General features: G+C 40.4%; 1 protein-coding gene and 1 pseudogene across 1 annotated transcript; one reads left to right on the top strand and one right to left on the bottom strand.

The window, feature by feature from the left end:
* Positions 1-40,369: 40,369 nt before the first annotated feature.
* Positions 40,370-62,031, bottom strand: LOC145413734 (BET1-like protein). The gene is made up of 3 exons (XM_080283393.1): positions 62,016-62,031; positions 54,467-54,546; positions 40,370-40,600 (listed from the first exon to the last, which is right to left on the bottom strand). The coding sequence occupies exons 1-3, from the start codon at positions 62,029-62,031 to the stop codon at positions 40,370-40,372; spliced, it is 327 nt and encodes a 108-aa protein (XP_080139519.1).
* On the top strand, positions 43,981-44,099 carry LOC145413890 (5S ribosomal RNA; annotated as a pseudogene).
* Positions 62,032-72,089: the final 10,058 nt, after the last annotated feature.

The raw sequence follows: 72,089 nt of genomic DNA, 5'->3' as shown, positions 1-72,089 counted from the left end.
ATATACCGGTATATTCTCGGTAGTAACTGCATGACCTTTTCACCACAGTGCATCTCTCTCTTAAACTGTGTTACTTCAACTGTAACAAGACTAACAAAAACGTCATCGTGCAGAAAGGGTTAATGGAGACTATTTCTAATTCTTCTACTAAAGAGAATCACTCCTTAGCTGAATATCATCGTCTATTTGTTACAAGAATAAACTAGACATTATCGTAGACCAGGGGTTTATCAGTGTCGGTAGACACTCAGTGTAGGGATGGCGCCGACGTGCCAGCTGGCCGTAGCAGATGCATATAATATTTCCTAATTCCCAAACATGGAATATTTCCCTATTCTTAATTATTAGGCTATTCTGATCCTAAAACCTCCCTAAGGTACGCGTACCTAAAAATAAAGCGAACACGCAGAAACATAATCGGTAAAAATCCCGATTTCTCCATACTCTTCCTTATTAATTATTGTTCTTATTATTATTATTATTATTATTATTATTATTATTATTAATAAAACTTCCCACATCCCTGTCAGTTTTCTTGTTTTTGTTATTTTTATTACCTCCGCCATGGAAGTTATGTTTTCGCCGGAACTGGTTTGTTTGTCTGTTTTGTCTGTCTGTCTGTTAGCAACTTTGCTTAAAAAGTTATAAACAGATTTTGATGAAATTTTATGGAACGGTGGGCCATGGGCCAAGGAAGAAATTATTAAATCTCGTTGTGGATCCGAATCCAGATCCGGAGCATCCTGCACAATATCTCCAAAAGTTCTCAATGAATTTCAATGAAATTTTGTGGATAGGTGGGCCATGGACCAAAAAAGAATTGATTAAATTTTGCGGCGGATCCGGATCAGGATCCATATCCTTTTTAATTGCAATTGCATTGGGCGAGGTATGCGCTCTATGAGGTCTTTCTAATTATTATTATTATTATTATTATTATTATTATTATTATTATTATTACTATCATTATTTATTTTTAAATCGTAATATTTCTAAGGCTATTTGGCTTAGAGCCTTTAAACTTGGTCAACTCAATTGGACAGCTGTCTGCTTCTTTTTGCCAGAAATGGTGGCAATCCTTCCACCAGATCTCCGGATGTTATCCGAAACACAGAGAAATAAGTCAGCCACGATATCTCAGGAACGCTTAAGCTAGAAAGCTGAAATTTTGCTGCAACATAAAGCGCACGCAAGTCGCAAGGGAGTATGGTTCCAATTGGCTGAATATTCTCTGAGCTCACCTGGGGTAAAAAATTAGGATATATCCAGATATTCTGTATGCCACCTAATTTTCCATGAACGATAAAGCTAGAGCCACCAAACTTGGACTTATTGACTGTAATAATTCAAGGCGACATGCACAAGATCAGTGACCTTGACCTCCCCTGCGGTCAAGTATTGGGATTTTTCCGGATATTCTGGATGTCGCTAAATTTTCCATGAAGAATTAAAACTAGAGCCACCAAACTTATGAGAATGCAATGACTTAAGGTGACATGCACAGGATCAGTGACCTTGACCTTGCCTGGGGTCTGAAATTGAGACTTTTCCTCATATTTCAAATGTCGCTTAATTTTCCACGAAGGATTAAAGCTAGAGCCACCAAACTTGGCGGACTTATAGACTGCGATGACCTAAGGTTACATGCACATGCTCAGTGGCCTTGATCTCAAGGTCCCTTTATACTCGTAGCTTGGCTTCGAGTCGGCAATTGCTGGAGGAAGTTTTTATTTATCAAAATTTTCCTTGGACAATTTTACTGTGTTCTGCTTATTATTGTTGTTGTTGTTCTTATTACTACTACAAAAACAACAACAACAACAACTACTACTACTACTATTATTATTATTATTATTATTATCATTATTATTTTCTTATATTTTTTTCCCTAGACCTCTCGGTCTCTAATATGGCAAAACTGATCAAGTTGGTTGTTTTTACAGAAACGATTGATTCTCCACTGAGTCGAAAACACTGTGGACATTACCCAGAAAAATTGAAGAAATAGGTTTCGAATAGGTCAGCTTTTACAGTTTTGCTTCGATTTAAACAAAACTTGGTAGCAGGTGAAGGGTGATCATAGAGTGGAGTGTATAAATTTTTAGAACAGTCAAAATTTAAGGTCAGAAGACAGTATCAAACTTTCGGCCCTTCAACTCAAAAAATTGTTATTCAATTTCGATTAAACTTGGTGGGACGAATTAGGGTCAGCAGTAAATTAAAGTACTTAGTTTTGAGAACAACTGGATAAAGGTCAAGGTCACAGGGCAAGGTAAACTTAAACACTTTTGATACAATTTGAACCAAACTCAGTGGAGAGGTTCATGGTCACGCAAGAATAAACCATTACGAGTTTCAGCACAGAGGTCACATGCCTAGGTCAAAAGTTCAGCCAGGACGCCATTATTTTAAGTGGTCTCGTAGTACCTCTTTCTTTGCTATTTATTTTTCACACTACAACTCAGCATCCTCCTTTCTGTTATAGATACACTCTAAGTCGGTATGAAAACGATAAATAAAACATACAAGAGAATGCTTAGGAGTAATATACTAAATAAATAGCTTGTGAAGAGTTGCTACGAAGCCTCAGATGTTACTTCGAATGCGAGCCTTAGTGCGTGGATGTTGCCCTTTGCCAGTGCTCCTTCTTGTTATTCTTACCAGAAAATATGCAGCTCAAGACGGACTTTTCGAACTGGAGCGGATTTGTCAGAGCCTTCATGAATCCATTTAGTACTATGACGCTCTTATGTTAAAACAATTACAAAAACCTTCAGAGCTTTCTTACAAAGAGGCCATTAAAAATCAACAAAAAACAGTACAAAAAATAATAAAATGTATTAAGATGTAGGGATAGCAGTGCGCCAAAAACCATCAGAACAAGTTCAAGGCAATAAGGGACGTAAACACATCCCCTCACTTTTTTTTTTTTTATAACTCCAGTACTCGCCATTATGGTGTAGCATAAGTATAACTGAAAAGTGTCGTGATAATGGTATCTCTTAACCAACCGTGTATTGAACATAGATATGCCATTAAAAAAAATGTAGGAATGGACATAGGAGTACAGTACATGTTGTCTTACTGTCTTGACCTTGTTCCGATGATTTTGGACGCAGTGCCTTCCATACATCTTCATACATTTTATTATATGTTTTTATACTTGTCATAAGAGAGTCAGAAGGAATTACTGGAGTTCTGGGATCATCTTAACGCAAAAAATAAACTACAAATGTAGTGATGACCTGCCCGTGTGTCATCTTAGCATGATTCGAAGACTGAGGTATACTAGTTGATGATAAAGCGTTGCGGTGGTGCTGGTTCTTGCTGTTATAATTTGAGGAGAGGAACCTTAGAATAACTCCTACCGACTGCACGAGGATCAATCATCTATTGTCAAATCCTAATTATCCGTTGGTATGATATGCAACCGTCGAAATCACAATCCACGTCCCTATTTCAGTTCTAGGTAGGAACAGATTGAGGGAAAGAATGAATCATTGCCCTCTAATTCTACCCAGCACTATGAGAGCGGAGTAAAGCAAATTTAGCTAGTCCGCTGCTCGTCTTTGACTTTCTCCCATTTTTTTCAAGCTACAGGTAGTTCTCTTACTCTAAACACATATAAGATGTAATATGACGGGTGGAATGTAGCGTGACCAAAGAGATATTATGTGTTGCGGTGTGGTGGATGTGGTCTGGTAAATGGAATAAACGCGGGTAGGAGAGGTATGGCAGCATGCTGAGTGTGATGTAATGTAATGGGTGTCGTATGCTATGGTTGGTGTTGAGAGGACTAGTTGATGTGATTTGGTGTGGCATAACACGTACTGTGCAGTGATATGATCGGTATTCTGTGCATGACAGTTTTGACAGTGTGACAGTTGTGGTGTGAAGCGTGACACACAAGGCAGCAACAGATGTGGTGTAGAGGTTCAATGGGTTTAATCTCACCAGTTCAACACGATGGCCTACTTTAGTATTTATTCGTGCTTTCAGAAAGCAATTTTATTCAGATTAATGGTGGCACTCTTGTAGCGAAGGGGTTAAAGAATACTGTACGTATCGAAACCTTCTAGTTTAGAAAGTCTACCTCAGGCAGAATAAGTCAGGAGGTAGCGAAAATAGAATAACGATGACATACTCCAGCTAAAGGAGAATGGTATGTCAGTTGTGGTGCAACATTTAAGTTGCAGGCATGCGTGGTAGGATGAGTCTCGTACTGTGGCATTGTATGGTGGGTGTATGGTGGCCTGATTGGCGTGGCTTTGTCGATGTTGAGAGGCAGTTGCGGGATGTTGTGAGGTAACTGGTGTGGAGACAGAGTCGAAGCATAGTATAACAATAACCGTATTATTAAATCTTGAAGTACGGAGCTGTGCACTGGGCCCCAGGTTTTGTCGGTAATTTCTGAAGAATTTAATGATGACAGAATGGGTCTAATCTTTCTGTATCGTTGTTGGCCACAATCTGTAATGTAGGATATCGACTGGTGACGTGTAACAATTACAGGTATTCCATTAAAAAAAAAAAAAAAAAAGGAAGGAGGAGGGCTTCCTTATACCTCTGCTCTCCCAATCTTAATACTACAGCTCTATGACACGTGAGACTTACCAGGTGGAATGTAGTGTAAGGGTGATACAGATGAAATGTGCACAGCGTGGGATGACTGATGTGGAGACAGACGGTGATGTTTGATATTATGTGACATGTGAAATGAAGTAAGTAGAGTGTAATGTAAGGGTCAAGCAGGTAAGATGTTTCGACGAGTGCGGCAAGACAGGTTTCGAGATACAGGTGAAGTGTGGTATAAACCCTTCACTACAATGACGTTCTGGTAATTTTGATAAGTTTTCCACCACACGATTTTACATAACTTAGAAAGAACCTCTAACAGTGATGCAGTTAATATATAACCCCCCCCCCCAGTTAGAAAAGTGTCCTCTAAGCTGATCTATATCGCTTGGATATAACATGAATAAAAGACCCAGAGGTGGTGAAGGAGATGAGAGACAGATGTGATAAAGTAGAAGTGTAATGTCAGGGTGAATCAGGTAGGATGTTAAGACAGGTGTGGTGTGTGTGGCGTGACAGGTGTTGTGTGTTGCGACACATGCGGTGTAAAAATGTAGGTGTAGTGTGGTATGACAGGTGTAGGGAAGTAGGTGAGAGACTGTGGTTGGTGTGGTGCCGCTCTGACCAATCCTGCGCCACTGTCTTTATATTTTTAGCCTACCCTCGCACTTCTTGTGGCATACCCTCATCATGAACATTTTCTCGAGGAACAAGCACTGCACCGCTGACAAAGAGCTGCAACATTCTGTAATAAGTAATTATCTAAGTTCCTGAGTAAAAAAATGAGGCGAGGAAGATCGGAAAGGAGGTGGGAAAATAGAGTGAGCTATAGATGTCTAGGTGGTCTATAGTGGCGAGGGGGAGCTGCAAAATAGTCTTCGAGTAGTCATGACTTCCCTGGATGAGCACTTATTTTAGTCAGGGTACAGCAGTCAACAACTGGGAATGCTTACACTCGTCAGTTTTCTTTTACCTTTTGGCTACTAGGATTCATCCCGGCTGAACTAGGCTTCATCCCAGTCCATGGACAATCATATTAGCGAAAAGATTTCTTGCGAAAACTTTCAACTCACATACTACTAGAATTTTCTCCCGCCCAACAAACTTGTTAGCTTCTAATAATAGAGGTAAATATTTAAGTTAGTACATTTATTAATTTAATCATTTTCAGCGAATAATACATAGGTCTAAAGACCTTACGGAAACATAAACTTACCGTATACATTTCTCTCGCATATCACCAATAACTAATCTAATATAACCTAAATTACAGGGGCACTGAGTGGAGCGCAACTCTCCAAGAACGGCAACGTACGTGTACTTTCCAAACCACTCTTCATAATGGGTTCGGTTTTCTCATCATTGATTAGGGTTTCGTAAAATGTGTTTTTCGGATCCAGAATTTGTAATACGATCCGGATCAGTCCCAAAAGTTAATCGACTGCTCCCTGGGACATGAGCTATCTACCCATCAAATTTTGTCCAAAACTCTCTTCCAGTTTTTGGGTAATCCTGCTAATAAACAAACAAACAAACAGGGGTGAAAACATACTCTCCTTGTCGGAGAAACCTAACGCGTCATGGTACTAAGGCGAAAATGGCGTCCGCGGAGCATTTCATCGTAAACAAACAGGCCTAATCTGAGATAAATAAAGCTGAGTTGTGAGAGAAGACCATATTTTAGAAAAACTAGAGGGACACTCAGTGGAACGCATCTCTCCTACAAGGGCAACGTAATTTCCAAACCACTGTCATTAATGGGTTAGGTTTTCACATCATTGATTAAGGTGTCACAACAAATGTTTTCCGGATCCAGAATCTGTAATACGATCCGGATCTGTCCCAAAATTTAATCGATTGTTCCCTGGGACATGAGCTACCTGTATCTACCCACCAAATTTGGTCCAAATGTCTATTTAATTTTTGAGTAATCCTGCTAACGGACAAACAAATAAGGGAGACAACATACTCTCCTTGTCGGAGAGAAAAGGGGGTTCTGTAAACGTAGTCACACCTAACGACGATCCTGCATCCATCCACTCATCACTCTCTGTATCTACATTCACCCAGCATCTACACCTACTCACTCACCTGCATCCACACGTAAAGTTTCCTCGGCCCATCTCTCCTTCCTCACCTTCCACCTCATAAAGTGCACCACGATGGTAATAAACGCTTGCCCTGGCGAAACGGATGAAGTTCATAGCCCGCCGTGTTTACTCCAGAACAAATATTTGGTCCCGGGGCAGTATACAGAGACCAGGAAGCTTGAATTGATGGTGGAGGGTCAGACAGGTTGATAGGTGGGTGTTTAGTGTATGGACGAGATTGTATGGGGTGTAAACACGAAGGCAGAACCGGCAAAGTAATTATCGTAACCCAAAGTTTCGATAAACATTTCTCTACATATTTCACTATGAATTCTATTTTTGAGAAACGGAAAACTGAGCCTCATGCCCTATCATTTGTGCTTGTGAGTGAAACACAGGGAAAAAGTACAAGCATACTGAACATGATACCCAGTTCAGTACTTCATAACGCTTCGGTTTACGTCTCAGAGAGAGAAGCATACGAAACGATAGTGATGAGAAAGATCCTATTTCGTTTATAGCTTTTAAGGTTTATATTGTACTTTCTATCCTGAGTAGAAATTTAGTACATGAGCTATATTGAACACAATAATTAGCCACTTTAATACTAGAAACTTAGTAAGAGACTGCATCGAAAATCTATCTATCTATCTATCTATTGCCAGACGCCTCAATCCCGTTTGGGGTGGCCACAAACAAATCGCCTCCAAGTCGCCCTGTCCCCCGCCATTTCACTGCCCTGCTCCCAACTCACACCCCCCTCTCTCATATACCTCTCCACCCCATCCCTCCATCTCATCCTCGGCCTCCCCCTCCCTCTTCCCCCCTCCACCTCACTCACATACACTCTCTTCGTCAGTCTCTCACCCTCCATCCTCTCCACATGGCCAAACCATCTCAGTGTGTTCCTCATAACGCTTCCTATCACATCCACATCCACACAACAACGCTCCTTTATATCCTTATTCGTCAGCCTGTCTCTCCACGTGACTCCACAGGCTCCTCTTAAATAACTCATTTCCACTGCTCTCACTCTTGACTTGTGTCCTTCCAACAATGTCCAAGCTTCACTTCCGTACGTTAGAGTTGGTATCACAATACTGTCATGTAGTAACTTTTTCACTTCCATGCTCACTTCCCTGTTTCTTATCACTGCTTTCAAGGAACCAGTAACCTTTCTTCCCTGCTGTACCCTTTCAAGCACTTCACCCTCCAAACCTCCATCCTTACTCATCACACTACCCAAATACTTAAACGTACTCACATTTTCCAATTCCTCACCATCTAACCTCGCTGTACATTCACTAACTTCACCTCTCTCAAAGACCATCACTTTACTCTTCCCTACATTCACCTTTAGGTTCCGTTTCTTACACACTCTCCCAAACTCATCCACCAAGCCTTGCAGCTCCCCTTCGTCTTCACTCAACAACACAGTATCATCTGCAAACAACAGTACAGGGAGTTTCCAAACACTATCCTCTCTCACCAGGGCCACTCCAACATCCACTGCCCTACCTTGTACCTCTTTTATTACCCCATCCATGTACAGATTGAACAACCTTGGAGACATGACACATCCCTGTTTCAAACCAACTTTCAAAGAGAAAAACTCACTTAGTTCACCATCCACACGCACTGCAGCCTTCGCACCATCGTACATACTCTTCACAGCATTCAACAGCTTCCCATCTACTCCATATATTCTTAACACTTTCCACAATCCTTGTCTATCCACCCTGTCATATGCTTTCTCCAAATCCATGAAAGCCGCATACAACTTCTTTCCCTTCTCTAGAAACTTTTCCACTAAAGATCTAAGAATGAATATCTGATCTACACAACCTCTTCCCTTCCTAAAGCCTCCCTGTTCTTCTCCAACTAATTTCTCTGTTCTTTCTCTAACTCTGCCTATAAGTATCCTGCCATACACTTTTCCTATTATACTAAGAAGACAAATGCCCCTATGATTACCACACACTTCTTTTTCCCCTTTTCCTTTGTACAAGGGAATAATTATACCTGACTTCCAATCCTCCGGGACTCTACCTTCCTCCCAGGCCAATCTGCACATCTTCCACATCCATTCTACTACTATCTCTCTCCCATGCTTCAGCATTTCACCACACACTCCATCAATTCCTGGGGCTTTCCCCGATTTAACTTTCTTCATTGCTTCCACAACTTCTATCCTACTGATTTCTTCCTGTCTTCTCACCTCCCTCCTTCTCCCAGCCATTCCCCAGCCACTTATACTCGCATTACTTCCATCCTCTACGTTCAACAATTCCTTAAAGTGTTCTCTCCATCTGCTCACTTTTTCTCCCTTCTCCACTAGTAATCTACCATTTTTATCTTTCACTCCCCTGCTAACTTCACTTCCACCCTGTCTTACTCTTTTCACTTCTCTCCAGAACATTTTCTTACAGTCCCTCCACTTTACACTCATATTCCTTCCAAATTCCTCATCCACTCTCTTCTTACTCTCTCTTACTAATCTTTTCACCTCTCTCTTCCTTTCCACATATAACTCTCTCTTCCGCCTCTCAACTTCTTCCACGCCCCTATTTCTCACCCATTCATTGTATGCTTTCTTCTTTTGTGCCACAGCCTGTTTCACCTCTTCAATCCACCACGCTGTTCCTTGCACCCCCCTCCGCCTTCTCTTCCTTCCACACACCACATCACATGCTGCACATATTTCTTCTGTAAATATCTTACACACACCTTCCACGTCTCCCATCTGCTCCAATTCATATTTGCCCAATCGTTCCTCCACTTCTCTCTTATACTCTGCCTTTTTCTCATCCTCTTGTAACCTTTCCACTCTCCTCGCAACTACTCCTTCCTCTCGTCTTTCCCTTCTTCTATTCCTCCATCTCACTTGCATCCTAATTCTGGCCACCACCAAGTAGTGGTCAGAAAGTCCACTCCCCCAACCTCTATACACTCTTGCATCCTTTACACATCTTCGCATCCTTTCATCCACACACACATAATCAATCATTGCCTTCCTTTCATTCAGTTCCCCACCCACCCTTCTTATCACTCGCCATGTATACCTGTGGATCATTTTATGCCTGAAGAGGGTATTGGCTATCACCAACCCCCTCCCAGCACAAATGTCCACTAACGCACTCCCATTCTCATCTATCTCGGCAGGCACACCCCACTCACCAACTATTCCATCCACCTTCACATTACCAACTTTACCATTCATATCACCGATCAAAAACACTCTCTCATTCCTTCCAAACTTTTCCATGCACATTTCCACATTTGTCCAGAACTCTTCTCTCACTCTTCTAGCACAATCTTGCGTTGGCGCATACACACACACAATCGCCCACATTTGTATTCCAACTTTCAACTTTACCCACACAATCCTTGACCCAACTGATCCATACTGTCTTATGCTCTTCTTCCATCTTTTACTCACAACTATACATACTCCTTCCTTTGCCCTCTCATTCTCATCTACACCTGCACATATACCCCATCCATACTCCCATTCTCTCACACTTTCTCCTCTCCATTTTGTTTCAGTTATTCCACATACATCCACTTTCGCACCCTCAAGCACCTGGACAATCTCTCTCTTTCACCTCATCATTCGCTCCTCTTACATTCCATGTACTCATTACCAAGTCCTTTGTCCGGTCCTGGGTCGTCATCGTTTGGTCAGTCCTTGTCCGAGGCTTCTTGTTTGTTTTTTTAGTTAGCTGTTTTCCGGGGAGGGGCACTAACCCTCCGCCAACCCTTTTAGTCGCCTTTTACGACAAGCAGGGATACTGGGGGAGTATTCTTGAAAAAAACCCTACCCCCAGGGGTTCATCGAAAATCCATTACCATATTGACCGCGAATTTGTCTACACAAATAGAGACTACAGACTTGGCGTGTAACACGTTAGTTCATCATCATCCTTCCAGAGAGAGAACGTGCCATCTGTATATGACGACCTACGTTTCTTTTTTTGGTATCTGAACATAAGTGATTATTCAGATATAAACATGATGGGTGATTGCTTTGAATGCTAGGAATACAATCTGAGCAGGTGAGTGTCAGCAAAATAGCGCGAGGACACACCCGTCATGTGTCTAAGCTCCATTATTCACGATGAGAGGGAGGAGAGGTGACCGCGTATTTGGCAGCAAGACTCAGGGAAGAGGTTCACAAACAAACTTATGATCAATCCCCTGTCGTAACTAGGATTTGTTTTTGAAGGAAGAACTAGAGGTTTCTACACTCTCATTTTACTTTTCTTCCAGTAACAACGTGTGATTCATGATAATTTTCCCTACTGCAGCTAACATTACTTACTGCAGAAAAAGGAAGAGATAATGGAAAGTTCTACTCTGCTTGTCCTTCGTGCAAAAAATGAATCATAGTCCCGACAAGGAACTACTCATAAGTTTAAGAGTCTCAGTCCTGGTAGGATGGTAAACAATGGTTGATAATTGATACTAAGTCCAGTGCCTCGACAGCGACGCGTGGCGGGCCAGCAACCAGGACCTGCAGCAGGAGATTGAGCAGCTGCAGCGACTGGTCCGTTCCCTCACCCAGAGTGCCAAGGACATCCACCATGAGTGCACCAAGCCAAGGGAAGCGGCACTAAAGGTGGATCCCAGTGTGGTGAGTCTCTTGTCTTTCCGCAAAAATAGACGTTTCATTCACTTCTCTGTTAGTAAAGGTCAGTTTAACCTACCAGTAATCTTGATTTATCTTAATCATCAAAACACCAAGTAAAGTTAACTTTTATCCCACCGAAGAACAATTATGTTACGGAAGTACAAATAAGATATAATGAACTGCTCATTCAAGGAGATATTCCACACTTTCTGGATTAGTTAGCCATTATTTAGACTTCTGTATATTACACATTTATAACTAACATAGTAATTATCTTTTTCTTGATAAGTATGATGAGAATCTTCGAGATCCAGTACAAAGAGCTGAGGTCCTCCCTGTGTTAGGCCTCAGTGTCATGATAGCAGTGATGGATGGGTGGTACTTTGTCACTCGTATCGCGAGACTTACAGAAGAGCTTGCCACTCCTCGCATATGAGAGAGAGAGAGAGAGAGAGAGAGAGAATGTGTGTGTGTGTGTGTGTGTGTGTGTGTGTGTGTGTGTGTGTGTGTGTGTGTGTGTGTGTGTGTAATGGGCGGTAGGGGGTAAGGGGTTGAGAGAGTAAGCATAGTGACAGATGAGGTAGGAGCGTCACTCTCACTCGTGCACTGCCCTGGCTAAATATACCGTGAGGCACGTGGACGCTGGTGAGGTGAGGGGGCACGACGACTCTTCGATATACTGTACCTACTGTATTTCCCCCACAAGCATACACAGCTGATCAGCCCGAAGATTTTTTTTTTTTTTTAACCTGCGTCGTGAGGGGCAAGTTATAGCAGAGAAACCCATGGTTATTACCTTCTTCTGCCTGTTGTTGTTGCTTCCTTCTTGGAATTTTTAAAATAAATTATCGCTCTGTCCCAACTGGCCAACCTTAAATGTCCATCCTCACAGTGCATCTTAACTTTGGCTCATCCCACTGCACACCACCAACCTCAACCATGATCCGACCCACTCCTGTCCATACACGTACTCTTTTCGAGCCCCAAACACTATAATCTCAGGAAAAATCTGTTCCCACTGCTGAAGTCGTGCCCCGTATGTACAACGCCCATCTTCTTTCGGCCTATCCTTCCCCCTTTCCCTCCGTCTCCACCACACAACACTGTTGTCCATCCAACTCACCTCAGCACTCCTTTCTATCCACACAACCCAAATTTGCCTCCATCACCTTCAACTTGCTCGTCATCAGCCCCCATTCAACACCCATCAGCACAGCACATACAGTACTATCCCAGGTATGCCCCACCACTCACACAATTCCAGTCCGTGTCTCCCTCTCCTCTTCACCCACCCCATCCATTCATGATTTGATGTGGTGAGTATCATAATGAATGGCTCGACTACCAGATGACCTACAATGCTCAAATTCACAGGGTATTCTTACCCTGTGGTTGACCCCCATTTACCATCACGCGAACCCATTCCGTTTATTTCTTTCCCCCAACCCCACCCAGTATAGAAAGACCTGAAAATTATATCTTAAAAGTAATTTCACCGATTGGACTGATACTCGCACACACATTTTGAGGCATGACTTGAATCGATCATCATTAACCTGTGTGACCTTGATGAACCAGAAGTGAACCGAAATGACCTAAAGTACTGTACATAAAATCGTCTCCAGTTGACTTAATTCGGTCTGAACAGTGAATATAACTAAAAAGAAGTAGCAGAATTAAAACAGGTGTTAGCTGCCCCGCATGGATGTGACTGGATCTGACTTGCTATGACTGGGCCTGACGTGATGTAAAAGCCGTGTAGGGATTTAAGCTGACTGGCCTGACGTGATGTAAAAGCCGTGTAGGGATTTAAGCTGACTGGCCTGACTAAACCTGAATGGATGTGAATGGCCAGAATGGACCTAATTAACCTGAATAGGCCTTACCGGACATGAATGGACTAAATGACCTGAATGGACCCATATGATCTGAATGGACCCATATGACCTGAATGGACCCATATGACCTGAATGGACACATGTGACCTGAATGGACCCATATGACCTGAATGGACACATGTGACCTGAATGGACCCATATGACCTGAATGGACACATGTGACCTGAATGGACCCATATGACCTGAATGGACCCATATGACCTGAATGGACACATGTGACCTGAATGGACACATGTGACCTGAATGGACACACGTGACCTGGATGGACCCATATGACCTGAATGGACACATGTGACCTGAACGGACACACGTGACCTGAATTGACCCATATGACCTGAATGGACACATGTGACCTGAATGGACCCATATGACCTGAATAAACCCAAATAACCTAACTGGACCTAGTGACCAGAATAAACTCAAATGACCTAACTGGACCTGATGACCCGAATGAACCCAAATGACCTGAATAGACCTAATGTTCTAAATGAACCCTAGTGATTTGACTAGACCTAATGACCTGAATCAACTCAAATGACTTGAATGGACCTAATGACCTGAGTGAATCGAAATGACTTGAATGGACATAATGACCTTAATGAACCCAAATTACCAGAGCGAACTTAAATGACCTGAATGGACCTAATGACCGGAATGAACCCAAATTACCTGACTGGACCTAATGACCTGAATGAACCCAAATGACTTAATGAACCCAAATGACCTGATTGGACCTAAATTACTTGAATGGACCTAAATAACTTGAATGTGCGTGACTGGACCAATTAGGGGCTATCTTAGCTTAATTAAATGGTCTGTTAGCTGTAAGAGAAAGACGTCAGCGTAATGCAAAGGGTAACTACTTCATCACGAAGACATACTACGCAGCTACCGTGGCTAACACCAAATAATTTTATGAAGTTGAAGAGAAAGGCCTCAAAGGGTAGTTAAGAAAAAGTACAGTACAAAAGTACTGAATAGATGTGGAAGCTTCGAGATCCTAATATAGGGATTTCATAAGTTGCTAAAATCTACAACTTGCGTGAAACGGGAGCTTCAGGGTCCTAAGTTTCCTGGAGTTCATAAAGTCTACGAGAGTGAGGCACCTCGTTTCCAAATATTGTTCAGAGACACAAGATAGCACCAAATGCTCCAGCATCTGGAAATCATGGGCTTCTAAACATTATCTTAATCCCTTGCTCCGGGAAATCCTTCTTAAGCCCTTAAATTTAGGAGTTATAGAACAGTGTCCAGACAGTAATGAGAAAGTTAACGCCAACTCAAGAATGTCATTCTTAAGCTGAATATAACAGTGTATTGCATCATCGTACTGAAGGGGTAAAGTATTACCTTTTCACTGCAGTATCTTGATAAAAAAGTAAACTTTATACAACACTAAAGAGAGAACACTAAGGATACCCTTATTCAGGTGTCAAGAGGCTACTAGTATTAATTAAGTTGCTGATTTCATTAAACTGGCTCCAATTTGTATCTGACCCCGGCAAAGCAGTCAGTCTTAGGCTTTGAAAGAAACAATTTAGTTAAGAATTTTGGCAACAGGTGTAATTCAAGTGAATACTTTGAAGAAATCAACTAAATGAGAACCTTTTTGTTCCCATAACTTAAATCGAATCAAAAGTGTTTCAGTTACAGGGTCAAGCATTTGTCCTTGACCAGTGATCTTAACCTTTGACTGGCTTCTCAAAACTGGATTCCTTCATTCCCGCCATACCCAGGAACCTTTCCCCAAATTTGGTCTAAAACGGGTAAAAAACTGTTTAGCTGACCTTTCCATGTGACCTTAACCTTTTGTTCTAAAAAAATAAAAAATAAAAATAGTAGGTCAATGCTGTGCTGACTCACAACACTTCCATCAAGGTTGGTACAACTCATATCAACATTTTCAGTTATTTTGTTCAAACACTGACAAACAGGTCGAAATTTGACCATGCTCTGTGATCCTGACCTTTGATTGATTGTTTAGAAAATCATTCCTTGTCTTTGTCTTACCCTTAATCCTTTCACCAAGTTTGCTTTAAATCAGATCAAAACTGTTAAAGCAGACCTTCTCATACGTGATTCTGACTTTTGACATTACCTTGCGATCTCGACCTTTGACTGGTTATTCTTAAAATTGAATCCCTGCATCCATTCCTTTCCATGAACGTTTCCAGCAAGTTGGGATCCAAATGAGATAAAAACTGCTTAAGCTCAGCTTGCTTTATGACCTTGACTACTTGTTCTCAGTAAAAAATTGGTCAGTCCCATCGCTGACCTACATCCCTTCCACCAAGTTTGGTCCAGATCAGCTCAAAACTGTTTTTGCTCTTTTGTTCACACACAGACATACACGGATCTAATTTTGGCTCTCTTCTCTGAACTTGACCTTTGATTGTTTTCAAGACTGATTCCCTTCATGTTGACCATTGTTTTCAAGACTGATTCCTTTCCTTTTTGCCTTATCCTCAGTCCTTATAACAAGTTTCATCTAAATCAGATCAGAACTGTTTAGGCTAGCCCTGCCATATGATATCCTTGTCATGTGACCATGACATTTGTCCTATAGTTTTCAAAAACAATGCATCAGACTTTGCTGACCCACAACACATCAATTAAGTTTGGTTAAAACTGAACCAAAACTGTTTTCATTATATACTACAAACACACACACACACACACACATGCATACCATTACACCCACCGCGCTTCCAGCATGTGTAGGCGTAATATGCAATATAAACTGCAAAGAAAGGGATATTGTGATGCATCCTACACCAATGAAAATATGGCCTAATAAAGACAAGATCACTTATTAAAAATTTTGCAGCAACTCTCACATACCATTTTATTCTACCCAGAAACTCCGCGTAGGCAACACCCGTGCTAAGGCCAGTCTGTGGGAGCGACAGGTGGAGGAGGGCGAGGTGGAGGAGCAAGGTGGGGATGTGGCGTCCAGGGGAGACTCGCGGAGAACCAGTCTCTCCATGCCAAAACCTGCCACGATATTATCAACAAACAAAACTACATTGAAGATTTCTGAATTATGAAACAACAGTTAAGATATCAAAATTATGAAAGACCATGGTTCATATAGAAATTGTATGAAGTAATCATGTGAAAACAAAAAAATGAAATGATGAATAAACAATGCAACAAGTAAAAAGCAACAATGACCAAACTACAGTAATCTGATATTTATGCATTAAAAACAAAGCATGAAAATATATAAATACAGTAAAATCTCAATTATCTGCCATTGCTATATCAGGCCCAACACAATATTCAGCCCTGCTGGCTTGTCTTTGTTAAAGCTGTTGTTATTGTTGTTTAAAGATATCTCCCTCCTATAGAGGGAGCCAGGCCATACATTAGCCCAGGCAGTGGGAATGGCTTTTGCCAGGGGCATCTCCTGGAGCAATATAGAGTGAGTTTTACGCCAGGTACCTCTTTTTTGGATAAGGACTATGGCGTTGCCCCTGGGTAGAGGACTTTGGTTTGGAGCGTGTAGCATTTTATGACCAGATGCCCTTCCTGATGTCTACCAACGAATCCTTGGGTGGATTCGATCCTCCAACCCTTCGGTCAGAACGGAGCGCTCTAACCCACTGAGCCACGGCTGCTGGTTTCAAAACAGGACGTAACTGACAGTTCTATACAAAGTATGGCATCGTGGTGTATCAACTGACTTGTAAACAGGAGCCAGTCGGTGCTGTATTACTGTATTACATTACTGTATCATTAAATTTGCTTAATTTTCATCATTTACTCTTGTGAAAGTTTTTAGTATAGAGGGTTGAAATGGACAGTAACGCAATATCTGGCTTGATGCCAAATATTGAACTGATGGGGAGTACTGTGCAATATCCGGCATTTTGCATTATTCGGCATAGGACTTGCCTGAATTATGCCAGATAACTGAGAGTTTACTGTATGCTAATCCACCATGTAAACAGCTAACACTAAACTATGGATTCTAGAGGGGTATAAATATTGATATGCAATGATAACCTCTTTACCGTTAGCCCACTTGCAACTACTACTGCATTTTATTATACAAAACGCTCATTAGTAAGTCCTGGAGGAAACTACAAAAATATTTCAGTACTGTACAATACTTCCATCAGTGAAAAGGTATACACTGACCAAGTGCAAACCATTAGTTTTCTAAATAGTGACGCTTTGGCATGCACATAGATTTGATCCCCAGGAGGTGACTTTTTTTTTTTTTTTTTTTTTTACTACAATGTAATACCACCAAGGGGAGTAACTTGGTCATATATTCTTGATGTGGTTGTGACCCAAGGCTCATCCAAAACATAAACCCAATGGACTGCAGACTTAAGTTCTCCTGCAGTCCATCATCTGCCTTTTGGAGGAAAGGGAAGTTGATGAGGGACACTTGTATAATTAGGTAGTACCTGGTAATATTGGTACCACCACAGGAAGGTGTCCTTCTCCAGCACCTTACCTACTCTCAAATGTGCTGGACTGCAGTATTCTAGTCTAACCAGATCATTCAGCCACCTAGTAATATTGGTGCCATCACATGAGGGTGTCCCTCTCCAGCACCTTACCTACTCTCATATGTACTGGACTACAATAACCTAGCCATACCAGGCCATTAAGCTGCCTGGTAATACTGGTACCACACTTGAAGGTGTCCCACTCCAGCATCTTAACTACTCACAAATGTACTGGACTACAGTACTCTAGCCTCAGGACTCAAGGCAATGACTGGGGTGGTATGCGATTGGCAGATTTACCTTGACACATCCATCTACAAACTGAGTACCAGTATACAGGACTGTGAAGAATGAATATGGATGATCATTCATGTATATATCAACTTAGACATTCATTACCGTAAGGCTTATCACTAATCATTTATGTTGTGTCGTAATGACATCCGTGATGATTAACGCTTTGCCAAGAAAGGATTGCACTGCAAAAAATTTAACATATTCAGTCTGATGTTTTTTTTTTTCTTGCTATGTCTAGATTATTTTATTCAACTTTAGAAGAACCTTTATGAATGGGATACTAATGGCTATATCTAACCCCTCCAATTTAAAAAGTCTCCTCTTTTTCTTTCTGTCTATAGCCAGATGTCTTAATACTAGAAGGGAAGGCCACCAATATATCACCTCCATATCTCCCTGTCCTCTGTCACATGCTGCCTGTCTCCAAAATGCTTCACCCTCAGTCATATACTCCTCCCTTCATCCTTCCATCTAATCCTCAGTCTCTCTCTCCTCTCCCTTCTCTCCCAACCACAACAAATTCATCTGAATGTAGCAAGGAAAAAAAAAATATTTATCACTATGAAGTGGTTAATGAGACGTGTGGGAGATGCTTGCCTTTTAATATGGCTGAGGTGACCATGTATTTGCAGGTCTGGATAGCTGCATGTACACCACCATAGGCAGTGCACAAATGGTAAATCCAGGGATAAACAAAATATCCTTCAAACCTCATCAAAACTCAGTAGTTTGATTATACAATTTTCTGTTCACACCAATGTTATGTTATACACGGGGAAACTGCATTGCTTACAAGTGCACGTAATAAAGCAACAAGTTGTTACAATATAATCACTGCTTTCAATTTCCATTTTCTTTTATCTCCTTGCATATAATATGGCAACCAGCATCCACCCACTTGATGTAGTGCTGCCTACTTATTCCTTAACCTTTATCATTCTTTTTCTGTGCCTGCCTTATTCTCTTCCTATTTCTCCAGTCTTTCCTGTCACTTCTTATTGCTCTTCTTTCCTTTTCAGGTGGCTTTACATTGAGTGAAAAGCCTAATGATTTCCTGTAAGCCAGGAAACCATTTACAACACTGGGGGATAACCATATAACCAACCCATACATACTCCCTATGTACTAACAAGTGAGTTGGAGGAGATTTAATGCTTCTCCCGGTGAAACAACTAACTCAAGGTCAAATGGGATTATGGCATCTGCCAACAGATAGATAGATAGATAGATAGGCAGACAGATAGAGATATACATGTAAGATGCTTAGTCATTACATAAAGAATTTTGCACCTAATGTTTCAGACATAGCAGAGATAACACAGATGATACAGTAAACCTCTGATATAACAAACTGGGGGGAGAGGCTTATGTATCTGATGCTATAATTTGTTATATATATATATATATATATATATATATATATATATATATATATATATATATATATATACACAGTATACACCAAATCTTGTTCAGTGGATACCTAACACAGTTAGTGTTCAGACTGCAGCACAATATTTCAGTTTTTTGTGGGTTTATACTGTGTTCTTTGGCACTATATAAGATAATATTAATAAATGTCAATAAATAACTGGAAAGCATTCAGACACCGCATAGCTCTGGTAATGCCACTGCCATTAAAAGGGATCCGGATCCAAATCTGTGGATATAGGATCCAGATCTGGATCCAGATCTGTCCCCAAATGTAACAAATTCTTTCTTGGTCCATGGCCTACCATTCCACAAAATGTCACTGAAATTCATGAAGAACTTTTGTAGATATTGTCCGGGATACTACGGATTTGGATCCACATCTGCTCCAAAATTCAATAATTTCTTCCTTGGGCCATGGCCCACCCTTCCACAAAATTTCATCAAAATCCATTCATAACGTTTTGAGTAATCCTGCTAACAGATCCATGGATATAGAAGCCAGATCTGGATCCACCCCAAAAACTAATAAATTCTTTTTTGGTCCATGGCCCATCTTTCCATAAAATTTCATTGCAATTTATTGAGAACTTTTGGAGATATTGTGCGGGATGCTCCAGATCTGAATCCAGATCCGCCCCCAAATTTAATCATTTCTTCCTTGGTCCATGGCCCACCCTTCCACAAAATTTCACCAAAATTATTTCATAGCTTTTTGAGTAATCCTGCTAACAGAAACAAACAAACAAACAAATGCCGGCAAAAACATAACCTCCTTGGTGGAAGTAATAACTACAAAACTAATATAATATTGTACAAAAAAAAAAAAAAAAAAAAACTTTGTCACCCACCAACTCACAGGGTCATTCTGTCAGCTGCCACATCACATTGCTAAATAAACTGTTTGGTATGAAGAAGCTTGTTCAATAGGGTCAAGTGGTTGATATATCCAAAGTTTGGATTTATGAGGTTCAATAAAGCGAGGATGTATAGTAACGCAGAACTGTAATAAGTGTAATCTGGTGTAAGATGACAAGTATAACTATAAGCACTGTGATGCCAAAAAGGTAAAACATTTCTTTTAAAATTAATTATAACAACAGCAAAAATGATTTTCAATTTATTGTTTAATTTAGTTTGTTTTGCTTACAAGGACTCACCAAGATCTATGACCTGGTCCCAAGTCTTTTTATCTACCTCTAGCAGCCCTACCCTCAATGTTCACAACTTTGACTTTGCACCTGAATGTCATCCTCCATCATCTCCATATTCCAAAACCATCTCAGTCTACCCCTACTCATTTTATCACTAATACATTCACATCCCATCCTCCCTCTCAACTCTTCATTTGCAATCCTAACTCCCCCAAGCCTGTCATTCAAGTCTGCACTACACATCCATCTAATCGTTGTCATCTCTTTATGTTTCAACCTACTAATATCCTCTTCTTTTACTGCCCAAGTCTCACTACCTGACAGCATTATATTCCTAGAATGTGCTGCATATAAGAACCCCTTAGCACAGAAGTAGAGCCATATCAGTGTCAGAAGAGGCTATGGCTCTCTGATCTTCTTCCAACCACTCCTTGCCCTAGCCACAGAGCTACCTCCAGCCCCACCTCCAGCACATATCATGTCCCCCAAATAACAAAACTACTCCACACACTCAAGAGACTCTCCATCAAGGTCAGTCCTTTCCCACCTCTCTGTCTGTACATGCTTCCCCTTACACACCATGCCCATGATATCAACAATATTTTGCAATTTACCTGTAATACTACTATACCTCATGTCAACATGGGGTGACAGATTGCACACGGCCACACTCCATCTGCTCTGACAGTATTACCGTCAGTGCTAAATGTCATCATTTTTGTTTCATTTGCATTTACTCTCAAATCTTTGTACCCCACTTCCTCTCTCCACTTCCTAATCTTTCCTCCACCACTCTCTCATGCTCCACACTCAACACAGAGTCATCATCAGCATACAACACTTCCATGGCAGTCCATTTCTGAAGTCACATAAAAGAGCTTCAAGCACAATAAGGGGCTTAAAACTGACCCTCTATGCACACCAGCATTCATGGAAACTCAACACTCAAGCCTCTGTTCATGTTCACATGGGTGCGAGCACCCTCATTTACTCCCTTAACCCCTCTAACCAGCCACTCCTTGATCACAAGCTTTCTTAATGTCCACTTTGGCACCTCCCTAGGGACTGTTAAAAAGCCTTTTCCAAATCAATAAACACAAAATGCAGCTTTCTTCCTTACATACACCATCTAATCCTGTGTTACCCCATGAGAAGCATAGGAGCCTGGGGCTAGGCAAGTTGGTCCTGACATTTAAGATGAGAGTGACCAGCCTCACATATCCCTAAGTGGCATTACATGAGCAATAAACTCCAACTGTCCCTTGGATATAAACCTACAGACTTAATCTGGTTGGAGCACCTTAATTACCCACTAAACCACCAAGTGCCATAATTTGGTTATATGTTTCCATCCAGCATAGTAAATGGCTTCCTGGTGTGCAGGAAACTATTTGGCTTGTCACTCAATCACTCTGTCTTCCTCCCTATATATAAATTTTTCCAGAAACTCTAAGACATTGAATATTGCATCAGTGGTCCCTCTGCCTTGCATAAACCCAAACTGCAGCTCATCAGCATTTACCCTTTCCCTTATAAAACTCTCAGCATTACCTGTTATCTGGTCCAAAAGTTTTAAGCCTTTATAATTCCCTCTTTCTAGGGCACCACCTTCCCCTTATACACATTTACAGTCATGCTCTTCATCCAGTCATCTGGAACAACATAATCATATATAGCTGAACTTATCAAAAAGTAACTAAGCCCACTCCTATATCTCCCGAGACCTTTGACATCTCAGCTTTCAACCCAGACACACCTGTCTCCTTCCTTGACTGCACCTTGCCTATCATCCTGTTCATGGTATCAACATTAATCGAAGGCCTAACACTGGATCAACTGACTCTAAATCTTCTCTGTTCTAGTCAGACTCCTCATTCAGCTACTGGTTATAATGCTCTCTGCGTGCATCCTTAATATCTTCATTTTCCACCACTACCCTCCTTAATCGTATTTCACACACTGCTCACCTATATTCCTGTTAGCTTTCTTCATCTGTTTAGCCACCTTAAATACAGTACCCTAGTCCTCTTTTCGGCACTGTTTACGCTAGCCAGTAAAAGTCTCTGAGACTCAGACTTTGCCCTGTATACCTCCTTTCTGGCCCTACATTTAGCAGCCAAGTATTCCTCTCTGTTACCACCCCTTTTCCATTCCTGGAAAAGTCTTTAACAGCAGCTTCTGCACTCTCATTCCACCACCACATTACCTTATGTCTTAGTGGGCCTCTTGTCCATACACACACAGAATTAGTAATTCCAAGAGACTCATCTTGAGAGCTCTGTATTGCTCATTAACACTCCTACCTACATCTTGTTCAGCCACCACTCTACTGATCTCGCTATGGAAAACATCCCTTGGTGCTCGATTTTTCACCTTCTGTATTTTCATATTTCCCTCCTGGGTGTATAGGACCCTTTCTTCACTACCCAATTATTTAACACAAATCAGTACTGTGATTTTTGATGCTGCACACACTCTTCACTCCCTTTAAGTTTCCCATTAATTATTAGCCTACTTTACCAGAAAATAGTCAGTCTGGCTACTGTTACCCCCACTTATATGTAATCAGTCTACTCTCCCTTTTCCTAAAAAACTGTGTTGCACACAATCATGTTCATTACTACTCTGTACTCTAGTATCCTGTCACATTCAGCATTCCTTGTAACATATGCACATTTCTCATTCACCCATTCACATTCTTATGCTGCTGCACCCACGTGGCCATTGAAATCCCCTCCCACAACTACAATATCATCATCTCCTATACCGCTAACCATGCAGACACAAATTGTAATTTGAGTTCATTTTTATGACTCAGAAATTCCCTTTAATTTTTTAATTAGTACTGTTGCATTTAAGTATGTTATTCTGGTTAATGCATGATGCTTTAATCTTTGGAAAGTCCCTACCAATCAAATATTAACCCCTTCTTTTTAATGTTATACCTGTAGTTTGCATTGTACTCTTGTTACATGCAGATGATTTTGTTCAACTTAGGAGAAAGCTTTTGAAAGGGCAGGTTAGATATTAGCTTTAATAACTCCTTCACTTAAAGAAAACTCCCCTAAACTGAATAAAACTGTCTGAACATAGTAAGAATATGGTTAAAAGCACATCGCTGGATTGAGGGGGTTAAAAACTATCATGTTAACCCTAATAGTTGTACTGCCACATTAGGCTAGGCATTTTCTTGTGACTCTGCCCAGATACTATTAAAAATCACTAGACAGTAATTTCCTGATACATCGAACTAACTTGAGGGGGGGAGGGAAGGGAAGCTCACAATACAGCCAATATTTTGATATATCTGATGTTCATTTGAGGGGAATTTAACAATTTGGGGGAGGCGGTGGCTGAATTGGTAGAGAGGCGGCTTGCAGTCCTGATGGACTGCTTAAGGATTTGAATTTCATAAAAAAGCAGACTTTCCTGATCTACCAGATGACCCGCCGACATGTCGTAAAAATACCCCCGCTAATACCAATACACCAGTCCTGTATGAGACAGCCCTAGCATGTACTCAATATGGACGGTGGGTGTTAGCGCCGAAGTGGTGACATGTGGAGGTGTAGGAGGACTACTGGGCCTTGGGATAGGCTACTGCCCCCAAGATATAGGCCCTGAAGCCTTTGCCCAGAGTTGGACACATAAAAAAAAAAAAAAACTCAAGATCTGATTTATAATAAATATTGTTCATTGGATATCTAACAGAACCATAAATTTCCATGCCTGTATTCCAATTGCCTGTTGGTTTATATGTTGTACCTTGCTTTGTATAGATAAAAAATATTTTCTATCAATAATAAACAAAAGAAAAGAAAAAAATTACTTTCTTTTGCTACTGATAACATCATCGACTGGACTGAAGGCTGTCACCTCGATACACTGACTTTTTGTTTGATTTATCGAGAGATTATTCCATACATTCACAGGGGTCAACATAGCCAAAATCTGGTTTATTGAGGATCAATTTAGCGAGGGTTTATTGTACTATGAGCCAACCAATTTCTCCATTAAGATGCACCCTCTCAGCCACCATCCAAGATTCATGGAAGATCAGTCTGAAATTTGTAAATAAATATGAATATACTGTGTTATAAGGATAATAATAAGAAACTATATTATACAGTTAATAATAAGAAAATTATCTTTGCCAGTAAGAACTGACTGTTAGACGGTGTGAATCTATGGACAAGTTGGCTGAAGTGGAGTATACCAGTCAATGTGATTAGCATGTCCAGTAACTCTTCAGTAATATAATACTGCATAGAAGTAATACAAATATTAGACAATGAATAAACAAGTACATAGTAGTAGGCGGATGAAGAAAAGCAGAAAATAATGTACAATATTTTTTATTACAAAGTCCTTCACTCATATGATGTACTGTAGTCTATGAACTATGAATATGCAAATTCAGTGACTAAAACTGATAAAATGAAAGTGCAAATTAAAAAATGAGTCATAGCAGTAAATTTATAGTATATATTCTACATTAAATACTGTTTCTAATTTCTTGCAATATTTTAGAATAAACAAACTTTCATGAATACACAGCAATAAATAGTAAACTATAGCACTGAGTAGCATAAAACAGTCACATCCTTTACAAAGAATATAACTACTGTAGTGTTATGTTGTGTAAGATACATATAAATTAGCAAAGTAAACCAATAACTCTCACAACTGATCTCACTGACCAGCCATGGCCATTCCACAGCCCAGGTATGCTTTTACTTTGTTTCTATATACAGCATTCAACTCCTTTACCTATATTACCATAGTGGTAGGTGGTGATTAATATCCTCTTACTTGAAACAGTGCTGCCTAACTCTTCTTACAGTGGCTCTACACTGGGTGACAAGCATATGGTTTCCTGGATTTACAACACTGGTTGGTAACCATATACCCGTAACCAATATCGGGGTGATGTGCAGCTCACTGTAGCGTCTGTTAACTAAGTGGAGATGCAATGCGGCATCCATCCGGAAACAAATCTACACACTGTTGACTCCAAGGGGAACACTGATTTGCTGCATGTGATGGCCCTGCAGTGGCAACTGACTGCCCTTGGTTGATGGGTCTGCTTGGCCAGACACACTGGTGCTTCAGTTACTTTTCTACTACTACTACCTACCTATATCACCATCTAATTTATCTCTGATACCAACTACACCCAATAATAAACACATACATAATATCTGTACAAAACCTTACTACACTCCATTGTTAACAAATGCATAATATCTATACAAAACCTACATGTCTCTTTACAGTAGTTTGGCTGGTCAAGCAGATATCTTACAAAATATCACAGCTACGGAAAATTACCTGTACCCTCTAACACATACATTTCTTTCTTGCTAATTTCATATAAAAAACAACTGGCACAGTTGTTCTGCCAACTACTACAAAGGTTATAAAATGATTATGCAGTTACAAAAAAATTTTCCTTCAGTACTTGCACACACACTATTTTTATTATATATATAGTGCTGCCTACTTCTTCCTTATCCTTTATCATTCTTTTTCTGTGCCTGCCCTCCTCTCTTCCCATATCTCCCATCTTTCCTGTCACTTCTTATTGCTCTTCTTTCCTTGACAGGTGGCTTTACATTGAGTGACAAGCCAAATGGTTTCCTATAAGCCAAGAAACCATTTACAACGTTGGGTGATAACCATATAACAACACCATACGTGCTCCCTACGTGTCAACAAGTGGGTTGGTGGAGGGTTAGTGCCCCTCTCCATAAAACCAATAACTCAAAGTCAAAAGGCCACCCCTTACGGGATTATGGTGTCTGGCAATAGGTAGGTAGATATATATATATATATATATATATTATATCCATCCATTCATCCATTATCCAATCCTATGTTGCCCTATGAGGAGCATAGGAGCCCAGAGCTAGGCAAGTTGGTCCTGACATTTAAGAAGAGAGTGACCAATCACACTCATCCCTGAGTGGTATTACGTGAGCAACAATCCCCAACCACCCATTGGATATAAACCTACACAGGCTCAATCCGACTGGAATGCAATAATTACCCACTAAATCACCAGGTACCATAACTTGGTTATATGGTTACCACACAGCATAGTAAATGGTTTCCTGGTGTACAGGAAACCATTTGGCTATTGCTCAGTGTAGAGTCACCCATAGGCAGAAGGAAGAGGAAAGAATGAAGAAAAGAAGGACCGAAGTGGGAACGTGAAGTCACATGTAGGCAGAAGGAAGAGGAATGAATGAGGGAAAAAAAGATAGGAGAGGAAGGAAGAGAGGAAAGGGCAGACACCCAAAGCAGCACTACATTGAGTGAGTGGATGGTGAGCACCCCCAACTATGCACACACACACACACACACACACACACACATATATAAATATACAGTATATATATGTATATATACTGTGTGTATATATATATATATATATATATATATATATATATATATATATATATATATCATCATCCTCATCATCATCTGGACCTCCTTTCCCACCCAAGGGCAGGGTGAGGAGTAGCAATGTCCAGACTCACTCAATGTAGAGGTGCCATATGATCTCTACACTGAGTGACAAGCCAAATGGTTTCCTGTACCCAGGAAACCATTTACTATGCTGGGTGGTAACCATATAACTGGGGTTTCTGGCAGGGTTAAGTGTCCCCCAGATTCCCCTATCCAAAATCACTTAATCACAGTTGTTTCAGAGAGCAAGTCTATATATATATATATATATATATATATCATCATCAACCGTTTGAGTATCCACTGCAGGACCGGCCTATCCCGACCGAAGTCGGGACGATACAGCCAATGTATCTCTACCAAGTGGCTAAGGCTGTCTGGTAGAGAATGTATGTAGGGTGAGAAGTGCTTGTAAGTGTAATTGTAGTGTTGGAGTGGCTTTGGATGTGTGTGTAGTCTGTGAACCAAGTGTAATCGGCCCGCACAAGCCGACTGGGTGCAAGCATACTTTATAGTAGGCGACACTGGTTCAACCACGGCACCCCTCGTGTCCGCCAATGCAGTACGTGGCCGGGTGAACACTCCCAAAGTTTATTACCCTGGCGGGGCGCGAACCCTGGTTCACCCGTGTACGAAACGCACACTCTACCACTATACCACAGAGGCTCCATATATATATACAGTATATATACAGTAATCCCCGTACTATCCGGACGCCCACTTTCCGGACATCCCTACTTACCGGACATTGTGGGCCTGGACCTTCGGAACCCAAAAATGGCCAAAAAAAGAAAAAATCCCCCCAAAACCCTAATTTTTTCCCACCCATAATTTGAAATTGCTGCGCGGCGCCGAACAGCTGTTACACCACAGACCCTCACCCCTCCCTTCCTCCCCCCTCCCCTGTCAGGGGTGCCACTGGGTATTTTTCATTACCAAATGTGGGCCAATTTGGTCATGAAAAATTTGTTTGGTAATGAATCAGAGTAATGCATCACCAAACGGATTTTTCACATGTATGAGGATACACAGGATGGATATGGTGGATTGTTTGCTCTCTCTGATTAATCTGCTAACGTACATTGCGTGAAAATAATCCACATGCTGTTAATTATATGAAGAGTGATTACATGTACAGTAATCCCTGTAATGTCTGGACGCCCAATTTCCAGATATCCCCAATAACCGAACATTTTCATCCCGGGATCCAATATTCCCAAAATGGGCCAAAAACCACAAAAAATTTCGAAAAAAATCTGACTTTTTTCCCACCCGTAATTTGAAATTGCCTCGTGGCGCCGAACAGCTGTTACACCATGGTCCCTTCACCCCTTCCTTCCTCCCTCCTCCCCCCTCGCCTGTCAGTGTTGCCATTTGGTATTTTTCATTACCAAATGTGGGCCAATTTGGTAATGAAAAATTCGTTTGGTAATGAATCAGAATAATACAATACCAAATGGATTTTTCACATGTATGAGGATACACAGGATGGAGATGGTGGATTGTTTGCTCTCTCTGACATTTGGTTGCCTATATAGCGTGATAATAATCAACATGCTGTTAATTATAAGAAGAGTGATTACATGTATTTCCACTTGTGTATATAATTAGTGAAGAATAGATGCTAGCTTTACGAATTTGGTAATGAAAGTTAAAAATGGTAATGAAAATTGAGGAGTTTGGTAATGTGGCCGTTGTGATCTGGCAACTCTGTTACCCAGCCATCATCAACAGTCACAGCCTAACTCCGATCGAGAGCAGATGCTTATAGCAATGCAAGCCACAGGTGCTCGTTTTTTGTGAATAAACAGTGAATAAACTGCAATACCTCGCCACTAGAACACATGGGAATTTACAGTGTTGTGCAGTGTTAAGAAATTAGAATTTAGAGTGCAAAGGATTAACTGTGGACTGCAAACTGGCGGTTCAAACCAGTCCAGGAGCCAGGGACTTTTGTAAGTACCCAGAATGTTTAATATTGTATAAACTCACCTCTAAAACCTCATTTTATGGTTCTTTTGCATTAATTTTAGTCTTTTATGTCCCTTATTGGTGTGATTTGGGTCTTAAATAGGTGCAATGCATGTCCAGAGGGAGCTGTATAGGTGTTTTCCTGAGTTAGGGTCCATAAGTACAAGTCCAGGAGGCTGGGGCCCAGTATCCGGACAGGATCACTATCCGGACATGCCTTTGGCTCTATTACATCGGATATTGGAGGGATTACTGTATTTCCACTTGTATATATAATTAGTGAAGAATAAATGCTAGCTTTACGAATTTGGTAATGAAAAGTTAAAGTTGGTAATGAAAATTGAGGAGTTTGGTAATGTGGCCATTGCGATCTGGCAATTCTGTTTCCCCCTCACCAACATTCAAACAGTTATTGCCTATCTTCGATCGCGGATGTAGCATATCGTAATGGGAGCCACACGTGCTCATTTTCTTGTGAATAAACAGTGAATAAACTGCAATACCTGGCCACTAGACCACACGGGAATTTACAATGTTGTGCAGTGTTAAGAAATTAGAATTTAGAGTGCTAAGGATTAGCTGTGGAGTGCAAATGGTGGTTTTAAACTGGCGTGGTGCAATTAACAATGTGCAGTGTTAAACAGTTATAACTCACAGTGCAAAGAATTACTGTAAGTGCTGCACAACACTGGATTACTGTACGTGCTTCAAGAGCATTTTCACCACTGCCAAAACCTTACAAAAGGCAGCCACAAACGTGCTGTAATTACCCTGAATGAGGTACAGTCACTTCTAATTCCTCATTCTTTGGTTCCTTTTCGTTTATTTCAAGCTTTATGTCCATTATTGGTGTGAATAGGGTCTTAAATAGGTTTAAATATGTGCTATGCATGTCCAGTAGGGAGTTATTTAGGTGGCTTTCAAAATTAGGCTGGGATAGGGTCCATAAGTACCAGTCCAGGAGCCAGGGACTTGTTGTAAGTACCCAGAATGTTTCATATTGTACTGTATTTTCCATACTTACCTCTAAAACCTCATTTCATTCTTTTATGTCCCTTATTGGTGTGAACAGGGTCTTAGGTGCTATACATGTGCAGTAGGGAGGTGTTTTTCTGAGTTAGGCTAGGTTAGGGTCCATAACTACCAGTCCAGGAGCCAGAGACTTGTAAGTACCCAGATGGTTAAATATTGTATAAACTCACCTCTAAAACCTCATTCTCTGGTTCTTTTGCATTTATTTCAGTCTTTTATGTCCCTTATTCGTGTATTTGGGTCTTAAATAGGTGCTATGCATGTCCAGAGGGAGTTGTATAGGTGTTTTTCTGAGTTAGGGTCCATAAGTACAAGTCCAGGAGGCTGGGGCCCACTATCCGGACAGGACCACTTTCCGGGCATGCCTTTGGCTCTATTACATCGGATAGTGGGGGGATTACTGTATATATGTATATATATATATATATATATATATATATATATATATATAATATATATATATATATATATATATATGTATATATATATATATATATACACTCAACACTCGGCTATCACGGGTTCCGCTATAGCGTATCTCACTATCACGCCTATATAAAAAACTACCCAAATACCTTTATCATGCCCTAATGCCTGCTATCATGCACTGCAAATGTTCGAAAATTTAAAAAAGGCCAGGCTCCAGTGCTCCGCCCAACCAACAAAAGCTTCACTCCGTGATTGGTCGTGTGACGTCAGAGCCAGCCGAGTGCTGATTGGCCACCCGACTGAATCTCCTGCCCGCCAAACCATTCAAGCGCGCGCTCTCAGACCGTGAACAGTGACAGCGAGAACAATAACCTTTTTTATGATATGACCATGGCCAACATACCCCCTCCTCGTCCCCCTACCATTACCCAACATAATGCTGCGGCACCTGGCAGGGAAATAAAGAAGAGGAAGAACCTAAGTTATGCAGATAAACTGGAAATGTGAAACTTAAAGAGAATGGTGAGACCAAGCGAAGTGTGGGGAAGAACATAACATCAATGAATCAACTGTGAGGGGTATTTATAAGAATCATGATCACATCATAAAACATGCCATTTTTAGACTATTATATATTAATATGTGGTACAAAAAAGGTATCTTAGGGGTAAATATTGAGATCTAGGCACCAATTAGAATTATTACCATAAGTTCTTCAATTCGGCTATCACGGTTTCGGGTATAGCGCGGCCATAGCGGGACCAATTGGGAGTGGTAGCCGAGGGTTGAGTGTGTATATATATATATATATATGTGTATATATATATATATATATATATATATATATACTGTACACTAAACCTTCATAAGTCAGACCCATTTTAGTCAGGATTACACTAAAGCCGGCATGGCGCATGATTTTTGTTGATGAAAATACAGGTAATATAAATTTTTCAAAAAAAATTGTCGTAAAAATCCCTGAAAAAAATCCCAAGTCGTAAAACGTCTCTAATGGAAACAAAATCTCGGCATGATGCACTAGGTTCATCATGTTTCAGCCTGTGAGGGCCCACTGAATCAACATGCAGCCTCCTAAGCAGTGTGTCCTCAGAGTTGCCTGCACAAATTTTCTGCAGTGACTCTGATAGTGATTAATTTTGCATACAATAGTGCTTCACAGTAGTGATTAAGTCCTGTATATAAAGTGTATATAAAGTGTAAGGCAGTGCATTTGTGATTATGGTTAGAAAATGCTGCACGGAAGTGAAAATGTTGCACAGAAACAATCATGTGCTCCCCTAACATCTCTATATCCTACCAAATGGCGCTCCTTATGCTTGGATTACACCCTCTGCAAACATGTTATGTGATTTTTTTTCCAGGTCAGTCAGGAAGCCTAACATTTTCCATAAGTCGGAATTTCAGTAAGTTGGAATGGCCTCAGCCCCTATTATTCCAATTTAAAGAGGTTTTACTGTAGAGTATATATATATATATATATATATATATATATATATATATATATATATATATATATAATACAGTATAACCAATGTTGGTACATTAAGGGCACATTAAAAAAAAATATATACAAATAAAAATAATACACTGCAGCAGACTACCAATGTATCATTCTACTTTCACTTATAGGTTCCATGTTTCAAGTAACAAAAGAGGTATGCAGTGTAATGATGGCAGTCCTTATTCACAAAACAAAGCAGCATTTGAAATGGTTAATATTTCAATGACAAGATGTCAAATAGAAACAGAAGATGACTATATGGTCAATAAATGGTGTCAAATAACAATTAACTGAATTATGTGGTCAAATGACACCTTCAGTAAACAGTGTTAAATAAAACTGAGGAGATTAATCATTCAGCCATCATCCTATCCTATATTGCCCTTCCAGGACCACACAGGCCTACAGCTATGATATTTCTACTCCTGTAGTTGAATACCAGCTTCAACTAAGTAATATAAATCTACTAGTACTTTCCATGTACAAAAACATCCAACAATTAAGGCAAATCCTTCCTTTCACTTACTAACAGATATCAATTTCACAATATAGCTAATTACACAAACAGTATGGTGTAAGTGTTACTGAACTCTAGCAAAACTAAACATAAGAAGTAATCTGACTAAAATTAAAAAGATAGCTGTGGATAAAAGTCTGACTCATATTTCAAGTCTTCTATTGTACTTTTCACTCTGGCAATACAGAGTATTCCTAAGGTGAAAGAGGCTTGGTGTGTTTCTCTGCCCACAGATAATATTTTTGGTTATGATGTCAGGGAGGAAAGTAACAGACATGCCCTAAACATGATGTGGACACAGTGGAATAACAGATGAACATTTGTCCCTAACTGTACGAGTACAATTTCTCTCCCCTGCTCTTGTCCAACGGAAGACACAAGGCTGTACAGTACATAGCATTCATATTCTGTTAGTTTAGGAGACTCTCTAGCATCTCTTCCTTGTCAGTTTAATTCTGAATATGACATATGAAAGCAGTATTCTTGCCTGCAATATTTGTACAATCTACTGTAAAGTATAGTGATATTAACCTACTGAACATCTCTCATCTTATTCCTGCTATCTCCCATTGATTTTTAAAATATCTATCTATCTATTGCCAGATGCCTTAATCCCATAAGGGATGGCCACAAACAAACTGCATCCATATCACCCTGTCCCCTGCCATTTCACTGCCCTGCTCCCAGCTCACATCCACACTCTCTCATACACCTCCCTACTTCATCCCCCCATCTCATCCTTGGCCTCCCCCTCCCTCTCCCTCCCTCCATCTCACTCACATACAGTTTCCTTGTTAATCTCTCACTCTCCATCCTCTCCACATGGTCAAACCACCTCAATGTGTTTCTCCTAATGCCTTCTATCACATTCACATCCACAGCACAACGCTCTTTCACTTCCTCATTTGTCAGTCTGTTTCTCCATGTAACTCCACATATTCCTCTCAAATAACTCATAACTCATTTTTAAAACTTTAGGAGTAAATATAGCCTTAATAAACCCTCTCCAACATGAAGTCTCTCCTATATAAGTTATATAGTCTGGCAGCAGTCAGAATAAATTAAAATGAAGTCAACTGGATACAACACGTAAAATGCTCTAAATAATACAGTACATAACAGATTATTGTGTAAGGAGCAAGATTAAATACTATGAAAGAGATGCCACAAAGTTTCCCAACCCCGATGAGAATATGAGACTTGGAGTATAAGTAACTTTAGAACCATAATACAGTAAGTATTTCAAGAAGTGGTTCTTGTAACTTACTGAAACTATAAGGTGTTTGAACTTGATGGCAACCCATTAAAAAAGAATATATTGTATAACAAAAGCATTTCTGATGAAGCTAACTATAAGTGGGGTCATCCAATATGCAGGATCTCAATATGCAAAACACCTAATATGCAAACTCAACTCAGGAAAAAATATTTTAATAGGTGAAATGTGATTCTATCTGAAAGCAAGGGAAAAATGGTGTTCCCACTCAAAATGGTAGTAACCGAAGCCACCATCAGATGGCTGGTTGGTTTCCGCCCTTTCCCTCCCTCATGGCATCTTTCAAGTCAAGTCTCAAGACTCTAAGTCTGTGTTTGCCCACTCGACGCTCGCATATTGTGGTGTTTTTAGCACAGTACATGACTCACACTTGCTCACATGTTACATCATGGCCCCACCACTTCATTCCAAGAATAAGAGGATCGTTTTGGTGCTGAAAATGAAGGTTATAGAGTTGAATACGCAGGGCAAATGGAACTGAGTTCCATTTACCCTGCGTATTCAACTCTATAACCTTCATTTTCAGCTCCAAAGTGATCCTCTTATTCTTGAATGAAGAGGTGGGGCGATGATGTAACATGTGAACAAGAGTGGGTCAGAACTTGGCTTTTATGAATCAAGAACAAGGAGCAGATTTTATGAACCATCAAGACTTATGGAGGCCAGCAAGCGGACAGGCGCTGTACAGTTGCTAATCCCACAATTATACAAATGGAGCGTTACCTAGCACACTACATTCACAGTTCTATTATCGCGCTTTGAGCAAAGTCTTTCTTAAAAATGACTGTCAATAATGGGAAAGTACTGTAAGTGACAAAGGTAGGGTGAGGTGTTGACCATATACATTTATTTCCATTGGTTCAATTGTTTCTAATATGCAAAGTTTCCAATTTGTGCCTTATTTTGTTGACCATATTCTCGCATATTGGAAGGCCCCACTGTACTGTAATGCACAACAGATGCAGATACTGGGCAAAAGTAACTGACTACATATAAACTCTAGTTCTCTGTGGCTGTTTTGATGTGCAATATTAAACTATCTCTGTACGCAACTGCAGATAATGAAACCTAAATAAAGTACAGGCACTTTCTCTACACTTGAGTATGTGTAACCTTGTCAGTTTACATTTAACCACTTCAATCACATTACATACTGGTACACTGTATTGGACTAAACGTGGTAATGAAAGCTGAATACAGTTACCTAGAGATAAAATTACAGTTGGACAGATAAGCCGAAACACTTGTTTGATTCCATAACAACTACAGGTTGAGAAAATATATATCTAGTACACACAGTGGTTAATAAAGGGGTAACAGTTCAAATGGGGTCCATACAGTGTAGAGAAAATGCAACTCTTGTATACACAATGATTAATAAAAACATAATTGCTCAAATGAACTCTAAACAGTGTTTTAATGGACAACAGACATTGCACTGTCGATACTAAGGCACTTATACAAACACACTTCAACCCATTTACTGGTATTGTCACACTTGGTTATTTTATTTAATCCAATGTCAGATGACTTTGTTTAACTAAGAGATACTCTACCAGTCAAAGATGTTTACTAAATCAACCTTTTCATGAGTGCTGCTGCAGTTAGTTATATACGGTACTTCTAGATAATGTCAGACAAATAAATTCAGTTAAAGGAATCTGTTTTAAGTCAAAGGGTTAAAATTTTGCAGAGAAATATATTCTTTGGTGAAGTTTCACTGTGTTTGTCACAAAAAGCAAAATATATAAAGGTTCACAATATAATATATGTTCATGCATGTTAAATCTGTTACTTACAAGAATCTCAAATGAACCATAACATAAAGTAGTGAACTCTGTTACATTATGGTTAAAAATTGAAACACCGAAAATAGAGTTTTATATTAATACATTTTGGAAAATTAGCTCTCTCATGGTTGAACAACTCTGGTATTTGATTCCAGCTAAGAACACATGATTTTATTCAGCTGAGTGAGTCACAGGAGTCTAAGAGTATTATTATTGTCATCATAAACCCTTTCTTGGTCATTACAACTCTTTTAGCATTCTATTCCAGCCAGTACCTGATGATTTTATGAAATTCAAAATGAGTCACTGAAGCCTGGTAGAGTTCGAGTGTTGCTCAATTAAGTCAATGATGATGCACTATATTCCACCCACTACAATATCAATAAAAGATTACTATTTTCTTTAACATATAAAACTGTCATAATTTTTTTGAAATTATACAAGTTCTATAAATTACAGCATCAACACCATGTAAACAAATGCTAAACAGACTTTCAATATGCAGCAATGTATCATTCTTGTTACATTAACACAGAGTACAGTAATTTTGGAAACATATCAGTTGTCATAAGGCTGACCTCTGTCACCACACTGAGCATTAATCATTTCATAGCATCTTACAGCACTTACATATTCTGTTTTTATCAACACTGGACAATAATATTCTGAAATATGAAATCTCTGCCAGTCAAAGGGTTATAAACTGCTTCATTAACTTTGCTGCAGCCATGGCTCAGTGGGTTTGAGTGCTCTGACCGAAGGGTCAGAGGTTCAAGTCCACCCAAGGGTCACTGGGAGACATCAGGAACGGCATCCAGTCATAAAGTGCTACACACTCCAGAACCTAAGTCCTCTACCCTGGGGCAATGCCTTAGCCCTTATCAACAAAAGGAGACATACGATGGTATTTAAAAATAAATAAATAAATAAAATAGAGCTGCCAAATTTTAGTAATGTGGTTTATTCTGGCAACTAACAAATGATTATACTCAGTAACAGAAAATCCCTTCCAGTAAAAATTTTTAATAGTTTATGGAACAATGTAACGCAGTCAGATACTGAACGTAGTATTAGAAAGCCAGTAAATCGAAGAATGGAAAAATATATTCTATGATGCTATGTGTATATAATGGATATGATCCTTCTGCCAGGTATAATCTCAATTAATAATAACTAGTTGCATGAGTAAAATAAAAAAATATCCTCCAACCAAAGGGGAGATTGCTTCTACCCCTTCTGGTAAGAGGGGGTCTTTCTTAACCCCTTAAACGCGGATCGTCGCATTTGCGATGGTCGGCCCAAAGGACAGAACGGCGGATCGTCGCGTTTGCGATTTGAGTAAATTTTGAATAACCGCGGGCAAGCAGGCTCCAGCTGGTATTGTCTATCAGTACCACCACCCTCTAGCTACAACTAGCATACTTTACCTTTGTACTACTGACCTCAGTTGTTGCCAAATATCGCGTTTTCCCCCAGTCCCCCCCCCCCCCACGGCCCGGCCAGCCTGGCTGTGATACGTGGCAGCGCTCTGAGCGCTCAGAACTGTAAATCTGCGATCTCCTCTCACAAGCAGTTTATGCTACTAGGAAACGCTTGTTTCCCCAGTTGTAACACTAGCTTTTTTTCTCACGGTTTGCCCCTGTTTAGCGTCAGTTTACTGCAGGCTTTCAAAGTGAGATTATGGCGAGTTCTAGCTCTTCCCAGTCAGTGCAAGCGACCGACAGGAACGAGAATAAAGTGGCGGACATAAGGCAGAATAAAAAGCGCGCCGTGGTGATCTTTTGGGAAGTAATATGATTGAAAATAATGTAGTATACATGTTTTTAGCTGTGAAAATGGAAATGTTTGTTGAGTGACGGGAAGACCGCCGCCACAGTGCATGTCGGCCGTACGCTCTGTTAATTTTAGCCTTATTTTCAGTGCTTATTGTACAAATACGGATTCCTAACTACCTTTACGTTGTAGTATAAAGTTTACTGTGACAGAATAAGGCAGTGGTAGAGGGGAAACCGGGTTGCTGGAGGTGTGAAAGTGAAGATTTGGTTACCCAACTTTGCAAGTCTCCACAAGACCTTGGGTAGTCCACGAAGGCTCCACATGTGTCTCAGGAGAAAGCTGAATGTAAGTACTATAAGCCATAAAAATTTTAATGCTCTAGGGTTAATCTCTGATTTTTGGCAAATATTTTCCCACAGGTACTCAGACCCTGCTACAACCCCGCCACAGCGGGGGGGTCGGCTGTACACAGCCGCGTTTAAGGGGTTAAGTTGAATGAAACTATTTGTAGGTTGCCAAAATAAAGATATTCTCTAACTGAAGGAATTAAAAGAATAAAAAATTTTAGTGGAGACAGACCTCATACACTGTCGGACAGCACATGCAGTGTTGGCAAGCAGAAATCTTCAAAAGAGTTAAGCTCAACTTTAAAAGCGCGCTAAAGTGTAGGTGAACTGTTCAAACTTCCGCACTAAATTGGACTTCAAAACACGCTAGATATAGAAGAAAATCTAATATCTCTTGGCACCAAATTATTGTGAAAAGTGCTACATTATTATGTAAAGCACTAGATCTAGTGCCAGCAGTGCCAAATTGGTCAATCAAATCAGCATATGTACCAGAAGACCAGAGAACTCTTGTAAAGGGACTATTTACAAAAACCACCGAAAGACCAGAAATACTTTAAGACTAGCTGCCGAATGAGAGTACTTTTACTGTAAAAGGTTTCCTCGCTTACAGGAAACCATTTGATTTGTCACTCAATGTAAAACAACCTGAAAAGGACAGAGGAAAAATAGAATGTGACAGGAAAGATGGGAAAAATAGGAGGAGAGGAGGGCAGACAGAAAAAGAATGAAAAAATGGAATGAGTAGGCAACACTGCATTCAATCTGGTTTCTGATGCTTCTGAGGAATTCAAAGATGAGGCCCTACTTAAGGAGTTAATCCCAGGTGGGGGAGACCACTAACTCTCCATCCCCTAGCCTCATAACCCCTTACTTCAAGCACATCTTAGGTCTCTATATGGTACATGTTTCTTCTTTACTGTGATCTTTTCATCATTTTCTTAACCTAACCATGCCTATGTGTGTTTCTGATACCATAACAGTACATGGCTATGTATTTACTGAGTCTAAACTGTTGTAAAAGGGAATATTTGGGTTTACAAGTGGGATGCTGAGTACCATTTACAATAAACCCCATAGGTTTTCACGAATTTTGTTATCACGTACTAGGTGCAGTACAAAATTCCGCGATAACCAGGGGATTACTGTAACAGAATATGCTATTGTACTTATTTATTTTCAAACATGTGCTTGAAAGGGGGGGGTGAACCATCTTAATTATCAACTTTATCAGATCAGGCTTCCCCCAGATTAGTCCATTATAGTGAAGGTCTTACTGTATTATTATTTGCCAGTACAAAAAATAAATGACTATGGCTTCTCATTATGAAAAAACTATCAAATGAGGCTAGATATTTCATCAGCTTCAATCACATGCTAGGACATTACTCTGCAGCTCGAAAGGTAGGAAGATTGATGAAAATGTACCATCTGGGAGTATGAGGTACTGTATTTCTACATAAAGAAAAAATGAAAAATTGAACGAAAGTACGAAGTTAACCAACGCAACAATCCAATTTTACAGTATTACTTAATGACTGAAACAATGAGATACGGCACTGAAGTCACTTGGAATAATGCTCAGTAAGATATTTTATACACATTACCACAACAAAATATAGAGCTACAATGTATAAATATGAATAAAGAATAATGCTGTATCCATTGTGGATACTGTACTGTACTTTCAATTTAAACACATTTATGCCATGAGACACTTAGATATTGTACAATATTATGTACAGGCACAGAACTTTTATGAAAAATACAGCACAAAAAGAAAGTGCAGAGATAAATCACTCCTTCACCTAACTGCACAATACTCAATGATAACAGACATAATACACATAAATCACATTCAAGTGCTGTACAAAATTATCTGAAGGAATCATGCAATCATACACTTCCTTTTAACACTTCATTTTGATAACAAATTTTCTTTTATTACCACCATCAGACAGTATTTAGCTTCAGAGAGACTTGTCAACCTGAACGAGTTACCATATAAACATCCATCCATCCATCCATCATCCAAACCTACATTGCCCCATGGGGAGCATAGGAGACAGCTTTCATTAATTCCTTCACTACTAAAGATCTGTCCTATGTTAAACAAGAAGAGACTATCTTCACTGACATGCAACATAACTGCCGCAGACAATTCTTAAAAGTTTCTCTTTGAAACTCATAAAATATGTGATACAGTTTTATTAAAATGCTTCCTTATCACCAAAATGAAAATTTCTAAATAATCAGCTGCTGCATTAGCTAACATGTAAAATCAACTCAAAATTTCAAGCTGAGCAACTATGTATTTCATAAGAAAGAATCTAAAGTGCCTCCTTATGGCCAAAAATAAAAATCCCCTAATAGTCAGTTGGTGTGTATCAGTTGCTGCACCAGCTGACATGTTAAATCAACTCAATATTTCAAGCTAGGCAACTTTGAATTTCATAACAAAATCACTCAGAGCTCTCCAAGAGCAGATATTTGAACTTTCCCTGGAGGGAAAAAAAAAAAAAAATCCCCCAAGTGTACCACTTTACCAATCAGCTTTATTGCGGGTAATAAAATCATATGGAGTTAACGAATTAAACAGAAAACATGTCATCAGACTGAGGGGTTACACACTCTCATTACATTATATACTGCTTGGAACACACACACACATACACCAGTACAGTACTTTACAAGATATGATTACTCTCCTGAGAATATCCGTGCAGAAAGAAACCATACCATGAAGATGAAGATGATGATGAAGAGAGCCATGTAGCACATTACTTTGCGATTTTGCCGACCAGAAGTAAGGAGACCTTTTACGCGCCCTAAGCTGGTTGACAGCAAACCTTCACCACTTGAGAAGTCATTACCAATGCCATCAAGGAGCCTGTTGTGTTCATATGCCTCATTCTCGATGTCAAGTGCTAACTGTAAAAAAAATTTACAGTAGTTGTGGTACTCTTATCTATTGTGGTACCTGTAAAACTTTCAAATAAATTAATTAATAGGGGCAGAAGTTACACAAAATTGATTACTTCATTTAAACTTTGATAAGCCAGCACTCAATATTTCACCATTTTAAACTAAGTCGGAATAACTATGCTCTAAGAACTTTCAATAAAAAAAATAAAAAAAAAAGAGGGGGGTAGGGAAGGATTTATGTTATTATTATACACTGTCATTATATGTTTCCTGCAGGGCCCCAGCTGCCCCCATCATCTACCATGCCATCATCACCTACTACAATATCAACAAAGTATCAGTCCTTACCTGCAGTGCTGGTATGTGTTACTACATCAAAATTAGTAGTTACCTGTATATGCAGAACCATCCTTCATTTTTCATGGAGGTTAGTGAATATAAACAACTGCTGTACAAGAAATAGATTTCCACATATGACTCATCCTCAAACCTACACCCCTAATGGTTAGCAGTGCCCCACAAAGTCCTACATTTAACTATATGACTACCTAACAACCTACCAACCTTTTGTTGTGTTCTACAGCACTATCAGACATCAGGAACTACAGTACCTCTTCTAAGTGGATGAGGTCTGTCCAAAAAAAGTATCTATAGCCAGTTGCCCTAATCCCAGGTGTGGCCCAAAATTAATCACTTCTATATCATTCCGTCCTCTGCAATCAGACTGCCTTCTCTCTAATTTACACCTGCCTCACTCATATACCTTTCCACTCAGTTCCTCCATCACATCTTCCATCTCCCTTTCTCCTCCTTCTTTTTCCCACTTCACTCACATACAGTACACTTTCCCATTCTCCATTTTCTCAACATAGCCAAACCATCTCAAGGTACTGTTTCAAATGCTTTCCAGCACATCCACATGCTCACTGCCCAATTCCTCATCGGTGCTTTCAGCAATCATGCTAAATTTCTGTCCTTCTGTAGCAACCCTTGCAGTTCATTCTCTATACTTCTGCCCTTGCTCACCACCCTCAATATTCCTGAATATCTGAAGGCATTCACATTCTCCATTTCCTGACCATTCAGCTTCATTACGCACAAAAAATAAATAAATAAATATAAAACAGCTAAATAAAATACATACATAAATAAATAAATATTAATGGGCCTATGGTTATGCTTGTGAGGCAGATTCAAGATCCCCAGAGCCAGAACAGTAGCTGAAACAGTGTGTGTGGTATTTCACTGTGGATGCTGCAGATTAATTTTCCCTCTACACCAATGGTACCCAGCCTGTAGTCTGCAGGTACCATGGCGCCCTCAAAGCCTTATTATCGAGCCTGCAGTGTGCCTTGATAACTTATGATAAATTTGTCATTCTATTTCGGTTATAAATATACATATATATAAATAGTGCTCTAAATAAATGTGCCATGTTGTTTGTTAGTTTGTTTGTTTGTCCTTCAATCATGCCCAAACCAAGGGCCAGAGATCCCCAGACCCATATATACCCTGAATCAGGGAGACCCAAGGATGGTTTTAGGGGGGTCAAAATTGAGATCTGGGTCACTGAGGTCACTGGTTGAGTGTTTGCCTTTTTGGCCCGGGCACCACCAAGCACCCCGGCAGCCCAATTTTTGGCATGGAGACTCACATGATCTCTAGTTTGGACACAGGCTATGTAAGGTTGACCTCTGAGGTCATTTGAGGTCAGTAATACACATTCGAACAACTGGACCATGCAGCCCAATTTTTGGCATGGAGACTCACATGACCTCCAATCTGGACATAGGCTATGTGAGGCTGACTTCCAAGGTCATTTGAGGTCACTGGTTGGAGGTCATTTGAGGTCACTGGTAATACACGCTGAAACGACTGGACTCAGCAGCCCAATTCTTGCCATAGAGACTCACATGACCTCCAGTCTGGACATAGGCTATGAGGTCATTTGAGGTCACTGGTCAGAGGTAATTTGAGGTCACCAGTAATAGCAAACAAGTGCGCACAAATACTGTGCGTTAGTCTGAGAAACCTGAAACAGAAAGTTCCTGGACCTCCTGTAATTCCTCTTCAAATGCATTACAGGTCAATGGTCTTTCTGGAGTAGAAAGAAAGACTGAACTAGAACTAATAGGATTAGAGTGTTTACCTTTATGGCCGGCAACGCTAGGTACCCCTTCTAGTATATATCGTACTGTATATATATATATATATATATATATATATATATATATATACTGTATATATATATATACAGTAATCCCTCTAATATCCGGACGCCCAATAACCGAACATCCCCACTAACCGAACTTTATCGTCCTGGGATCAAACATTCCCAAAATGGTCCGAAAATCCAAAAAAATTGGGAAAAAAATCGATTTTTTGCCGTCCGTAATTTGAACTTGCCGCGCGCGCCGCGTGAGAGCATTGTTTTGGTTCGTCATTCCTCCGACGTCCGATAGAGCGCCGCTGCATCCTCCCCACTTCCCGCCTGTCTCTCACCGCGACAAGACCTACGCTCTTCGCCACGGCTTGGGAAAAGTTAATGTGCAACACTTAAATTTAATGGAACATTATTTGGACTAAAGTGAACACTGTGAAAAGAACGGACTTCTGTGTGTTAGTGACTAAGTTCAGTGCAAGACTTCAGGAAGAGTGTAGTGCAAGTGCTTCAGGAAATCGTTCTTACTGTCAGAGTCCGAGAGGAGGCGGTTATTCATCGAGGTGGCCAGGGACTTGCTGTAAGTAGCCAAAATGTTTCATGTTGTACTATTTTCCATACTATATTTACCAGGATGTTTCATATTGTATTTTTTCCCATACTATACTTACCAGAAAGTGTCATACTGTACTTCTTTCCATACTAAACTTACCTCATGAATGTGCAGTAGGAATGTGTTTTTCAGAGTTCGGTTAGGTTCGGTTAGGTTAGGTTCGGTTAGAGTCCATAAGTACCAGAATGTTTATTAATGTATGAACATACTTCTAAACCCACATTTTATGTGTGTATTGCATTTATTTCAGTCATTTATGTGCCTTATTGGTGTGATTTGGGTGTTAAATAGGTGCTATGCATGTCCGGAGGGAGTTGTATAGGTGTTTCTCTGTGTTAGGGTCCGTAAGTACAAGTCCATAAGCTGGGGCCCAATATCCGGACAAAACCAATATCCGAACCTACTGATGGCTCTATTGATCCGGATATTGGACTGATTACTGTATATATATATATATATACTGTATATATATATATAAGTGTATATAAATATATATATATATATAAAAATATATATATATATATATATATATATATATATATATACAGTGAGTCTTCAATATATGAAAGGAATAGGGACAAAAAAAACTTTTGTAATCCGAAATTTTGTAAATCGGAACAATTTTCCCCATTGAAATATACCGCTTCCCATCCGATCAGCGAAGTTAAGCAACGTTGGGTCTGGTTAGTACTTGGATGGGTGACCGCCTGGGAACACCAGATGCTGCTGGCATCCCTACGTGTCAAGTGGGGTTGGTGAAGGATTAGTGCCTCTCCCTGTAAAACAATTAACTCTAAGCCCTTGGCCACCCCGTTTGGGATACATGGCATCTGGCAATGAATGAATGAATGAATGAATGAAATATAGAAATGGGGGGATGCGTTCCAAGACCCCCTCGGACCCCCCACCTAAATTTTACCCCTCCTATTTTGAAGTAAGTAATACCTGTAGTTATACAGAACGAGGTAGCCATTTTCCTGCACATCTCCTTTTTCTTGGTCACAGTCCCTATGGTGGAAGCTGCAAGGCCTAAAGCACGCCCAATCTCCAAGACTCCCTGCCCCTCCTTGTGGCGTCTTATAATTTCCAATTTCCTCTCCAGATGTAGAGTATGGTGTTGCTTCGTCTTTGCTGCGGGCTCCCCCGATGCTGGAAATGATGCAGGGCGCTTGGGAGGCATGTCTAAACAGTACAAAAAGGTGTACAGCTGTGAAAATATCCTCAAGTACAACAAAGCTGCGAGGAGGGACGTGGACTCGGTTCCAGGACAATTTGCCATCAAAACATGGACGATTTCCCGTCAAGACAATTTGTAACCAAGACGATTCCCCGTCATTCTATAAATATACTTAATATTAATTGATTAATACTACAATAACTAATTTCTTGGGGAACTATCAAGGTCTAAGTTCATTCAACAGAGTAGGCTTTGGATATTATTTATAATTTGCACTTGTAGTCGATAATTAACTTGCTTCCGCCTTGCTGTAGTCGACTCTGAATTATAATCTGGCGTCTCCCATAGCTGTCTTCAGTAATTTTTATTGTAATATTTGGATGCAGTCGGTTGAGACTGATTGATTAGCTGAGAATGTAGACGTAATATGAAGATCATTTGTATAATTTTAGAGTACGTCCATCGTTCACTTGAGATTTTTAGGCATTTATATAAATGCCAATGTCTCATATGTAGCCTTATGTTAAATGATGAAGTGAAACATCGTACAACACCTGATTCACGTTTCAATATACTGTATTTATATATTCTTCCGTTAATACCAACTATTTGATGCCATATTTCACATTTATTATAAACAGAATAAACCACCACCACCTTTATAACTCATATAAATCGAAAACTAATATACTTGCTAAATAAACTGATATGTAAATAAATGATGGGGAATCGACCTGACGGCGAATTGTCCCGAAACCGTGGACTCAACCGAGAAGCGTGCAAAAAACTGTTTACCAGAGAGGGGTTAGTTTGTTTCCTCGCCACAAGCGAGCGCCCATTTTGAATTTTTTGTATTTCCTTTTGTATCGCTTTTCGTATCATTGAGAAAGATATTTTCGTATCATGGAATTTGTCCTATATTCATTGCTTTCGTAACATCAAAAATTTGTACATTGGATTTTCGTTTGTCAAGGACTCACTGTACTGTATATACTGTATATATATATATATATATATATATATATATATATATATATATATATATATATATATATATATATATATATATATATATATACTCGTATATATATATACAGTGTATATACTGTACAGTAGGCTCGCACAGTGCGCGAGAGATTGGGCGGTCCACTACCTCGCGCACTGGGAATACATAATCTTATGGGAATAATTACATATGGGCGGTACCCCCTCATACCTGGACATTTTTTGGTCCTTAGAGACATAATAAAGGTCATATTTTTCAGACATTGTACTAAAGCTATAGCTACAATAACAAAAATATGGGTAGTCACCTTAACAACAGCAGACAACAGGCCTGATGACCTTAAATAATAGGGGTTCCGAGGCGCGGCAACACTTACAGTGCCGCACTCCCCACCGCACCTCCCACCGCACCTCCCACCGCACCAACACTTCCTTCCACAGACTCCTCTTGAGCACCTTCCCCAGGAGCATCAAAGTCACTCACTTCGGCCATAAACCCTTCAAAGTCCAATGCTGACACTTCTGACATTGCATCCTCTTCATCCTCAACAGGAACAGGAGCAGACGACACGGGACGCGCTGTGTGAGGGATGGTCGCACACTAATAGAAAATGGCATTTTTGAGCCACTCCTTGCCTCTGCCTCGCGTTCTGGGCGGTAAACTCGCGCATTCAAGGGTTTTTGGTTATGATTCTTGGTCACTTGTGCACAATGCAAATCGCGCACTGTGATGACGCGCACTGTGCGAACGTACTGTATATATATATGTGTGTGTGTGTGTGTGTGTGTGTGTGTGAATTTTTTTTTTTCTGGTGCCATCCGCTATATTAACACTGGTAAATGCGGCCTGAAGCCAACAAAAGGTTGGGGACCACTGTTCTACAGTATCATGTTCTTCTGTTTTCTTGCTTTCTTGACCCTGCCTCATCTCATCATTATTTGGGAATAAGTGGATGAGATGATAAAGATGATAATAAACCAAGAGAGAGATCTGGTACACCTGGTTTTGTGGACAGAAAGCATGGGAGACCATAGGAAAGCACATGAAAGAAAGCACATGACTGGTCCAAACAGGAATCTCAATTTGAAGAGATCTTGAATCTGGCTCTCTGTTGTATTGTTTTCGTTTTTTCTTGGAAGGAACGGTTTTCGGGCTTCTGGCCTTTGGTTCCTTCTTCCTTGCACGCACGAACACCGGCATGCGCATGCACACACACACACACACACACACACACACACACACACAAAATGAAGAGATGGCAACTAGTTTGCTTTCATGACTGCATTGTTCACCGTTATGTCACTGGCAAGTGATCAACGAGTCACCATTATTTAATGTAGAGTTATTTCTTGTTAACTTTAAAATGCAAGTAAAATGTAAAAGTAATTTTAATTCATACCAAAATCAAAGTAAAATTTTAAAAAATGTATTTTTAAGGAGTATATGTTCACAAAACTTAAGTACTGTACAACACTCAAGTAAATTTGCTTTGTTACACTGTAACTCTTGAATACAAGTGTCAGTATAGCACAAATGTATGAAAAAGCAGGTAATGTATAAATGACTTACAGGTGTAAGGATGTGGCAACATCACCACAACTACTTCATGCTTGTGTTGCAAGCATCCTTATACCTCCTGCACCACAGGATGGGATGTGGGAGATTCTCATTATGATGACTGAAATGTGTTCTTAATTTCCTCACTCCAGGCAATGTGAATAAATGGGCCATGATGATGATGATATGCATCAATGGAGTCAGAAAGTAAATGAACAGTAAAACGCACAATACTGTATTCATTTCATTTAAACAAGCTCCAACATGCTTTCATGCATCAGCCTTGGTCACCTAATGGAGGCTCTCCATGTTGCTCGATCTCTGCCAGCCTCCCTATTCAGTCCCTTAACCCTGAGATCATACTTTATGACCTCGTATCAGGTTTTTTTTTGGTCTGCCTCTCATGACGCTACCACCAATGTTAACACTTATAACTTTCTGCAGCCAATTGTCATCCCTTATCCTCTCCACATGCCCAAACCATCTCAAACTACCTCTCCTTATCCTCTCCACATGCCCAAACCATCTCGATCTACCTCTCCTAATCACAACACCAATACATTCCAGTCCCATGCTTCTTCTTAACTCTTCCATTGTAAACCTAGTCCCCCCAGGCCTCACATTCAATGAAGCACTGCACATCCACCTAATCATTGCCATTTCTGTACATTTGAACCTGCAAATATCCTCTTCCATTACTGCCCAGATCTCACTATCATAGACTATTAAACTTCTAGCACATGCCACATAACAGATCACTTGGCATGGAAGGCAAGCCCTCTCAATGACATGAGAGGCAACAGCTCCCCGAACTTCTTCCAACCACTCCTCATTCTAGCCACAGAGCTAGCTCCAGCCCCACCTCCAGTACATAACAAGTGTCCCACGTAACAAAACTCTTCCACACACTCAAGAGATTCACCAGCAAGATCAATCCTTTCACGCCTGACAATCTCCACGTGCTCTCCCCGACACAATATCTTGACCAACCATGGAAAGTCAAAACACATCCCAGTTTCAATCTTACATTCTGAGCAGAGAACATAATTAGTTAATTTTTTAAAATCACTGCCACTCTTGCATTTCCTTACATAGCTATAGCTGCTACTATTAACAGCATTCAACAGTTTCTCTTCTAGGCTATTCCATATACTGTATTCTCAGCACCTTCCACATTTCATATCTGTCTCCTCTGTCATATACTTTCTCTAAATCAATGACGATGGCACACATCACCACAACGATAATCAGAGATATAATTCTACACTTATCTGTCTCTGCATCAACTAGCATATGCCATTATCTGTCTGGGCAAAAAATCTGGCTAAATTAAAGCATTATCCATCTTTGATTGTAATCCATCAGGGTGCATAAAAAGTACCAAAATTTTCAAACCATCTGCCACTCCCGACAGTCCCTGAACAACCCCGCCACCTATACGCCACCAATAATTCCCACCATAACAAGAATGTGTTGTGGATAAGTCATGCTTCACCTCAGCAACATAGTGTAAGCTGTCCAGTGCTGGCATGGAGCTTGCAGCCTTTGTTGTCTTATCTACAAACTATACTATTTTTTTTTAATGCAAGGAAGAAGGAACCAAAGGCTGGAAGCCTGCAAGATAGTAAAAAAAAAAAAAAAAAAAAAAAAAAAAAAGCCAAATACAAGATCCATTCATTTTGAGATGCCTGCTTGCTTCAGCCTCATTTTCGTGTTGATTATCATCGTGTCTAAGCATTTCTTTCTTGCTCTTCATTTCATCCCAGAACTCTGACCATGCAGTTCCAAACTAGCTCACATATGATGCTTCTGCATCCAGCAATTCCCCCTCCTTGCAGTGAAATGCTATGAACACAAAAGCAATTTACTCTTGAGGAAAAAGTAAAAATACGAGATGAAGTAGCATGCAGTGTGGGAGCTTAATGCAAAGGAGAAAAGAGCAGAATCTGTAAAATCAGGAAAAATTAACGGTATCGGTAATTGGGTGTGTTTACAAAGAGGAACAGTTCTTTGTTGGAATGTGGTATAAACTCAAAAGAGATTAATGATGAGGGGGGCCGGAGCTTAATGCAAAGGAGAAAAGAGCAGAATCTGTAAAATCAGGAAAAATTAACGGTATCGGTAATTGGGTGTGTTTACAAAGAGGAACAGTTCTTTGCTGGAATGTGGTATAAACTCAAAAGAGATTAATGATGAGTGGGGCAGTAAAATTCAGTTTTCATACACTGTGCAATGAGTGTAAACAGGGTTTTGTGACAGACTTTCATTATGAGATGATGGACTTCTGGTTAGAAAATTCAGTATGTGACAACTTTACATGGTTTGATGTACCTAAGTTGCTATGTAAGGGGGCATCCACACATACCCTACAACATGTGTTGACAACACAGCTGGCAACCTGTTTGGATACATATATGCTGCAGTATTTGGACTGATGTATGCAAACATGTTTCAGTGCAGTTTTGAGCTTACTGGCAGCAGAGGTGACAAGATAAGAACGTCCATAAGAGGCAGCTGAGACTTCATCATGATGCTGCTAACATGGTCTGGACGACACTGTTCCGAGCATGTTTGCAGCTTGTTCATTATTGTAAGGTTTACATGTTGCCAGCATTTGTTTTAGCATAAGTGCAGATGTGTCCTAAGATGACCAAGAATTCAGCTATTATGACTACATTTTCATACAAACCTAAACTATAGTGATCCCTCAACTATCCGCACATTCATTATCTGAACATGTTCAGTATCCAGATGCTGGGCCTTGGCTCTATTAAACCATTATCCAAATTTACTTTCTACTATCCAGACGTAGAAGTGCACGAGAACTTCAGCCACCCAGCCAAACATTCAGCATCGTGGCTGCAGGGCTCGACCCGTGAACGGAAATTACAGTAATCCCTGTAATAACCAGACGCCCAATTCCTGGACGCCCCAATTTCCGAACATTTTGGGCCTGGGCCTTCGGAATCCCAAAATGGCCAAAAAACAAAAAAATTGTGTAAAAATCTGAATTATTACCAACCCATAATTTGAAATTGGCACACGGTGCCGAACAGCTGTATTTACACACAGCCCCTTCACCCCTTCCTTCCTCCCCCCTCCCCAGTTACCGCCTAACTACCATCATCAGTAGATGCTCATCGCAATAGATAACGCACGTGCTCGTTTTTGTGAGTAAACAGTGAATAACCTGCAATACCTCGCCACTAGACCATATGGGAATTTAGTGTTTTGCAGTGTTAAGAAATTAGAATTTAGAGTGCAAAGGATTAAGTGTGGAGTGCAAACTGGCAGTTGAAACTGGCATGGCACAATTAAGAACAGAAAATGCAGTGTTAAACAATTATAACTCACAGTGTAAAGAATTAAGTGATGCACAACACTGGATTACTGTACATGCTTCAAGTGCATTTTCACCACTGCCACAGCTTTAGAGGAGGTGACCACAGACAAGCTATAAGTACCCTGTACACTGCTAAATATTTTCCATACTTACTTCTAATTCCTCACTCTCTGGTTCGTTTTCATTTATTTCATGCTTATGTTCATTATTGGTGTAAATAGGGTCTTAAATAGGTGCTATGCATGTCTGGTAGGGAGTTATTTAGGTGGCTTTCAAAGTTAGGCTGGGTTGGGGTCCATAAGTACCAGTCCAGGAAGCAGGGACCCAATATCCAGACAAAAACAATTCCCGGACATGCCTCTGGCTGTATTACGTTGGATATTAAAGGGATTACTTCTGTAACCCACAACCAGAGCTAAAATGTCCATCTGACCTTGTACTGAATGGTCAAAATCGAATGCTCGTCCTATCACTCCCAACAAACCTCCAGCACCCGGGTAATACAATTGTAACCTGCAAGCGGTGTCAAAACATCAGTGCGTATTCCCTACCGAATGTCTAATATCACATGACCACAGGGGCTACGTCTTTTCCAACCACCACCTCCATCGCACAGAGACCACAAGCCATGAGCACATGTTCAGCGACAGCAGCCATCCGTCTCTCTATTGAAGGTCAAAAGTCTGCCAGTCTCGATGCGCTGTGTTACCGCATGGTCACTCGGCATCTAACAGACCACAAGCCACAAGTAAATGTACGGCAAAAGTGTCCATTCGCCTGTTGACAGCAGGGGGAGAATCCTGCCTAAAGCCTCACCTCTCCCTCCTCCATACCCTCCCGGCTCCCCCCTCACTCCCTCAGCCTTTATCTTCCTCTGTGGTGATAGCATTGACCTGTGAGTTTTCAATTTCTTTTGCGATTTATTCGACTACTGTTGGTCGTATAGAAATTCCATAGTGTAAGACAGAGCTTATGAAATTCTGCATCTAGACATATGCATAATTCTTGGAAGATGCAAGCAAAATTTTGAATTAGAATGGGAAGTTATATGAAGATAAGTTTTACTTGAACACTTTATTCCTGCTTGAATTTCATACTTTTACTTGTCAGTTTTATATGTTTTTATTAGCTTATCTTATAGCATAAACACCAGCAAAGCGATGGCATACGATTTACACCAATACAACTAATTTACGGAGGCATATTTGCCGTGGAGTTGTTTTTTGAGTCCCGGAAGCAATCACTCGTCACTGACGAGATTGGCAAACCGTCGTCAGTTTTTTTGTAGATTTTGTTGTTTATACATTGTCTTCATGATGTTTGGCATTAATATGGATAATCATGTGTGTTTTGATGTCTAAAATGGCAGACTGACCTGAAAACAGTGCCAACATTAAGAGTGGTACTGTACGTACAGTTGTGTATAGGTCGGGTGTTTTTTTATTTTCAGTATTTTTTCATGGTTTTCTTGGTGTTTCACATTACTTTGGATATTCTTATGTGTGTTTTGATGTCTAAACACTGTAGACTGACCTGAAAACAGTGTCAAAATTAGGAGGGTTACCGTACATACAGTCATGTATAGGTAGGGTGTTTTTTGGTTTTCAGTGTCTTTTTTTCATGGTTTTCTTGGTGTTCAGCATTATGTTGGATATTCCTATGTGTGTTTTGATGTCTAAATGTGGCAGACTGACCTGAAAACAGTGCCAAAATTAGGAGGGATATTGTACATACAGTGGTGTATGGGTAGAGAGTTTTGTGGTTTTCTTTCATGGCTTTCTTGGTGTTTTGCATTACTGTGGATATTCCTATGTGTGTTTTGATGTCTAAATGTGGAAGATTGACCTGAAAACAGCGCCAAAATTAGGAGGGGTACAGTACCGGTACATACAGTGGTGTATAGGTAGTGAGTTTTCTGGTTTTCATTTTTTCTTTTTTTTTCATACCTACGAGTGGCTTTACACTCCCTCTTTTGTCTTTCTTTCCTTCATTCATTTCTCTTCCTTCTGCCCATGGGTGATTCTACACTGAGAAACAAGCCAAATGGTTTCCAGTACACCAGGAAACCATTTACTACGCTGGGTGGTAATCAGATAACCAAATTATGGCACCTGGTGGTTTAGTGGGTAATTACGGCGCTCCAATCGGACTGAGCCGGTGAAGGTTTATATCCATGGAATGGTTGGGGTTATTGCTCATGTAATGCCACTCAGGGATGAATGAGGCTGGTCACTCATCTTAAATGTCAGGACCAACTTGCCTAGCCCCACGCTCCAATGCTCCTCATGGGGCAACGTAGGTTTGGATGATGGATGGATGGATGAATTTTTTTCATGGTTTTCTTGGTGTTTAGCATTTCTCTGGATATTCCTATGTGTGTTTTGATGTCTAAATGAGGCAGATTGACCTGAAAACAGTGCCAAAATTAGGAGGGGTGCTGTACATACAGTGGTGTATAGGTAGGGTGCTTCTTCGTTTTCATTTTTTTTTTTTTCATGATCTTCCTGGTGTTTAGCATTACTCTGCATATTCCTCTGTGTGTTCTGATGTCTAAATATGCATGAATGACCACAAAACACTGCCACATTAAGCATAGGTACCGTACAAATAAGTTAGGTATAGGTTGGAGGCGGGTATAGGTAGGGTCTGGGTGTGGTAGGGGAATACCGTAGTGTTCATTATCCGGATGTTGCCACTATCCGGACATGTCTTTGGCTCTATTATGTCCTGATAAATGAGGGATTACTGTATAGCTATTGCATGGATAACTTGTTTATTATTAAAGATTACTGTAGTCATGTCTACCACAGCTACAAGTTTTTAACTAACTGTGCTATTATTATTTAGGGTTACTGCAGTCATGTCTACAGTAGCTATAAGTTTTAAATAAATGTGCCCATGGTATTTCTGGGCAATATAGGCATGATGCTTGGCGATGGCCTCTCACAGGCTAATTAGGATGGATGAGGTTAGTAACTTTTGCCTGACATGTACTGAAGCTTTTCAGTGTTACATTTAGTGACAATGCTGTACAAGGTGGTCAAAATTACAGCAAGTCTAGGGGGCAAAGTCTTTCCATTAGGTTACGTTATGATACACTGACGAGTCCAATCAGGATAATCATATGTGAACATGCTGATATATGCATCTCAGGCATGTACATATTGATAACAACCAATCTCTAAATATACCGTATAGTAAACTCTCAATTATCCATTGCAATTCAGCCAAGCCCTATGTTGAAAAACATGAAACGCTGGATATCGCAAAGTAACCCCCCATCTGCTTTATATTCTGCGCCGAGCCTGATATTGTGTTACTATCTGTCTCAGCCCTCCATCCTAAAAACTTTCCCATGAGCTGAAGATGAAAACTGAGCACAAAATAGTATAAAACAATGATACCATACATAAATACAGTAATACAGCACCGGCTGGCTACCAAATATGAGCTGGCTGAAATGTCTCAATGCTGGATCTTGCACAAAACCGCCGCTTAGCCTACGTCCAATTTCAGTGCTGCGTATTGCATATTTTTGCCAGATACTGCTTTAACGGAGCCAAGCCAGCAGAGCCGGATATTGCGACGACAGATAACTGAGAGTTTACTGTATACATTTTATAGAAAAGTATGAGGCACCCAGAACCTAACCCCCTTTTTTATACATAAGTCACTTTTTAGCATGAACTCAATTTAGCACAAGGTTTTATAAGGGTTGGAGGGGGAGTGGGTATGGTATGGCATAATTCATCAGGTCATTGGCTGATTAAAGACACTTAAATAGAGGATTACTGGACTAGCTTTAGTGAATATGCCCAACAGATACTATACCATACCATATATAGTACAAGAATATTCTAATGCATAGTTTACTTGTACCTTTTCGCATATTTCATAAGGGAGCTATTAAGCTAAAATATGCAGTAACTACTCTAAATAACTTTTGCTATACCTATGTTCTATTGGATTATCATACAGTATACATCATCTATTATGATTACCAAAATCTACTTACTGAGCGCAGAGATGATACTTTCTCTGCAAGAGCATATGATCGTTGTTGATTACGATTGTCTAGCTCCCGTTCCTCGGCACCTGCAAAAAGTGAAAAATAAACTGCTAACTAAATGTTGAGAATAATAACTAGTAATGGTACGGAGTACTGTACTGGTATAGCTATAGTCTACCAGCAAGAGTAATGTATAGTAAAAATACCCTGTATTCATTATCATCATGATGAAGTAGCCTAGCTATCTTCCAAGATTAAATTCTTTACAAGATACTTTTAAAACTACTGTACAGTATATGATGGTGACTACAATATTTTCAAATGTCTAGCTATACAGCTATACACACGAGAAAGAAATATCCAGCCAGACAGGCTATCCACCTGTGCCTCATGAATGAACAACAGCTTGATATAACAAATGAAGATACAGTATTGATTTGGGTACAAAACCCTGCTGTGCTAATTCTTATCAACCTGATTACCTTCCCTGAGTCATTGTTTTAGGACTTTTTTTTTTTTTTAATACTTATTTGATTTTTTGTCATCAGATCAGGTGTTTCTCAGCTCGAACTCTTCATCATCCTCGTCTTTATGTAATTTACGCCTCTTGAGTGGGTGTGAGGGCAGCAATAAATTGCCAGCACCATAGGAGATAGACGGGCGTGAATCCACCGTTGCTGGGCTACAAACGAGGACTGAATTACTAAATATGCGGTATTTGGCAACTGCGGTATGGCAGGGCTTGACAACAGCTCCTGGTGGCATAGAGGGAGGCTCAACATTCCCATGGAAACCAATGATGTTTCCTCGTGCTTGAAATTATGGTGCAGACACGAATCACCTCATATGAGGTGATCAATGCGGTCAGGGGTGGCCTGCATATCTGAATGACTAAATATGTGGTATCTGGCAACTGTGGTGTGGTATGGTAATCCCTTACGGGATTAAGGCATCTGCCAATAGACAGATAGATAGATAGATAGATAGGTATGGTAGGGTTTGGCAACAGCTCTGATGGCAAAGAAGGAAAGTTAATGTTTCCATGGAAACCACTGATGCTTCCTCGTGCTTAAAATTATGGCATGGAGATCCATCCATCCATCCATTGCCAGACGCCATGTATCCCAAACGGGGTGGTCAAGGGCTTAGAGTTAATTGTTTTACAGGGAGGGGCACTAATCCTCCACCAACCCCACTTGACACGTAGGGATGCCAACAGCATCTGGTGTTCCCTGGCGGTCACCCATCCAAGTACTGGAGATTCATCGCCTCATAAAAGGCTATCAGCCTGGCCAGGGATGGCATGCATATCACTTTATATGAGGTGATGAGTGCAGCGGGGGTTGGCCTAAACCACCTACACTGTAGGCTACCCCCAGCAGAATGGTAAAGAAAAAAAAGAAAAAGATAGCTGCTGTAAAGTAAATAATCACTGCTATTACTCTCAATAAGTAGCACTGAGCCTTTAACATGAAAATTATTCACTTTGCAGGAGAATCAACTGAGGTGAGCTGGACCATGAAGGCCACTGGGGCATACTGCACCAGGTCATTTTAATCTTGAATAACACTTATATACCCTATTTCCCACCATATATTGTACCGAAATTGCACACCAGAGTATAATGCGCACCCATGACTTGGCAAGGGGTATTTATGGGAAAAAAAAAAAAAAATACACAATTGAATTTACTGGTAACTACCATACCAATTATTCATCTTCAACATCCACCACTAAGTTATGGGGGTAAATAATTTTGTATTCAATTATTTATTAAAAGGGAAATGCACAAATACATAAATCTTTCACCGCTGCCTTGCATTTGCCATCAGGGGATCAGCGATCTTTCGTTTACATCTACAATACCGATGTGTTTAGCGTGGCGCTATTGCTCCATGCATGTACATATCTAACCCGCATAATCCTTAGTTACGGTTTATTTATAATGCATTAATGATGATGCACACTCATCAAAGTCTGCATTACTGAACTCTGAACCCGCCCCATCCCGGCAGATTTTTCACCAATGACCTCCCCCAATCCCAGCAGATTTTTTTTTTTTTTTTTTTTGGTTAAAACCTCCGCATTTTAAGACAAACATTAAAAATTTAGAAAGTGCTCAGTTAAGTTTAGAAATGCCAATACAGGTGACAGTATCATCACCTTGGCACTGTGTTCTCTCAAGCCAGGCTCCAGAGAAGACGTTTTCTATGGAAGGGGAAACTATTCCAAACCACTCAGAAGAGGTAGATATTTATTTATTTGGTACAAATTTATATGTAGTACAAGAGTACAGTACACTGGTTTTCACACGGTAATATAGGTGATATAAGCAGTTTCACTCACCAAACATGTCAACATACCGCACCCTCTTTGGACACTTTACCTCCTCATCATGTCTGCACATTTCTTCCTCTAGCGCCACGTAAACTTTTCCTCCACATTGTCATCAATTGGGGAATCACTCTCGCCTTGAATTTCGTACTGTGGTGCGACATGTCTTTACTGGCCAGGTCACCGGTAACACGTGAGTTGTCGAGACAATGGTGTGTGGGGGAGGTGGAGGTCACGCAGGGTAAGGTGTTCTCCCTCCCTGGCCTCAGGTATAGGAAGGTGTCCCGTGTATACGTACCAAAAATCACGCACGAAATGTGAAAAATGTGCAAATGACGGACCTTGCAATTACAGTGAGTTTTTAAGCGTCAACAGGAGTCACAGTGACAAAACGTTCAGGGGCATATGTATGTCAATGGGACACTGCGGGTCAATCAAGAATCAGTACAGCCATCAAGTGATTTGCTTCTGATTGCTGGTGACCCTTGGCCTTCATATTTTGCCATCATTTTTGCAATTTTGGCCAACAGGATTTTGTGGGTCCTACTCACCTCAACATGTACGGTACGGTAGATCTGTCCCAAACCATGACATTCATGGTAATTATTTAAAGCAAAATTTGGGGGGAAAAGTGCACATTAAATGGCAGTAAATACTGTAATTCTTTTTTTTTTTCCCAGGGTTTTGAATATCTGTCTTCAAGGGTAACCACTCACGTGTACAGTAATGTACAATAGGCATGGACGAAGTTGATGCAATTGCATTTAACAAACTGAGAGACTTTTGAGTATAGTCTGTCATATCCAGGAAACTGGACATGGCACTGATCTATGCCTCTGAAAATATAGTTCTAACGAAGCTTCTTCCTGTGAGGGTAAAAGCAATTGGTTAAAAGATAACTGAAATTCCATGTGAATATCTATCCATGGCTGTAGCCTATGCATAATACACAAAAAATTAAAAAAATAAAATAAAAATACCATAAAATTACACACAACAGTATTGGCCATAGCCCATGACAGTTGTTAGCATCATCCAGGTTCACACTGTAGCTACTCACTGGGTGGGCCTGGACCAACACAATAATTCCTACTGGGTATGGTGTGTCTAGTATTTTAAATGTAAGAAGTAATACTGTTCTGTGTGTGTGTGTGTGTGTGTGTGTGTGTGTGTGTGTGTGTGTACAGTTGTAGGCTACACATTTTATGGTGGTAAATTATTGTATCATGGGGATACAATTTCCCAGTTGTTTTTAAATGCTTTAGGCACTCCAATCACATTGAGCCAGTGCAGGTTTATATCCTTGGGGTGGCTGGGGTTTATTGCTAAAGCAATGCCAATCAGAGATGAGCGAGGCTGGCCACTCTCATCTTAAATGTCAGGACCAATATGCCTAGCCCCAGGCTCCTACATTCCTCATGGGGCAACACTGGATTAGATGATGATGATACTCTCCCAGGGAGTGTTTTATTTCTCAGGCATAATGGTGGACACTTTACTAAAACTTACTCAACTTTACCAAAAAAATTCATTTACTTTGGCATTTCCCTGGGTTAGAATTGGCTGACTGAAATGCTTATTGCTGTAAATGTCCAAAAGTTGAATTAGGTTCAGTAAAGTTTGACTAGATTGTGTTAAACTGTTAAGGCAAGTGAGGTTACAGCATTTGGTAACACTATGGTAATAAAGGGTACCCAGTATTTACTGTAATTAAAAAGGCAGGGCAACGTTTGGTCTGGTTAGTACTTGGATGGGTGACCGCCTGGGAACACCAGATGCTGTTGGCATAACATTCTCCCTACGTGTCAAGTGGGTTTGGTGGAGGATTAGTGCCCCTCCCTGTAAAACGATTAACTCTGAGCCCTTGGCCACCCCGTTTGGGATACATGGCGTCTGGCAATGATGATGATGATGATAAAGGCAAGGCCAGGTTATGGCTATGTAAGACTTGCTTGGTAACAATAAATTTGGGGTAAAATTTTACAAGAACACAATACACCCCTACTGTTGGGCAACAATTCTTTTTGATGTGTTTTGAATGATTTTGACATTCATTATTGTCAGAAATGATTCCATGTGCCCATTCCCCCCCTCCATGAATGTTGCAAATCCAACAAAAGTGAAAGTAATATCATCCTCAGCATGCAAAAAAATGGCTGAGTCAAACCACCACATTATTCACTTAACTAACCATACCTACCGGTACCATAATGAAACCTACACCTATTAAATCTCCCAAAATCTGAATAAAGGCAATCCATAGTTGCAACCTTGAAACACTGTGATATTGCTGTATTTGCAGCTTTATGACTCGGCAGTGACAGCAAACAAATCCTGCCCTATTCAAGAAGCCAGAAATGATCTATCTATCTATCTATAGCCCGACGCCCTAATCCCGCAAAGGGTGGCCGCAGACAAAACGCCTCCAAGTCACTCTGTCACCCACCATTTGACTCCCCTCCCCCCAACTCACCCCCCCCTCCCTCATATACCTCTCAACTCCATCCCTCCACCTCATCCTCGGTCTACCCCTCCCCCTCCCTCCCTCCACCTCACCTACATACACCCTCTTAGTCAGTCTTTCATTCTCCATCCTCTCCACATGTCCAAACCACCTCAGTGTATTTCTCCTAATCTTTTCAACCACATCCACATCTACCCCACAACGTTCCTTCACTTCTTCATTCGTCAACCTGTCCCTCCACGTCACTCCACATGCTCCTCTCAAGTAACTCATTTCCACTGCTCTCACTCTTGACTTGTTCCCTTCTTGCAAGGTCCACGCCTCGCTTCCATACGTCAGGGTAGGGATCACAATACCATCATGCAGTGACTTCTTAACTTCCATACTCACCTCCCTATTTCTCATCACTGCTTTCAGTGTACCAACAACCTTCCTTCCCTGCTGTACCCTTTCATTTACTTCATCCCCCAAAGTTCCATCCTTACTCATCACACTACCCAAGTACTTGAATGCACTCACATTCTCCATATCCTCACCATCCAACCTCACTGCACACTCTGTGACTTCATTCCTCTCAAACACCATAACTTTACTTTTGTTTACATTAACTTTCAGCTTCCTCCTCCTACACACCGTCCCAAATTCATTCACCAAACCTTGCAACTCCCATTCATCTTCACTCAACAATACTGTATCATCAGCAAACAGCAACACCGGAAGCTTCCAAATCTCACCCTCATTCATTAGGGCCACCCCCACATCCACTGCCCTACCTTGAACCTCCTTTACAACCCCATCCATATATATATTAAACTGCCATGGAGACATTACACACCCCTGTTTCAGTCCCACATTGAGATCAAAGAACTCACTCAGCTCACCATCCACTCGCACCGTAGCCCTAGCTCCCTCATACATACTCTTCACAGCACTCAACAATTTCCCCTCCACTCCATATATTCTTAATACCTTCCACATACCTTGCCTATCTATTCTGTCATAAGCTTTCTCCAAGTCCATGAAGGCAGCATACACTTTCCTTCCCTTCTCTAGATACTTCTCCACTAAACATCTTAGAACAAATATCTGGTCTACACACCCTTTTCCCTTCCTAAATCCCCCTTGTTCTTCTCCAACTAGCTCCTCTGTCATATGCCTAACCCTATCAATGAGTATTCTACCATATATTTTACCAGTCACACTAAGAAGGCAAATACCCCTATGGTTACCACATACTTCTCTCTCCCCTTTTCCTTTGTACAGAGGAACAATTATACCTGATTTCCAGTCCTCTGGAACCCTTCCCTCTTCCCAAGCCAATCTACACAACTTCCATATCCACTCCACAACAATCTCACCCCCATACCTAAGCATTTCACCACATACTCCATCAATTCCTGGGGCCTTTCCCAGCTTAATCTTCTTCATCGCTTCCACTACTGCCGACCTACTGATCTCTTCCTCCCTCCTCTCATCTCTTCTTCTCCCAGCCATTCCCCAACCACTTATACTCACACTGCTCTCACTCTCTACATTCAACAAATCCTCAAAGTGCTCCTTCCATCTCCTCACTTTCTCTCTCTTCTCCACCAACAATCTATTATTCCTATCATTCACTCCCCTACTATTTCCCCTTTCACACTGCCTTACTTTCTTTATCTCCTTCCAAAACTATTTCTTACTCTCCCTCCATTTCACACTCAGATTCTTCCCAAACTCTTCATCCACTTTCTTCTTACTCTCCTTCACCAGTCTCTTAACCTCCCTTCTCCTGCTCACATATACCTCTCTCTTCTCTCTCTCATCTTCTCCCCTACCTCTACTCGCCAACCATTCACCATATGCCTTCTTCTTTTGTTCCACAGCTCGTTTCACCTCATCATTCCACCATGCTGTCCCTTGCACACCCTTGCATCTCCTCCTCACTCCACAAACCGCCTCACACGCTGCGCTTATCTCTTCCGTATTAAATTTACCAAACCTATCCAAACAAGAGGTATCCTTACTAAATCAGTAGGAAAGGAAAAGGAAGTCGAGAGTTATGTACATGTTCTTTATTTCAGCTCTCACAGATGGGACCTTGTGTGTATGTGGGGCTTCTTGACTGGTGGGTAATCTTGATCATTATGCATTTGCAAATGACGTCATATTTAAAGAAAAAGTCATCTTTTTGATAGCCTACCTGTGTATGACCTTTATTTTACTGGGTTCCATATTGTGTACTTGTAAAACCAAATCTGGGTAGCCTAATGTGAAAGGCTTTTGTAAGTCTCTGCCATTACTCCTGAAAACAAACATTTATTTTTGCAATTCTGCAGGTTAGGTTGTTAGATGAGGAAGGTTAGGTTGCTACGCTTGAGAAACAAACAAGTGTTGGGAAAGCAAAACATGGATGTAGCCAAAACAGGAAAACAAAATCAAAGCATTTACCGTACCTCCATATATGTGACTAAAAACATGAAACATAACTAGGAAGAGGAAATCAGTTTGCGTGGTATTTCTCCTGTTTATAGTCAACAGTTATCTTGTCGTTAATGTCCAAATGGAACTGTCTAATTCTGTTAACTTACTAAATTTTGATTGTTCATGGACTTTAAACCACTTTTACCGGGTATTTACAAAATTCTCTTATATCCAATGTAGCAGGCAGTCTGTTTTCCTCTAACTGAACTATCAAAGTGTTTTAAAATAGTTTATACTTTACGAAGCAGGAGCAGATTATAGTATTATAAAAAAAACAATGTATATTTTCCTTACCGCCCCAGCTGGCCATGTTGGCAAACTGATGATTGCGACAAGTTATTTATTTAGTCATGATTGCACGGGATAACAATTCAATTTTTTTTTCAAAGGTTAGTAATGACTATAATTTATATATTTTCACTAAGATAAATTCACATATAGTTTTAGTCAGAATATGATAAAGTGGTAGGCAATATGTGATTTCTATAATGAAACAATAATTTCAGAATACAATAGTTAGCCTTTTAAACCATATAGTTTTCTTTGTAGTTAATAGTACTCGAACAAGTGCGGTATAACTCAGGGCATTATGATCTCATTACTTAATCTCTTATTGCCGACAAGAGGCTTCCTGTTTTATAATTTGCCAGATTCTGTGAATGTTATAACGCATGCCGTGATGGCCTGGGAAAGCATTCCCATTTTCTCACGCTCTTTCTCGATTTCCTGAACCTTTGACTCTATGAGGCCGAATTTATCAATAACTAACACACCCTCATTCCTGTAACCTTCACTTACGATTTTACTTCGTTTACCTCTCTACCATTGTTCCACGGTGTCAACCTGTGGAGTCACATGGAGAGACAGGCTGACGAATGAGGATATAAAGGAGCGTTGTGGTGTTGATGTGGATGTGATAGGAAGCGTTATGAGGAACACACTGTGGTGGTTTGGCCATGTGGAGAGGATGTAGGGTGAAAGACTGACGAAGAGAGTGTATGTAAGTGAGGTGGAGGGGGGTGAGAGGGAGCGGGAGGCCGAGGATGAGATGGAGGGATGGGGTGGAGAGGTATATGAGAGAGGGAGGTGTGAGTTGGGAGCAGGGCAGTGAAATGGCGGGGGACAGGGCGACTTGGAGGCGATTTGTTTGTGGCCACCCGAAACGGGATTGAGGCGTCTGGCAATAGATAGATAGATAGATCTACCATTTTGTGTTAAACTTACTTGCTATCGGTACTCATTCTTGCATAGCCTTCAGTGAATATTATGCGACAATATCGGAACACACACACACACACACACACACACACACACACACACACACACACTGTCATCTAATTTTTAAAACAAACTATAATAAAAAGTTAAAAATATATATCGAGTGCTTGGACTGAAAAGCTCCAACCCGATAGAGGGCACTGCGGACTCTTGTTTAACACATTCCCGCGCTGTTTGAAATGCATATCAACACTATTGTGTGGGACTGTGAATCACAGTAATTTCATATACCATAATACAAATAGAAAATGTAATTACAACGTAGCGTGAATTGTTTTATTTATCATATACGGAAATAAAATATTCATTCAAGGCAACCCATGGGGCAACCCTACCATTTCATTGGTTCTGTAATAACATTCCTACTACGTCGTGGAAATAAAGCTTTTAATATATAGTTAGCTCGGACTAAATTAAGCCTAGTGGGTACCTTGACTCATTCAGTTACTAAGTTGGCTTAAATTTAATGCTGAGCAAATTCATCACATTTCATCCGGTCTATGAGACCGTCCCAAAACCAGGATGAGAACGGACGTTAAAACAAGCCAAGACATCTGCCTTCGCTATACACACATGGTGTCAAGTTCTATATTCACGATCTGCATAGCATAGCTGGATATAGAGGAGTTCAAGGTAAGTGATTGTGCACTGAGTGATAAGTTTAGAACAAAACATTGGATTGTCTTGTGCTGCTCAAGCGTGACTTGGGTGGCAAAGTTTTGAATACCAAAATTTACTCAACATTAAATTTAAGCCACCATAGAGACTGAATGAGCCAAGATACTCACTAGGCTTAATTTGCAGCCTGAGCCAACTATATAGTAAGAACCCTTACTTCCAGTACATATAGCAGAAATGTAATATTATAGGACCAGTGAGTGGAAAGGTTGTCCTCAATGAATATTTCATTGCCGTATATGGTAAATAAAACAATTCACGCTACGTTATAGTTACGGTTTCTATTTGTATTATGTATATTATATGGTATGTGACATTGCTGTGATTTACAGTTTCGCACAAGTGTATATATCTAACAAAAAGAAATAGGCTCTTTAAACAAAGAGAAATAGGCTCTTTACAGTTTTTGGTCATAGTCTCCCAGACCTCTACTAACCTTTCAGACCGAGATACATTTCGTCGTGCTTCCTGTAACTGATTCTCACTGCTTCTTCCTGATATTTCCCCCGCACCTCCTCTCCCTCGTACCTTTCAGTACCACATTTTATCTGTACCTAGTTTGCCAATCTCATCCACCATAATGCATCCAACCATTGCCCACAGTCAATTTACGTGCCTCCATATACCTGAAATACACCTTCCCTTTACCCAGTCATACCATAGGCCTACCTTGCTTATCCCATGCACCATCCTCAGCCATCACTGACCAGCCACAACCATTCTGCTTGTATTGTTATGATGAACGTCTATTCAGTGTGGCACTCTCAGCTTCCACGTTACTCCTCGCCTTTTTTTATCTGTATCCCTCTGAATTGAGAGAGAGAGAGAGAGAGAGAGAGAGAGAGAGAGAGATTTCAGTACTAGAGGCATGTATATAGTCGGGAGGGGAAAAGGCAGTTTTGGCGCTGACCACAGTTAAAAATCAGAGGTTATCAACCTTGTCATTTTCTATATGTAAATCTGTCAGTTTTGTTGGCAAGGCTGATATATAAATCAGTAATATATTCACGTCCCGAATCGTTACAGATATGTTAATATGAAGAGGGGGGGGAGAAAGCTTGCAATTAATTCCGTCTCTCAGGTTAGATTTGCTTTTGATGGAAGATTACAAGACACAGAAAGATTCTGTATTTCCATTCTTTCGTCCTTCTTTCAGAACTAAATGTTATTCATTAATGGAAACTGATACTGTAGTACGTCTGCAAGTGAATCTCAACCCAGACCTCTCACAGAGCCGTGGGAAAGGAAACAAGAAGTGAGCGTGAAGATGAGCCATCGGCAAGTGCACGAGCAGAGAAAGGCGGCTCCATTGGTAAAAACACGTACGGGAGTAGAGATGACTATGAGGAGACAAGAACATTTATTTTCGTTGGCATAGAAGGCTCCCTAGCACCTCTCCCATACTCTTATATTTCTGTATAAACCGTAACACGTTTAATATTCTCGACTGTAAGGGCTAGTATTTTCGATGCATACGAGGCTCCTTAGCCGAGACATCATTAGTTTTTTTTTTTTTTTTTTTTTTTTTTTTTTGAAAATTGGAGCACGGACCCACTTTATCTTGACTGTGCAACCTCCTTCCAGTATTTCACATGCTAAATGAAGAGTCCCTTCTAATCTAACATACATAGGTATCATGTAAGATGATCCTTTCGTCATTCAACTTTTATTCTTAACCCTGGATTTTTTTTTTTTTTTTTTTGCCACATAGGTAACCCGTGGTCTCACAGATCCCAAAGGGAAAAAATACGTACGATTTATTGGAATTTGCTTTAATAGACAAGTAATTCAAGCCATTCTCTTTCACTGAAGCCCAAAAAAAAAAATAATAATAAGTTTAAATGAAAAAATATCTTCCAGAAAACTTTTAAAAAGTGCAAAATGTTGTATATGCTAATTCTAACCTTAATCATAGCAAAACTGAAAGCTAATTACTTAATCTCTTGGGTCATCTGCTGTAGACTGATGTTGGGACTTCCTGTAAACAAAAGGAGAAACACACCAAATGAAAATTAACTGCACACAAGGAATAACCAGTGACCTAACATGTTAGGTAACCTGGGGTCTGACAGACCCTAATGGCTCCATAGAGCAAAATCAGAGCCAGTTCCAGGAATGGCCTCGTCATCCCCATGAAGGACTTCGCCATTTAGGAAGGTAGACAGAAGGACAGATCCCTTGGGATTAAATTCATATATATATATATATATATATATATATATATATATATATATATATATATATAATTTTCGGGGCCTGGGGTCCAGGGGACCCCAGGTTACCTATCCAGGTGCGAATGAATGTGTTTGAATGGATGAGTAAATGGGGAGTGTGTCGTCCTGTCTCGGCTACCTCCCTTTCCTTGGGGGAAGCAGCCTAGGTATATAGATAGATAGATTATATCACGAAGATAACGGATGAGGAAATGAGGAAATTACGTACACCATTGTTCATGCTTTAGTGCTGCAGAAAAATTATACAGAAACAACTTAAATTACATAGTATTTATATCAACATTAGGTCAAGCGATGATAGCATTACAGCAGTTTGCTGCCTTCCATATTTGACAATTTCGGATCAGACTGCAACTGCTAACACTGAACATTGTTACAACTGTTGTCATTTTTTCTCGAACATTACTGACTGCCAAATTAAATCTGAAGATCAAGTTGCCAGATTAATGATTTTGTGACTGCCAGGATCGGGATCCCTTGTAATTTTGCCCCGAAGACTCGGTCTAAGTGAATCACTGACATATACGAATTGAAAATACTTCCAAGAGCACTCATTTCATCGAGTTCACAATTTTTGTAAAGTTCTTTCATCGGGTTTTTATATGTTGGTGTTCAGGAAACGAGCGTCATTGTGAATATAGATAGATAGATAGACAGATAGATAGATAGATAGATTCTTAAGCAAAAATCTGCACGGTACTGTATACATAGTAGCAAAAAATTGCGAGATCTGAACCCTAATAACGTAATTATTTGCACAAATAGCTAACAACACCATTTTCCAAACCATTGCCCGTAGTTTGTGATTCTCTGTTAATTCTCAGGATAATGGTTCGAATCCAGCGGGTCGGAGTCCGCTTCTTTTCATGCAACTTTGACTGGAGGAATGGGACTGTGGGCGGGGACCTGGGGGGGGGGGGATGGAGAGGATGGAAAGCAGTGTTGGAACCAGTTAGTGACCGAGATATTTGTGTACAAAGAAAGTTAGTATTCGCCATTTGCTTTAAGATTCTGGCTACACAGAGTTTCGTTGTGCAGGTGTGGTGCTCGTATAAGGTAAGAGGGTGTTTAGGTACTTATGTGATTTTTTTTTTTTTTAAGGCGTCATAGGACTCGGGCGGTGAACTACTGGATGCTGTGCCGTACCGTTTCTCTTCACATAATTTGCATCATTTTCGTCAAATGTGATTCTGGACGTTAGTTTCGTTTTTGTATGGGTGAGAGGATAAAATACTTTCTGCAATCGTTCTTTTAGAGTTTGTGCCGACAGTTTTACTTATGCGCATGATATACTTTTCTGTAAGGCGCATATGGGAAGTGTGATGGTAGTTACCCACAGTGTACGAACAGCTTTGCAAACGCACATCACCACAGTAGGTGAATCACAGGCGTTTCAGATGTCAGGATTCGAAGCACAGGAGCGATAGGAAGGGGGGTTGTGGTGAAAAGAGGGATTGAAGTATGAAGGGGGAGTGTGGTGATCAAGAGGGAAGGAAGGTAGGGAAGTAAAGTTATACAGTATGTAAATGGAGTGATTTTTTTTTTTTTTTAAACATGTCCATGTGGTATCCCTCTTTGATTAAGACGATTGTTGGCGCTTTACTATCATGCATTGAATAAAAGAATTCATTACAATGGCAACACTTCAGTCTCTCTACCCTCACCCCACTCGTTCACACCCATGAAGTCTTTCCCATGGTTTGCTTGGCTTACATCTATCACTTTTCTTCCTCTTTACAGCATCGCTGAGAAGATGAATTCGGTCATATGATATTAATGACATTTAACATGGCTCTGATATAATTATCAGTTATGAACTGAGGACTCCTTTTTTTTTTTTCTTTAATACATAGGACGAAATACTATAGTCCTCCTAGCACTATGACAGACACCATTTTTGTTTTAGTTTCAGAATTTTATGTACAGTCGTCAGCATAAATTCGCTGCAAGCCTACTCGTGTGATGTCATTTTGTCTGGCAACAGTGTAAGGGGACTAGTTGCCACATAGACTTTTATACACTTTAAAGGCGTGTTTTTAAGAAGTGGTACTAGTGAGTGCCTAGAGTACTGTATTCTGTATACAGTACAGTATTTGATTGGTATAACAAGGTGCATGAGTTGAAAGAAGAATGTTATGGAACGACGTATGACCGCAATATTTTGGTATTCCTCATTATAACCGTGTCTAAACTCCCTTCCTTTCTCCCCCTTACTCCTTTTGATATCCCCCCCATCCCTCCTCTCTCTCCTACCCCCCACCCACGTTCATGCCTCTTCACTTTCTGCTCTCCCCACTCTCATTACCTTCATTCATTTATCCACGGCACCAACCCTGTTGGCTCATCGGAATTCTCTTCTGACTTTTTACTAAACCCAGCCTGTCCTATTCCCATTTGCTTGCAGTACTACCAACTATATCAAAGTTTTATCATTATTCCTTCCTGTTCGAGTCCCATTCTCTTTCTCCCCGTCTCCTTCCCACTTCTTTTATTTCAGTTGTTTTTCTTTTCTCCACCTTTTGACACTACCAACAGCCGCGAGATAGAGGAACATTGAGGTCTCGCTCTTGTGATGTATTCCTTACTGGTGTTTGTTTGAGTGAGCCTGGCAGTCGGTGGCTATTATTTCGGTAGGCGGAATTAAACAATTTTGGTCCCATTCCTCCTACTAGTCTATCTCTCTTTCTAGGAAAAATGTTCCGATTCTTCACTGTTCACTGATTCATGAAGCAGTATCAGAACCATAATGTTTCCAATTGCTGCATCATGTTTGGAATAGAGAGTGGGAGAAAAAGACTGTTGCATGGCAAGAAACTCTTCAACGTTAAGGAGCAAAAAGGTTACAGGAATAGACAAGCAACAGAGAAGAGTGCAGTTCATTACGTAGATTAGTTCCGTGGATAATATAAGGTAGACAGGACAGGGAGAGGGGAGTGGAGATGAAGGGCAGCAGGAGGGAGGGGGAGGTGAGGTGAGAGGCAGGCTGGGGAGGGTCATCAGCAGGGGTATGGGGGAGAGAGCGTGAGTTTCATCATTCCATAATATTCATCTGTCGTCTTTTGCACGTTTTTATTCTAATCAGACATAAAGAATATTCCATTATGAACGATTTATAGTACTAATTCTTACAAACACGTTTTTAAAGCGTAAAAAATCCTGTGTGGCAACTAGTTCCCGTACACTGTTGCCAGACAAAACGACCACATCACACGAGCAGGCTTGCAGCGAATTTGTGTTGACGACTGTACTTGTTGATGGTGGATTTGTCGTTGAGTATTGAAGGTATTGGCTACGGATGATTTACCTTTTGCTAATGGGATGACGTCATCTTGGGCGATAAATACGAACTCAGTGTGCTTCTCGTTCCCTGTCCTGGGGCAGGGTGGCTCAGTGGTAGTGCGTCGGACTCGGGACCTGGGGGTCGTGAGTTCGAGACAAGCCCTGTAGCTGCCTTGCTGGAAGGGGTAGAGCCCTTCTGTCATATAGCAGGGCTATATAGTCTAATGATGTCTAGCTTGGGGGAACATTTCATTCCCTGTCCTTGTTAAAGGTAACCTGTACATCATCAGCTAGTACTGTATTATTTATTACACGTTCTTCCCTTCATTCTTTCCTCATCCTTCTGCCTGTGGGTGGCTCTACACTGAGTGACTAGTCAAATGGTTTCCTGTACAGTACACCAGGAAGCCATTCACTCCGCTGGGTGGTGACCATATAACCAAATTATGGCGCCCGGTGGTTTAGTGGGTAATTAAGGTGCTCTAGTCGGTTTGGTCCTGTTTAGGTTTACATCGAAGGGGTGGTTGGGGTTTATTGCTCACGTAATGGCACTCAGGGATGAGTGAGGCTGATCACTCTCATCTTAAATGTCAGGACCAACTTGCCTAGTCCAGGGTTCCTACGCTCCTTATGGGGTGACATAGGATAGGATATATTTTTTTTACTATATAATGGCTAACATCGTGGCCATACTTAGATCTTTTGTTTGGTGCACGTCCTCCCATTTTTATGTAAATTTCGTCACTAATACAGTATTTTAAGCTGATTCCAAATTTGACAATTTTTGGGGAGAAATATTCTTTAAAAAGTTAGGTTAGGTTAGGGTAGGTGATGTTAGTTAATAATAATAATGCTTGTTAATAATAATAACAAATAATAATTAACATTTATTTCACAATAACAAAATTTCAATGTTTGTTTGTTTAACGCTTGAACTCAGAAATGCATTGCAAAATTTGGATCTTTTGTGTTTGGTGCACGTTTTCCCATTTTTATGTTACGTCACTAATACAGTTTTTTAAGCTGATTCCAGATTTGGATATATTTTGTGCGAAAAATTATTTTTAATTATGTTTATCTTGTTTTATATTTTTTCATCTATTCTTATTAACTAACCTAACCTAGATTTTTAAAAAATAATTTCTCCCAAAATATAAATTAAAATTTGGAGTCAGCTAAAAAAAAAAAAATGTATTAGTGACGAAATTTACGTAAAAATGGGAGAACGTGCACCAAAGATCCCCATACCCTTGTCGCTTGTGACCAATAAGAGGAAAAATATTCCATTCCACCCATGCAAAATGCACCTAATACTGCCTTTTTTTTTTTTTTTTTTTTCATAAAAAATTTCATCTATAACTGCATAGCTAGGGCATTCACAAAGTGGGATTTCGTTTCTTCATTTTCAAATTATGACCTTTACTGGTGTCTTGTTGAGTGGCTTAATCACACATTCAGTGAATGAGAACCAACCACCACACCATACAGTTCATATCCACAACTTAAGCGTTTATAAGATCTTGTTGCTGTCATTCTAATGACAAGGATTTTCATTCCGCCCGTTTTTATGCTACCTGCTTGATTTGCAGTAGTAGCAGCAGTAGTATATGCAACCCCAGGCTCATCTAAATGTTAACCAAGTGAACTGGAAGCTGAAGATGCCTCTGACCTGCAGTCCACCATCTCCATCTCAAAGTGATGGGGAGGGAGTTAAGGGACGTTTTTATAACCGGGCAGCCCCATCACTGTTTTATCAGTGCCACCACATCAAGGTGTCCCTCTCCAGCACCCTTGTAATTTGAAACGGAATGAGCGGAGCAGAATGAGGAGAAGCACTGTAATGCTGGTGCTACAAACGCAGTTGTTGTGCACATGTGAGATTACCTGTAAGACAAAATATGTTCCCACATCGTATTCGTGTGTGTCGTAACACTGGATTGCTAGGTAATTATCTATGGATGCCTTTCATAACATGCCGTGACTGCGTTGTTATTTATTACAGTGTCATACTAATCATACGTTGTCATGTTGAAGACCCTTACATACTTGCTTAGGAATGTGATATCGTGCTGTACCGGTTTAGTAACTTATTGATTTGCCGTCTCGATCTCTCAGACTTAGCTTACTCCTCGCCTCTGATCATTTCTGCAGGCACCCTCCTTCCTCCTCTTTCCTTCCCTCCCTCCCTCCCTGCTCCTAATCCCTGCCCCATCTCATCCCCTCATGTTCGAGACACTTCGAATACAGTTTACCAAGATTCAGTACATTTAGAGAACGAACGATTGCAGTACCGGTACTGAATGTCTGTTCAGAGGAGGTGGTGGAAGCTGATGGAGCTTAAAGAAAGGAAGGCAAGGAGTCGGGGTGATATTCGTGTCTCTAGACAATATGGATAGGATATGAGATGGGAGTAAAGTGCAGTCTTTACGAAATACAGGTGAAATCGAGGATTAAAAAAATGGTTATATATCAGAATATTATGGATGGTAGTTTAGAAGTAAGGCATGAGTGAGGTGATTGAAACACTGTCTGTCTATCTATATACCTAGGCTGTTTTCCCCAAGGAAAGGGAGGTAGCCGAGACAGGACGACACACTCCCAATTTACTCATCCACTCAAACACATTCATTCGCATCTTAGCCCCAAAGGGGAGAAGGGACAGATCCTCACCGCACCACACCGCACGAGGGTCAACTGCGCAGTGCAATCAGTGACATCCGCAGCAGGGCCCGACAGCTGAGCTGGTTTACCCCTGCCACATCATAATAGACCCATCCCCTTACCCGCACCTGACCTGACTAGCTGATCAGACAGAATGCGGGAGATTATCCCCTCAGGGCTGCGTTGTCATTTATTCATCCACAATTTCTCTCCATTCATTTCTGTCATGCACAGCCGC

Source organism: Coenobita brevimanus, chromosome 97 (genome assembly GCF_032717465.1).
Source record: "Coenobita brevimanus isolate Jiangsu-jjx chromosome 97, ASM3271746v2, whole genome shotgun sequence".
NCBI lineage: Eukaryota > Metazoa > Arthropoda > Malacostraca > Decapoda > Coenobitidae > Coenobita > Coenobita brevimanus.
This window is presented reverse-complemented; position numbering and strand designations above follow the sequence as displayed.

Bases quoted from the DNA above. Each gene is read 5' to 3' on its own strand.
- LOC145413734 (XM_080283393.1), bottom strand. The intron at 40,601-54,466 runs GTAAGTAGATTT...TTTTTTTTACAG, and splicing joins AAGTATCATCTCTGCGCTCA to TTAGCACTTGACATCGAGAA.